This window comes from Pinus tabuliformis, chromosome 7 (genome assembly GCF_031772625.1).
Source record: "Pinus tabuliformis cultivar Carrire ecotype Pingquan chromosome 7, CPIR1, whole genome shotgun sequence".
NCBI classification, from domain to species: domain Eukaryota; kingdom Viridiplantae; phylum Streptophyta; class Pinopsida; order Pinales; family Pinaceae; genus Pinus; species Pinus tabuliformis.
In genome coordinates this window covers 152,560,952-152,633,040 of record NC_142293.1, presented here as the reverse complement: position 1 = coordinate 152,633,040, position 72,089 = coordinate 152,560,952, and positions in this window count along the sequence as shown.

The following is a 72,089-nucleotide window of genomic DNA, read 5'->3' as shown; positions in this document are numbered from 1 at the left end:
GTTGGTGCTAGGAAAACCTCATCAGATATTGTATTCAATCTTTCTCTATATTTAATAAAATCATTTATTTGACTAAAATTGTAAAGAATCTAAAATGGTAATAATAACAATTGAAAAGAAATATTGATTCACCCCCCTCTCAGTATTTCCAACAACTTCTTCCACACACCTCCCTTCTGCACAACACTACATATTAATCAATTAATTAGTGATTTTGATTTATTAATGTTTGGGGCATGAAATAGCATATATTAATATGTAAGTCTTTTTGGCATTTATTCGGTGAATCAATGCATACTTAGGACATCATAAGAGTGCTTAATAGGATTTACTTTGATAACTTGTTTTGTTACTAGATAATGTTTTACTTTCACTAGATTTGTGTTCAATATTTAGACGTTGATTTTGATGTTTCTTTTGCACCAATCCTCCTATTAATTTAAAAACTTGATCAAAATAGAATCAACGAATATTGGTATTCACGGTTCCCGAATATCAAGTGATTTCTAATGTTACATTTGTGAATTAAATACTTATTATCCAATATTAAATGAAATGTATTTTTAATGCTTGTGAGGAATAAATGTTGTTTGGGAGAGCAAGTTTGTGGAGCAAGGAATAAAAACTTTCTTCCGGAATGCTTTATACCTTCCCATATATTCTTCCTCTACACATTTCTTTCTCACACCTCCCTCTCACACAACACTACATATTAATTAAATAATTAGCAGTTTTTGGCTTAATCAAGTTTGTGGCATGAAAATTTTGGTTTACACATGTATTCGGATGTGAAATAAGATAAGGAACTTAACTGTCCCCACTACTATGTCAACGTGGGCTTATTTTATTTGATAAGTAGAATCAACAAATCTTGGTATACATGTTTCCCAAATACTAAGTGCATTTGTGGTTTTGACATTTGTAAATTAAAACTTATTATCCAATATTAATTGAAGTGTCTTTTTAATGCATATGAGGAAGAGGTGTTTTGTGGGAGAATGGGTGTGTGAATAAAGGAACATAATTTTTTTTTTTGCAATGTTCCGTATCTCCACATACATTCACCTTTCAAACACTTCTTCCACACACCTCTCTTGTGCACAATAGTACATATTAATTAATTAATTATCAGTTTTGGCCTATTAAAGTTTTGGACATGAAAAGTTTGGTTTGTGTGTATATGAGATGAGAAATAATCCTAGGGCGATTAACTGTGCCCACTACTATGTCAACATGGACACCTTTTTTTTGGTATTGGCATGCAATAGTGGTGTGGGAAAAACCATGTATGTTTCAATATTTAACTTCTTGTGTGGATTTAAATATTTATTGTATTATATTAGCTTATTTAGCTAGGAAAATACAATAGAAATGAATTTCATGTGTCAATTTGTTGAATAAATGTCAAACATACTTAATATTATCATTATCAATGTTGATTTCAATTGTATGGTAAGCTACTTCTTTGGATAAGGATATGTCGAAGAGGGTCATGTACAAGAGATTATGTATTCCCCCATTTCCACATCACCACACACATTTCGCCTTTTTACACTACTCTCACATATTTCCATTTTTCGCAACACTTATAAATGTTATTTTTCTAGCTATTTTACACGAATATTGTGATAACAGTATATGAGTAATTAGAATAGCGTAGAGAGAAGCTATTTTTTTTAAAAGGTAATGTTTTCATAGTTTCATTGGCCAGGTGTTTATCATGCACGTTTCCAGCACATATTCGATTAGTTCTTGAGGGGGCTTGTTTTGAATGGTTTTCTCCAAAGTGCTTTGCTAAGTGCTCTACTAGGTCGTTGTTTTGCTAGTTATTAGAATGAGCAGTAAGTAGTGCTCTGCTAAATGTTGTGCGCTTTGGTTGTTAGCATAAGGAATATGAAAATGAAATAGGGGATTATTCTATGATATATTTATCAGCTACATTGTGGTTTCCTTGTTTTCAATGTGAGTTCTTAAAGCATTTACACAGTATATGTAGAAGTAAGTGGGGTTGACAATATTTGTGACTTAATTTGTTATAATTAAATTCCAAATTTGATTATTAGTTATGCAAAGACCAAAAGAAAAATTGTACGTGTATAGAATGGATGGAAATCCCTTTTGAATGAATTTAAAATATGTGTTGAGTAGTGTAGGTTTATAGGGAAGATGAGTAATTGTAGCATTTACCCTATAAGAAGATTGAATCATGTACCTTTAATCAAATTAGAACAAAATAACATCGGATTTTTTCCTCTTTTTTCAAATAAAGTTTCATCATCAATTTGGATGTATTCATATGCTATTAATGTATATATTTTCTGTTATCTTATGGATTTATCGTATCTATATCATGTTGTTCATTTTTCTGATTTTTCTTTATTCCAAATTTGTTGTCTCATAGATATTGGAGTTGCATATATGATTAAACAATGAATTGATAAAGCATTAAATTATTTGGGTTTGAATACTAACTAAATAGAGAAATAATAAATAGTCACTTTGGAACAAATCTAGAATGTTCAGTTTCGAAAGAGTAGTTGTGTTGTGCTTATTGTGGAGTGACAAGTCATAGTGAATTTAGAACATATTTGAAGTGTGATTTCTAAGGCATCAATGGAGAAGTATATGTTTGCTATAGAAATGGATTACATAGATGCAATTGTATGCCAACATAATCTATTTCGTTTAAACAATTTTCATATGTAGGAGATTTCCTATTCGATGAGCGATTCTTAGATACTAAACAAACTTCTCCAGACGATAATCTTAATGTGGCTGATCAATCTTCTTTTGCGATCAATTCTACTATAGCACCTACCACTCTTTCCAATTGTCCATGCTTTCCAAATGTTATTTCTATGTTATGTATAGTCATTTTATACAAATTTTATTACATTTTAGATGCACATCAATAGAATTATGAGAAGGAACAATAGAACATTTCAAAAATTGTTTAGAGCAACCGAAAGCTAAAGCAATATTATCTTATCAACATGATTTGAACATAGATGCATTGATAGAGATTCATGGTATAAATAGCCCCAATGATTATTTGGAAAGGATGACAAAATCAACTTCATATTTTATAATTGTGGAAGATTGAGGACTATTGGGGGACATATTTTGTATACATTGGCTATTGATTGGCTAAAAATCCCGATAAGAATTTGGCCAAAGACAAAAATGAAAATATATTTTCATTTTATTCAAATTTATGCGAAGAAAATTACAACATATTGGTCCATGATGAAAATCTAATTGCTAAGCATTTTGAGCGACTTTTGTGCAAGAAAATAAGGTTAATATTAATTGATCGTGAATGTATGATGAATATAGAAAAATATGAAGAAACGGATTTGTTTTTGTATGATTAGTTTTGTTGTGCTAATAACAATTATAGATTTAAAAACATGTGATTGCTTCTTGCTTTTCATGCCGAGGTTTCCTTAGTTGTTGGTGCTTACAAACAGGTAAATTTCCTTAAGTTTAACAAGACATTCATGAGAAAAATATCTTAAAAAACTAATAGTGAACAACAAACATGTACAATGCAACAAACCATCAAAGAGACACATCAACACATTGTTTTGATGAAGGAGTTCACCCCTCCTGGGCTACATCTCTTTGGTCCAACTTCCATGGTTTGGGCGTCTATATTACCTCAATGTGGCAAACATGTTGTTTACAAAACTCTTTGGCTCCTGATACCTACACCAATGTGTTCAGAAGGTACAAATTAACCAAGAACACTTCTTTTTTATCTCAATTTGGTCGAAAATTGCTCAAGTTATGCTGCATTCAATTTTTCGTGGGAATCCCCGCTAAATATGGAGAGATATCAGTTAAGTCTGCCAAAACTGGCAGTTTCCACCAAATTTAGTGCAACCAAATCCGCTTCCAACTTAATCCGAAAGTTAAGTGTGCTTAATTAAGGATTTAAACAAAATTAGTTTGATAAAACGTGATTAACGCTAATAGCTCCCATTCGCTGGCCCTTGGTCACGCAGTTGTGGTTGCATGTGGTGGGTGCTAGCTTGCAGGGCTAGCTCCAAATACCCTGCCGTCAGACTTCATTGCAACATCAAATATAAATTCATGGCATTACATTTCAAAGGTTCTACCGGTGATCCATCGTTATGGCGTAATATTCGAGTGGGGGAGGTCACGGGTTCAAACCTGCCTTTTCACATCCCACATATGTTTTACTGAACAATTTAAACATTGCGCCATTTTAATTATTTGTCCATTGAATATGTATGTAGTTCAAAACTATATTATATAATATTTAAATTGCGCCATCGTAATGTATGCGGATTTGCATTGAATTTGATTTATACCACGTGTTGAGCTAATTTGTGGACCTAAATTAACACAATTATTTCTTATCAATCCGGGTTGTTTATGCTTTGAGGGAAGTTCACTATATGTGAAGATCAGATTTAATCAAACGTTGAAATATAATTTATTCAAAAGCTAAAAGGAATACATTCTATAACTCTAATTCAATCAACTTAAAAAGAGGAAAAACATTGAAAGGGTTCTTGACCTCAAGAAGTCCACCTTCACCTCAATTATCACTTAATGAATCAGAGATTGAAACCAAAAGCTTAAGATGGATAAATTATTAATGAAATAAGCTCTTAACTTAAGAGACACATAAGGTATTCCATCATAATTCATTCATCTCAATAACAAAATCTCAATGAAAAACTACTTGCATTCAAACAAAAGAAACTAGTTTTGATTCATCATTTTAGCAGAAGGGATGCCCAACTTGAACACCTGTTTTTCCAACTCAATAAAGTGATGAATAAGCTATTAACTAATGAAATCAATCACTATGCATAAACCATAAAGAAAACTGAAATAAAGCTTTGAAAAACTAGTGCTACAATCAACCAGATTACAAGGAAATAAAACTAGTTAACAAGGAAGTGTACTTAGCTTGGAATGGGGGCCCTCCACCCTTGCCTTGCACACTTTGAGAGATGATATCAGAAGCTTAAATTCAGTCACACATCCATAGAATTTAACAGAAAAATAATAATAACACAAGTCTTCAAATTAACTCCTCAATCCCAAGATGTCACAGCATAAAAGTATATCATAAAATCAATACATAAGCCATCAAAGTTTTGGCTTTAAATAAGAAGTCTCATGAACAAACTGATCTATATTCACTCAAACAAACCCATCTACTCTCATCCACCTATTTAAGTCGAATTCATTACTCCCATCCCAAGAAATATGACCATTCCTATGAAATCTCAAAACTGCCCTATTTCTATGGGATTCCTAAATGACTAGTCATGGTTGACTAGCACCAAATGAGCCTAATAAAGCTTGTTCTGTTCGAACTAAGCATTGCTGGCTTAGTCCTAGTTCCCAAGCTATTCATCCATGCATTCCATTCGTGCCCAAGTGTCCTGCAACCATATCAACCATATAGCTATTACGGGAATTTATGAATTTGCCAATTTTGCACTAAAAACCAATTTTTGAGAGATTGAGTTCGGATAATCCACAGTGTTCATCTTTTTTGTCGACGTTTCGAGTCTAGAGCAAGACTCATCATCAGGACTTGATATGCTGAGAAGAGAAAGGAAAGGGGTTTTGAGATAAATACGGTGAATGATGCTGGTTTGGGCTGCTGAGCCGACTGCTTGATTGATAACTGTCTAGCTGATATTTTAATATTTTATTATTTAATTATTTTGTTTTTATTTAATAATGTGAATGCTTTTAACCTAGATTAATGCTGCACCAATGTTATTATTCTTACTGCGCTCAGATATTACGTATGGCTTTAATTAACAAATTGCATTGATGATTTGAATTTAGTTTTATATTGAATCTCTATTTTAGTTATATGATTGTTAATTTGTTTTAGTTATAATTTTCTTAAATAATTTTAGTTTTATATTGCTTATTATCTTAGTGACATATTTTTCTTAGTTAACTAATTTATTTAACTAGATTTTAAGTTGTTTTATCAATTAAGTTCATATTGTATAGTTCTCATAGCTTTGGTTATAATTAGGTTTTGAATTGAATAAAGCTTCAAGGAATGTAATATTAAGATGTTATGAATAGTTTAATAACTAATTTTTATTATTGATTGAACTTGGTTTTATATTGCATAAGGTTTCAAGGAATGTAATGTTAAGATATTACGAATGGCTTTGATTAACAATTTTATTGTTGATTAGAATTTAGTTTATATTGAATCATTATTTTAGTTATATGATTGATGATTTGTTTTAGTTATAATTTTCTTAAATAATTTAGTTATATATTGTTTATTATCTTGGTAACATATTTCTCTTAATTAACCAAGTTAATTAACAAGATTTTAAGTTGTTTTATTGTAAAGTTCTCTTAGCTATGGTTTTAACTAGGTTTTATATTGTATAAAGTTTCAAGGAATGTGATATTAAGATACTATGAATAGCTTTAATTAACTAATTATTATTATTGATTGAACTGGTTTTATATTGTATAAGGTTACAAGGGATGTAATGTTGAGAAGTTATGAAAAGCTTTAATTAACTAATTTTTATATTGATTTGAACTTTGGATTTATATTGAATGGTTAATTTAGATCAATAATTAATAATTGGCTTTAGTTGTAAATTGCTTAAATGATTTAGCTTTATAATGCTTAACAACTTAGTAACATATTTCTAATTTACTAAGATGATAATCTTGGTTTCAAGCTGATTTATAAACTAAGATACCTAAAATAAACGAGAGGGGAGATAGTTAAGGCATGGAATTATGAGGGGAAGGGGAATGTTAGGTGGAAGAGGGATAACTTTTTCTAAGAAGGGAGTTCCAATTTTTGCTAATGTCCCAGCCTCCATCCCTATTAAGGTTACTAGGATGCTTAATGATTTCTATTGCTTCACGAATTTTCCGCTTGAAATGGTGCTTTTCATTAGCAATGACTTTGGTGTCTTCCAGGCATATGTGATGGTTTGTTTTTCCTACATGCTCGGCTAAAGCAGAAGAGTGAGTTCTTTCTTTACGGATATCAGCGCTGTGTTCTTTGAGCCTTATCCTCACAGACCTGCCAGTTTCCCCTATATATTGTTTACCACATGAGCAATTAATGACATAAACACCTTTTTGTTGAAGCTGATCTTGGCTGTCCTTAACAGATTTCATATTTTGTTTGATAGTAGACAAAGGTTTGAAAGAGGTTTTGATGTCTTTTTTCGTGAGAAGTCTGGCTATTTTGTCGGTGACACCTTGAATGTAGGGAAGGTAGGCATTAGAAGCTGCGGGGTTACTTGTTTTGTTATTGTTGATCCCAGATTTTGCCTTTTTAATAGCTTTGTGGATGTTTTTATTATTGTATCCTAGGTTGGTGAAAGTTCTTTTTAGGTATGTAATTTCTTCATCAGTGTGGTTATCATCTGAAATTCTACAGGCTCTGGTGAAGAGGGTTTGTAGCACCCCCATTTTTTGAGCTGGGTGGTGATGCGAGTCAACATGGAGGTAATTGTCTGTGTGAGCTTTCTTTCTGAATACTTTATGACCTATGGATCCATCTTTGTTTCTTATAAGGAGAATGTCAAGGAAAGGAATGCAGCTGTTCTCCTCTATTTCCATTGTAAACTTGATGTCTTCAGATATGCTATTGAGATGGTTCAGAAAGTTCTTGAGCTCTTCTTCTCCATGAGGCCAATTAACACATGTGTCATCAACAAATCTGGCCCAGAACTTGGGCTTTAAAGGGTATGTATCAAGAGCCTTGGTTTCAAATTTTTCCATGAAGAGATTAGCAACAATTGGAGAAAGAGGGGAACCCATGGCAACACCTGAAGTTTGCTCAAAGATTTCACCTTGGAAGGAGAAGAAGGTAGAGCGGAGACAAATTTCAGCAAGCTTTGCAGTCTGGGGGTCTGTTACATCTTTGATTACTTGAATGGCTTCATCAAGGGGAATTTTGGTGAAGAGCTGTACTACGTCAAAACTGACCATTTTGTCTTCAGGACCTAATGTTGTGTTTTTGATGAATTTGACAAATTGATTGGAATCTTTTATGTAAGAGCTGGTTTTTCCAACAAGCGGGGCTAGGATGCTGGCGACATATTTTGCTAATTCATAAGTGGGAGATCCTATGGTGTTGACTATAGGTCTTAACGGAACATCTTTTTTATGTATTTTAGGGGCTCCATAAATCCGGGGAGTGATTTCACTGTCAGGGGTAAGGCGCTTTTTAAGTTTATCGTCAAGGTTGGTTTCTTTAAATAGCCAGAATTCTCACGAAAAAAGACATCAAAACCTCTTTCAAACCTTTGTCTACTATCAAACAAAATATGAAATCTGTTAAGGACAGCCAAGATCAGCTTCAACAAAAAGGTGTTTATGTCATTAATTGCTCATGTGGTAAACAATATATAGGGGAAACTGGCAGGTCTGTGAGGATAAGGCTCAAAGAACACAGCGCTGATATCCGTAAAGAAAGAACTCACTCTTCTGCTTTAGCCGAGCATATAGGAAAAACAAACCATCACATATGCCTAGAAGACACCAAAGTCATTGCTAATGAAAAGCACCATTTCAAGCGGAAAATTCGTGAAGCAATAGAAATCATTAAGCATCCTAGTAACCTTAATAGGGATGGAGGCTGGGACATTAGCAAAAATTGGAACTCCCTTCTTAGAAAAAGTTATCCCTCTTCCACCTAACATTCCCCTTCCCCTCATAATTCCATGCCTTAACTATCTCCCCTCTCGTTTATTTTAGGTATCTTAGTTTATAAATCAGCTTGAAACCAAGATTATCATCTTAGTAAATTAGAAATATGTTACTAAGTTGTTAAGCATTATAAAGCTAAATCATTTAAGCAATTTACAACTAAAGCCAATTATTAATTATTGATCTAAATTAACCATTCAATATAAATCCAAAGTTCAAATCAATATAAAAATTAGTTAATTAAAGCTTTTCATAACTTCTCAACATTACATCCCTTGTAACCTTATACAATATAAAACCAGTTCAATCAATAATAATAATTAGTTAATTAAAGCTATTCATAGTATCTTAATATCACATTCCTTGAAACTTTATACAATATAAAACCTAGTTAAAACCATAGCTAAGAGAACTTTACAATAAAACAACTTAAAATCTTGTTAATTAACTTGGTTAATTAAGAGAAATATGTTACCAAGATAACAAACAATATATAACTAAATTATTTAAGAAAATTATAACTAAAACAAATCATCAATCATATAACTAAAATAATGATTCAATATAAACTAAATTCTAATCAACAATAAAATTGTTAATCAAAGCCATTCGTAATATCTTAACATTACATTCCTTGAAACCTTATGCAATATAAAACCAAGTTCAATCAATAATAAAAATTAGTTATTAAACTATTCATAACATCTTAATATTACATTCCTTGAAGCTTTATTCAATTCAAAACCTAATTATAACCAAAGCTATGAGAACTATACAATATGAACTTAATTGATAAAACAACTTAAAATCTAGTTAAATAAATTAGTTAACTAAGAAAAATATGTCACTAAGATAATAAGCAATATAAAACTAAAATTATTTAAGAAAATTATAACTAAAACAAATTAACAATCATATAACTAAAATAGAGATTCAATATAAAACTAAATTCAAATCATCAATGCAATTTGTTAATTAAAGCCATACGTAATATCTGAGCGCAGTAAGAATAATAACATTGGTGCAGCATTAATCTAGGTTAAAAGCATTCACATTATTAAATAAAAACAAAATAATTAAATAATAAAATATTAAAATATCAGCTAGACAGTTATCAATCAAGCAGTCGGCTCAGCAGCCCAAACCAGCATCATTCACCGTATTTATCTCAAAACCCCTTTCCTTTCTCTTCTCAGCATATCAAGTCCTGATGATGAGTCTTGCTCTAGACTCGAAACGTCGACAAAAAAGATGAACACTGTGGATTATCCGAACTCAATCTCTCAAAAACCGCTCCACAGAAACTTGCAATCCAAAAAAAAACCAATTTTTCATAAAAACTTTAGAAATTGAAAAATTAAAATTAAATACCTGAATGGATATCAAATATACATCATTTATGGGATATTTGAAGGGAAAATGGATGGAAAATAGATGGATAAGTAAGTTTCTTTGAGCAAAAATAAGACCAAAACTAAGGCCCAACATCTCTCCCTTGCTTATCATCAAGCATGTCCCCATGCTTGCTTGCTCCTCTTTGACCTCCATATCTCTGTAGTAGATGCTGTACCTGTAGATGCTTCCTATTGTGCTGCCCTAACCAAACAATCCAGACCTGTGTCATGTCTCTCCTTAAACAAAGCTGCTTTGACCTTTTGTTTTTCATACTTTTCCTACCACATGTTCTTTTCCTTTAGCCATTTAAATGCTTGCTTAGAAAGTAGATCTTTTTTCCTTTTTAGCCTCCCCAACTCTTCATTTAATTTTTCATTTTCCTTAACCAATTTAGCATTATCTTTCTTATTTGCCTTGTTTTCTTCTTTTAATTGTTTCTCCAAGATTTTGCTAATTTCCAATTGGTCATTTAAATCCCTGATTCTTCCCAAATTGATTTCTCTCTCAAAATTTTGTGTTGTTTTCATTAGTGATGCTGCTACTGCATCATCATATGAAGAATCCTTCTCAAATACCTCTTGTGCAATATCATTTTCTTCTTGTTGTCTTGGGGAATATGTTTCTATTTCCTTGTCTAAATCAATGGGACTTTTATTCCTAAATCTTCTAGGAATAGACATAACAGATGTTTCATTTTCTTGCATAGCCATGCTATTCTGTTGTTTGGCTCTTGTTCTAGGATACAAGGGTGAGTTCATCAATCCTCTGTTTTCCTGCTCTGTTTTATCCTGTACCTCATTAACCTGTTCAATGAATTGATTTTTAGACATGAATTCTCGCCACACTATGCCCTGTGATCTCACCTGATACTCAACTAGGATTTTGATTAATCCTTGGTGGTAAATCTGTCTTGCTTTAGGCCTGTGTTCATGTTTGACTGTTTCAATCATTCTCAAAAGGCTCCTATATAGGAAATAAGGCAAATTAATCCTATCCTCCCCTTTTATATGATGCAGAAGTCTGACATGATACAAGTGGGCCACACTATATCCTCTATCACAGGTCAAAAATTTTTGGATAACCAAAACCAACTCACCCCATGGTTCATTAAACTATTCCCTGGCTATCCCTTTTGTTCTATCAAATTTCCCTTTCCGGTTCTTCTCAAGAAAGAAAGTCCAAGCTTTCTCCTTGAAGTGCAGGCCTTTGTAATACTTCTCACCTATCATGGGTAGATCTAAAGCTTGGGAAAGATATTCCTGGGTTACAGGAATAATGACATCTCCCACCCGTGTCTGGTCTTGACTGAAATTGTTTATAAAATCCCTGGTTATTTGTTCAGAGTGGCCATCAAATTTTTGTAGGAAAATTATCATCCCCTCCTGGTAAAGTTTTTCTATAGTTTCCTCCCTCCAGCTCTCTATCTGAAATTTTGGCTCTACTCTGACTGACATTGCTTCTGTAAACCAATGAATGAATTCCTCTGCTGTTACTAATTTCATTTTGACAAAAAAAGATATAACTATTTGTTTGTTTTCAAAATGAAATTTTGAAAGTGAAGAAGCTTACCTTCCTCCTCTCAATCAACTTAATTCTGACCTTTGCTTGACTCTGTTCTCTATAACAGCACTGTTTTAGTTCCTTGTTCAATGCAAACATACACCTGTATACCCCTGTTAATATGCTGCTCTCTGTCTTTTTAAAAACAAAAATACATATATAAACAATATCCATATATGCTCCTGGCCTTATTTCGTTGCCAAAATTCAAACCATTGTTTTACTATGTATATTCAACTAGGAAAACTGAGTAGTGCGCATGCATATGGCTCTCGGCCTCATCAAAAAAAACATTCAAGATGCTCTCGGCCTAACCAAAAATATTTGCAAAAACGCTTTTGACTGATCACAAAATTTGGAAAATATGCCTACGGCCTCATCATAAAAACAATTACCAAAAATACGCTCGGTTGCATCAAAAATATGGGCAAGAAGGCACTCGGCCTTAGCATGGAAGATTGAGGACTATACACATACGCTCGGCCTCACAAACACGAGTGATAAAATAAGAAAACATAGCGCATTTAGCTCAGCAATCAAATCTTCTTTTGGGAAATCAAAATTTCACATGCATTATCCATTCAATCCTTAGGCATTTCAGTCCCCTGTTTTCGGTGCAAACAAAACAACAGTGCGCAGCAAGGGTTATGGACGCATGTCGTTTCATAACAGTTTGATTGTTTGTTTTAACGTTTGAAACAACGCGCAATCAAAACAATGTATGGCAATAAACAATCGCAGTGCGCAGTCTATAACATTCACATTTTAATACCCACTCACCGCCATTCAATATAACATGCCATAACAACTAAGTTTCGTGCCTCCTCTGTGTATATTTTCCATTGTTAACACGGCATACCATAAAAATTCCTTATAACAATGTCGAATCCTAAACGTGTTAACCATGCAATGCATTGTCATTTAAGGGAAGCGTGATCCACTAGCAGTGCATACCAAGATTCACGCAGCGAATCAACGGATTTGAGGCTATGGTTTCGGCTTACCTGTTATCAACGAGTGCTTTGAGGGATATCCGGCGCTCCAAATCCTTGTTTCAACTTGTGCAATTGACTGGTTGCAGGGACAGAGCAATCGTAACCATTAATTTAGATAGTTCATGAACTTAACTCACTGTATGCCGAGCTTTAAACAACTAGCGCCTTACCTGATTAAATCCCGAAAATCTGCTATCCTTGAACGTGAAACCCGGGATGATTTCCTTCTTTAAATCCGCCCCAACTCAATTCACTCTTCTTTTTACTATGCTGCGGCCTCAAACACCATTGCTCTGAGCTATTTGGCAATGAAGATTATGGTTTAAACAGCGCAAGAGCTCAGTCGGTTCATGATCGTTTCAGGGCTGTACTGTGCTTTGTGTCCATTGGTGTTTACAATGCGTGGTTTACATGGCCGTCCTGTTTGACCAGTCGCCCGACTGTGTCATGAGGATGGCCGAATCATTGTTTTCATACGCATGACCCCTGCGCAGTATACTGTCCAATGACCATGAGTTGCCATGCCACCGTGTTAAGCTCGTACCTGTGTGCTGGCCGGTAGTTGTTTTGGGGTTAACGTTTTGTTTATTGCGGTTGTTTTACCATCATGCCCACCGTCATGCGCTTGCAATGATATATAACCATTGCTTGTTTTGCAATGATTCACATGTAATGATATTTCAACCTCCCCGCCGTAATGTTTCAATGGTTGGTTTGCATGCGGCCATCCACCATATATATCATACCATATTGCATGCATTGTGTTTTGAGCCCTCACTTATCACTACCTCATATACCATATGTTGTGCACCACGTATCATATGTGCGTTGGGTGATATAAATGATTTGAGCGCATTCACACATTTTGTTTTGAACTATGGTATATGTTGTATGATATATAATGACTTTTGATTTCCATATAGCGCATGGGGTTTATTTGACCTCTATAACATAGCTTTATAATTTTAAAATGACCATTTGGGTCATATTTAAAATTATCACCATCACTAATGCTTTGAGTTGTATGTGCAGGTTGAAGGTTGTCCCAGTTTGGTCTTTCTAAGCTCTTAAAGAAAAATACTTAGGAGTAATAGGGAATATGTATGGAAATGAAAGGGAATAGGGTTATGATGTATAAGAGTATGGAAATGAAAGAGAATAGGGTTATGATGTATAAGGGTTATAGGAATATAGGATATAAATGATAATGAATATCCTCAGGTACTAATTTCAACTTAACAAAACTAAAAATTTCTAAGAAAAATTTGAATTTTTAAAGCATAAAATGACTATACATATACTCCCCTGGATGATGGCTGTACAAGTGAGATGAAATCAATTGATCAGATGTTGTAGATGGATCAAAATGTAAACTTTATTGCTGCTCCTTGTTCTTCATGTTCTGGTTCTTGAATTGTTAATCAGGTCCCTCTGTAATGATTCTTTGTTTCAGGTCCCTTTCACTGCTTACAAAATATGCACATGTTGTTTTGACATTGGCAGGTCTTTCAAGTCCATTGGCAATGATTTGTTATGTCAGGTCCCTTTGTTGACAATACAAGTTCTGTCTATACTTCAGCTTTCCAGCTAAAGAGCTGATGTTTGCAACTTCAGCTGCCCAGTTAAAGAGCGAATGCAAGTCTCCCCCTTGTTGAAGATATGATTTGTCCTCAAGTCATTTGGTGGTGGAGAATGCCCGCATTAAATGTATCTGAGAACAATAGAACAAGTATAAGGAATTCATAGAGTCCAAGTAGCCCTGGTTTTCCCCTATGAATTCGTGCTTGCAAAGTGCCAGTTGCCTGGTTTTCACTTGCAAACAATTTATTTGGTTTTTTTTTTTTATGTTTTTGTTATGTTTTTTTTTTTTTTTTTTTTTTTTTTTTTTTTTTTTATGTTTGTTTTTTTTATATATATATATATATATTTAATTTTTTCTATGTTTTTTTTATTTTTATTCAACTACTAGACTGGAAGATGGCTGATCCTGTGCCATGAGTTCCAGTTCTGTATCTTCGATCAGTTGTTTCATAAATGCTTCTTTACTGATAGGCCTATTGTAAACTTTGAGCCTATGTCCATTCACTATAAATGAGGTGGAATCTTGGTCGATTGTCTTGATCCTAACTGATCCATTGTCAAAGATTTCGTCAATTTCATATGGGCCTAGCCAGTGTGTTGTGAACTTTGATTTGAAGTCTTTGAATTTGGAGTCGAAAAGCAATGCCCAGTCTCCCTTGTGAAATGTATTTGTTTTGATATATCTGTCGTGCCACTTCATTCTTTGTTGTTGCACCAATGTAGTATGTTCCATGGCTTGTTGACAATGCTCATCTAACTGATTCAGTTCCATGATCCGCTGCTGTTGTGCTTCTGTCAAGTCGAGTCCTAGTTCAGCTGCTAGTCTGAATGTATGTATCTGAAACTCTATAGGTAGCAGGGCCTCTTTCCCATATACTAATTGGTATGGACTGAAGCCAGTTGTAGTTTTCCATGTGATCCTGTAGGCCCATAGTGCATCTTTTAATTTTTCAGACCAGTCTTTTCTGTTCATTTGTACTGTTTTTGTCATGATATTTTCTAGGACTTTATTTGTTGAATCGACCTGCCCATTTGCTTGTGGATGATATGGTGTAGATTTCCTGTGTTTGATCTTGTATTTCTCTGTTAGATCTCGTACCAGCTTTGATGTAAACTGTGTGCCTTGATCTGTTACAATTTGTCTAGGTACTCCATATCTGACAAAGATTTCTTCAAAAAGAAAGGTGACCACTGTATCTTCTGTTGCTCTGTTTACTGCTTTTGCTTCTGCCCATTTGGTTACATAGTCTGTACATACTAAGATGTACCTCTTCCCATTTGATGGTGGATTGATAGGTCCAACAAAGTCAAGTGCCCACTGCTCAAATGGTTCTATGAGAACCTGTGGCTTCAGCGGCACTTCATCCGATGTTATTGGTTGCCCTATTCTCTGGCAGCTATCACATTGCTTGACATATTTCTTAGAATCTCTGAAGATGGATGGCCAGTAATAGCCCAGTTGCAGCACCTTATATGTTGTTCGTTTATCTGCAAAATGGCCACCACATGGTTCATCGTGACATGCTCTTAGAATGTCTAATATTTCGTCTTCCCATACACATTTTCTAATTATCAAGTCTGAACCAGTATAAAATAAATCACAATTTACCCAACTATATCCAGAACTTGCTCTATCAATTTTGTATTTTTTCTTTTTAGTGAATTGAGCTGGAAACTTTCCAGAAGATAAATAGTTTGCAATGTCTGCAAACCATGGTGTTTTGACTGTGATGGCAAATAGATGTTCATCTAGAAAGTTATCTGCAACTGGATTTGGATCGTTGGGTGAGTGTATGCGGGACGGAAAGTCAGCCACTTTATTTTCTTTGCCTGGCCAATCTTGTATTGTGATATTAAATTCTTGCAATAACAGTAACCATATTGTTATTCATCCATTGGTGATGGGTTTATTCATCAAGTATTTGATTGTTGAATGATCAGTATGAATGAAAACTTGATATCCTGTTTGTTAGCCTCCTGTTGCAACAGGTTTCATATTTCATGATTGACAGTGGAAGTGCCAAAAAAGTTCATCTTTTTCAAGCTCCAACAGTTCCATTTTTGAATGATTTCTCAGTTAAGGGAAAGCCAAACAACTTAAGCTTGGTTTCCCTAGGTTTAAATCCAATGCTTTAGAATATAGAGAATGTATCTGTCCAAACAGCTTAAGCTTGGCAGAGTAGCAACTAGGTAGAGAATGAAGGAGCCCAATAGCTTAATCTAGGCCCCTAACAGAAATAAGGGTAGTTTTTAGTTAGGAAGGCAGTTTAAAAGAAAAGGCAATCAGGGTTGGCAAGTCTAAGTGCACCCTTCCTGAAGTAAAAAAAAATGCTAGGTGTATTAGGCTGGGTAGGTAGCCTGGGGTTGCAGAAAAGATCATCTTCAGTTTTGGCTTTGACAAAGAAAACTCACCTTATCAGTGGCGGAGGTAGCAAAGCAGTGTTTAATGGCAGAATTTTGGAAGCATGTCTAACTTCCCTTCATTCCCCCTAAGAACCCTCTTACTAACATTCCCCCAAAGGACCTTGGGATCTGCCCAACAAGTCCTCATTCCATTCCATTTTTGTAAAGCATCAAGTCAAAATGTTGGCTTTCTTAAATGAAAAGAAGCCACATTTCTTGTCTAAAATCATTTTTCCACATTCATTTACCCCTATATCTAAGTTTTACTATTGAAACTTAGCTTTCTGCTCTTCTTTCACATCACAATCCATATTAACTCCTAATTTTACTATGTAGTTCCCTAAATCTTACCCCCCACCCCTGGGCACTATAGCCATACGTTCTAAATCTGGGGAAATATTAAGTCCATCCGGGACTTATATTTAACCTTTCCTCATTCTTTTCCCTGGGATCAGTTAACCCCTCGTTGAACTGATAACCTTTCATTTCTACCCTCCGCAGTCATTATTTTCAAAAGTTTAATGTTTAGAAAAAGCTGTATTAAACATTAAATTAACCCCCGCTTAAGCCTAACCCTCAAACCCTCTTTATTAAAGTTATAACCCCCCGCTATATCAATAACTAAAGAAAATAGTGGGCGGGTCCCCGCCCTAACCCTTCGTTACCTTGTCTGCCCCGCCGGCCATTGGATCTGGCCCGCCCCAGATCTACGGTGGGTTGGCTTTTTCTCGCGCCAGCTGCCCAAGGCTTAGCGTCTGGGAGTTCGCTGTTTTGCCGTCGTACTCCCGCCACGCGTCAAGCTCTCGGGTGTGGCGGAGCCCCTCCCCTCAAAACCACCCAGGCGCTAAGGCGGTGTTCCTGAAACCATTTACCACCCTCGCCTGCGTGACATCAGTGCCACGTCCTCCCCTATGACGTCATCTCCTCACCGCTGCCACCGTGCCACGTTGCCACCACCTCATACTTTGCGTACCCTCGCCTTGCCACCGTGTCCTTGCCACCATACTGCCACGTCACCCGTCCGTACATGATGACGTCATCTGCCGACGTCATCCTGCCATGTCATCCTTCCGTACCCTGGGACCTGCCGATGGCGTCATGCTGACGTCATCCCGAAAAAGCACCAAAAGCGCCAAATGTCAATTTTTTTCTCAAAAGAGCATGGACGACCGTTGTAATTCATTTTTATGGGTTCATTTGAACACTCTGGTCCCCTGTTTTATTCATTTTCTCACTCCCAAAGCTTCAAGGCGACCAACTAAGCTGCTGCAGCCAGCAATTCAAGTTCGTAACCTATTTTGCATCAATTCATCAACTTTCGGCGCCGTTCAAACCAGGTATTTGCCATATTTTCCCCTTTTCGCTCATGTGCTTGCATTTTATCTGTTTCACATACTGTGAACCTGCAAAAATTCCACAATTTGTAACTTTGCTGCACCTCAAACCCCATTGAGCCTACTGGAAACCCTTTACTCCAGAAAAGTCTCAAAAACCTGATGCCCATTTACACTTTTGCGGGCAAATTCTGTTTAAAGCTCGGGCCCTAGCAAAAAATCTCGCAGCAGCTCGACATTTCCCTGTTTTTACCCTCTTCCGCTGTCCAAATCCGTTCACTGAAACTGTAAATTGCCCTCTTCTCCTCTGCGTTGTTCTTCACAGTCTCTAGCTCCAGAGAATTCACTGAAAAAAAGGGAAATTGACCTAAAACTTTACAAAATTGGTCCCTTACAGCATAAACTCTCAAGCTGTCCAGCTGCTGTTACATTTGAGTTCAGTTTACCTGCTCCTGCTGGTTATTACGAGAAAACTTTGATAGCCAGTTCTTGCATTAGTCCTCTTTTCAGCTCAAGCATTCAAAAGCTGCATAATGGCCACTCCGTCTGCTCTGAATGTTACTCCCATGAACCCACCAAGTAAAGAACTTGAGTCCATGCCCTTGGCCGATGCAGACTATCTTATTCAAGACTTTGTTGCCAAAAGAAATCATCTACACACCTACTGCCAGCTGAGAAAAAGATTCTTAAACATAACTGACAAGTATTACATATGGGAGTCCAATCTGCCCTATTATTTCCTCCCTTCTGTGAATATTTTTCCTGAGATTATTCATCTCTGTGCTGAAAACTATGAACCAAGTCAGAGAGCTATTAAGTCTTCATCTGGAAGCATACTTTTCTACACCACTCCCGACTCCATCAACCATATGTTGAAATTCAAAAAGACTGAGACACTATTTCCCTTCTCCATAAATAATTTGCTGGAAGAGGCCTCTTGGTTTCCTGGTACCAAGATTGAAATGATTGCTAAGACATTTATGAGGGCAGATTTCCAACCAAAGGAACCACCCCCATTTCCGTATGACCATTTCAATGAGGTAGGCAAGCTACTGGTAGATATGATATCCTATGTGTTAGGCTTCACAACAAGTGAGCATGTAGATGAGACAATGCTGGTCATATTGTCTTCTTTCAGCCAAGGACAGCCTCCTGCTGTCAAATATAATTATGCCAGGTTCATATCAAATAAAATCCATGACCAGCTCACTAGACTAGATAGGCAGGGAATTTTCAAATATTCCTCCTACATCTATCATGTGTTCATGTTTTATCAATCTAAAGTTTTCTAATTCCCTATCAAGAAACTGGATTCAAAAGGAGAAAGGAGGTCTGTTGTCTTTTGATCATCTGTATTTCATCAAGTCCAGCACTCTCCTTATTCATACTGTGAATTCATTGACCTGTTTGTCTATCCGGTCTCCTGCCTCCTAATGAAGGTTCCTCCTCCCAGAATAACCTATGAAATGCAAAAGACCTTACAGCTGTCTAAGAATTACAAATTAGGTGATTGGTACCTATATCAAGACCATACTGTCATCAGAGTTTATGGGTGTGAGTTGTGTCCATACAAGCTCCCGAGATATGTGCTAATGAGACTGTTTGCATTAGAATACAACAGGCAGCTTATAAATTCAGATTTGACTCACTTTCACAGCACCAAAAAGAAGGCACAACTGAAATTCAAAGATCACCTAGGCCCCTTCATCATGAATAAGAAGGATGGCTGGCAAGAGGCTGACATAATACTCAAGGATCAATTTAAATTGAAAAGGCGTTTCTGGTGGGTCACTTATGACCCACTTGGCTTCATTAATGCCAGAAGGGTCAAATATAGGTTGATACCCTATGACCACTGCAAATACCCAGACATTGAAAAATATGCTAATCAGGATGCATGGGCGCAAGGAACTTTAGTGGAAGAATTAACTCAAGAGGAAATCTTGGAACAAACTGTTAGGGATCTTGAAAAAATTCTTGACTTAGATTCTGATGACCAGGTAAATTTCAAGCTGCCTTACCAAGTTGAAGAGGGCACTTCTACAGCTGCAGCTTCACAAGCTGCCCAAGGAGATTCTACATCAGCAACAAGTACAGCCAAAGGGAAGGAACCGATGGAGACAAAGCAAACGGTCACGGAACAACCGGTCACCTCAATGGAGCAAATTCAAGGGCAAACCCCTCCTCAAAAAACAGAGGCACTACAAGTGCCACCTTTGCAAACGCCTGCCCATGAGGAAAGGGGCAGGAAGCGAGACCGAAAAGAATCCACACCTACTAGTGGGTCTGTGCAGCAGCCTGAATCAAAGAGAAAAAGGGTTGATTCTCCGGTTGAGGAGGAGGTCAGTGAAGAGATCGTGGAAAGCCCGAGAAGGGAAAAAAGCCTGCATACACCAACAAGCTCTTTTCAGCGAGAGCAAGATAAACAAAAAGGCATGGAGGTGTCTTCCTCCACTCAAAGAGGCAAAAAACCAGCCAGCACCAAGGCCAGCTTCAAAGAAATCAAAGCTCAAAATGAGCTACTAAGGGTGCAATTGTATAAGCAATTTTTAAAGGCAACACCTGCCAAAAAAGAAAGACTGATGGCAGGATTTGATATAAAGAAAGAAAAGATGATTCTGAGCCACTTCAAGCCCAAGGTTTAGCAGCCACAATCGGCCGCAGACTTTGTTAAAACGAGGTTAGAGGTCCTGTCCAAGGACATCCACCCAATGGATCAAATAGAATTACACAAGCAGACAACCGAAATGCTTTATGCTACACTTGCTGAAAAGGCCACATTGGCCCATGAGTTAGAAGAATCATTGAAGAATACCAACACTCAGCTGGATTTTGAAAGATTGTCCTCCACTGCCAAGGATAATAGAATTAAAACACTGGAGGAGATTATTGTGGACTTGGGTCATGATCCTAAGGATCCTAAGGGTGTCAGGTCCCTTATGAAAAAGAAAGACGATGATATTTCTGCACTGAAGAAAAGGTTGAGGTTGCTTCTTACTGAGCACCCTCAAACAGGAGAACTGCAGAAAGAAAAAGAAGCTGAGGATCAATTGGATTTGATGATGAAGCTAAACCAAAGAGTAATCAATTTAGAAGGGGAATTAGAGAAATCACTGCAAGGAAAACAGGGAGAGTCGACCTCCCAGCTACCCCAAACAGCTCCAACTGTTGCCACTATTCCACCTGTACAAGCAGCAGTGCCACCCCCAATTATTCCAGGAACCACTACAGCCACAGAAGCTACAACATCAACAACAGCAGCACCTGAAGCAAGCATGAGCGTAGATGATTTGACAGAAGCTGTCAATAATTTTAAACTTCAGGGAATAGAAATAAAGGAAGCCAAAGAAACGCTGGCTAAACTAGAAGAAAAATATGATAAGTCCAAAATGACGGTGGGTGAGCAATCAAGGGAAATCAAAGTCCTGAAGGACAGACTCAAAACCTTGGAGAAAGAATTATCCTTGGACAAAAATTTGGCTGAAATAAAGAAGATCCCGTGGGCCAAAATAAATCAGTCAATCACTGGCCAATGGAGGTCAATTCAGGCCATGTACGAACAGGTGGAACTGATTGGCCGTGCTATGCTTGAAAGCCAGAGAGCCAACACAGCATTAGGAAACATGCCTGAGAAGGCTAACAGAATGATCAACTTTCTGAATCATCAAACTAGGGAAGAGCTAGCAGCACTCCATATCATGAACAGAACATATGCCATATTAACAGCAAAAAGTGTGCTCACATTAAGAAGCTTGGTGCAAACCCTGGAGGTAAGATGTCGGGATATACAGAGAGATGTAGACAATTTTGACGTAAATCTTGCAACACTACAGATTAGAGGATTGCCCAGCCTGTTGACCAGTGCTGGAAAACTATTAACATGTGACCAATATGCTACCAGGCTAAATAATTTTGTCACAAATCAGCTTACCGCTGCATCAAGTTCTACAGCAAAGGCAGGGCCGCCTACAGGAAAGACACTTTACGACAAGCTGGAAAGCTTATTTTACCTGGAGCATGAGGTCAATCATCTGTTTGATATGCCACCCAGTTATTACAATTACACAGAGGCCGATGAAACACTTGTCAAGATACAAAGGCATCAGTTGCCTTCTGAGAATTGGTGGCAGGCAATGCTGGCCGTATTACCTAGGTGATTTCAGTTTTTGCCTCTTTTTGTTCATTTCAAAATCTATGTCAGATACAGGTCAGCAATAAGCACAGGATAAGGCACAGAATGCACAGGACAGAGTAATGATGGAACGCGCAGGACAGGTGGGAGCAGGTACAAAGCAATAACACTGAGATGGAAAACTCAAGAGCGTGGATTTCTAAGAACGCAGCCCTGCCGACTCAAAAGTCAACATCTACCACCAGAAGTGAACAGCTGTTGCATTTGTATTTATTTTAGCATTTACTTTTTCATCAATCACTCCTTAAGAGTTGGTAGAGAAGTTATCAGCTATTAACCTCTCATCTAGATATTTTTGTATCAAAATTTTGTATAAATACCACCCTCTGTGTTGTTAAAAGGGTTGGTCGGCTTATCTATTCCAGGAGAGACTCGCACTGCATACCTGTTATTTTCTATAATCAAAGACTACTGAAAGCTTGGAGGAATGGTTGTCTGCATCGTGTTTAATTGGTTTAAAGATGTGAATATGGAATTCTTGCACTGCTATATGAAACAATAAGTGTTCCTCATCTCTGTCATTTCCATTTCATATATGCACAAATCACAGAAAGAAAGATTGGTTTAGAAATTGCATATCTGCACTCTACGCTCAGTTTCTGTGGTTTCTTAATGTTTTCCTCTTGATTTAGGCATGAATATGAATTCCTTTATGGCTCATGTTTAACCTATTTCACATATGAATGACTGTTAACTAGGAATTCTTAATTGCTCCTAGGCTGAGCTCATTCATCTTCCCTCTGCTAACCTATTTGGGAGATTCTTTGTTGCCTCTCATTCCTTAGCATTCTTTCCATCCTTTAAGCTTGAAAAATTGTTTCATATGCAGCTATCTTGCTCCACGTTGGTCTTGTGACCAAGAAAATGCGCCAGTAGTCCTACTCTTTGACTCCACGCCCAATGGTTTGAAGCTTCCAGAACATGTCTTGCCTCTCTGCCTGAGAGTATTCTCCTTCCCACCAAAATAAAAAACAAACCCCCTGAACCCAATAGCTAGCCTAAAATCCTTTTAAACAAAGCTAAAAATCATAAAGAGAGAGCCCTCTCTGATTGCAGGTGGGCTAGAACCTGCAGTCCAAAGTTGGTTTTTGGTTACCTCGGCCGTATCCTTTCCGGAGCTTAAGGACAACCTGAGTGATAACACTGTTATATAGTGCCAGAATTTATTTACTGCATGTATAACGGCTAACATTTCTTTTTCTGTGACTGTGTAGTTCATTTCTGCAGGTGTTAGATTCTTGCTTATAAAGTATATTGCATAAGTGAACAAGTTCTGTTTCTGTCCAAGAGAGGCACCTATCGTGGTATCGGATGCATTAGTTGATATATGAAATGGTAAAGACCAGTTGGGCCCACGAAGAATGGGGGCAACTGACAATTTCTCTTTCAGAATTTGAAATGCATTTTGACAATCATTTGTCCAGTGAAATTCGATATCTTTTGCTAATAGTTTGAACAGAGGTTGGGCTATTTTACTAAAGTTTTGAATGAATTGTCTATAATAGCCTGCATAGCCTAAGAAACTTCTTACCTCTTTCTATGTTGTAGGAGGCATTAAGTTTACCAGGACTTGGATTTTTGCTGGATCCACCTTTATTCCTGAAGCATAAATATGGTGTCCCAGAACTATTCCTTCTGTCAACATCATATAGCATTTCTCATTGCTTAATGACAAATTTGTTTCAATGCATCGTTTCAAAACTTTCTCAAGTTTGTTTAAGCAATCATAGTATGTGTTTCCGTAAACTGTGAAGTCATCCATATAAACCTCTACACATTCATGAATTAGATCAGCAAATATTGCAAGTATTGCTCGTTGGAAAGTTGCAGGTGCATTGCATAGACCAAATGGCAAAACATTATATGCATATGTTCCCCATGGGCAAGTAAATGTTGTCTTGTCTTGATTTTTTGTTGCTATTCTTATCTGGTTGTATCTGTTAAACCCATCTAAGAAGGAGAAAAAATTATTCCCAGCTAATGAGTCTAACACTTGATCAATGAATGGTAGAGGAAAATGATCCTTTAGTGTAGCTTTGTTTAGTTCCCGATAGTCCACACATACCCTCCACTTTCCATTTTTCTTTGGTACAATAACCAGTGGAGAAACCCATTGACTATCTGAAATAGGATAGATGAATCCAACTTTTAACAATTTTTGCAGTTCTTCTTTCACTATTTCCTTCATCATGGGATTCATTCGTCTTTGAGGTTGTCTTACAGGTTTAAGTTGATCATCTGTATAGATGTGGTGGATACATGTGCTAGGATGGATTCCTTGCATATCAGTATAATCCCAGGCAAAAGCTTTTGAATATTTCTGTAATAATGCAATTACCTCTTGCTCTTGTGCTGATTGCAATTCGTTTCCAATGTTTAGATGTTTTCCAGGATGAACCTCAATTGTTTTTATTGTTGGCTTGGAGATTGTGTTTACAGGAAAGATGTCTATAAAAGATTTCTGCAAAGTTTGAATTGTACAAGTTTCCTGAAAGCATTGATTCAAAAGGTTACTTGCAGCTTCATATTGAACTTTTCTAAGCTGCTCTGAAATACTTGGTTCTGAAATGAAAAGATCCATTAAGTCTTCATTCTCTTCTTCTTCTCTAAAATCAAAGAATTGATTTATACTTAAAACTGATTTTGTTTGCTGTTTTTCTTGAGTTTCAAGTACTGATTCTAAAGAAGTTGATTGTGCAGGTGAATAAAGAGTTATGTGTTTCCTTTCATCTCCATGTGAAATAATCATGCTTCCAGATCTGCATCCTATGAAGGCATCAGTGGTAGCTAACCATGGTCTGCCTAATATTAGAGGATGTCCTCCCAAGTTTGTCTTTGGTTGCAAGATCAGGAAGTCAACAGGATACTCCCATGAATCCAAAGAGACTATGATATCTTCTAATATTCCTTCAGGAACAACTTTAGATCTATCTGCTAGTTCCAAGATTGTAGAAGTTGATCTAATGTTGTTTAAATGCAAAGTTTTCATTGTCTCCATTGTCACTACGTTTATAGCTGCTCCCAAGTCTATTAATGTATTTGGTACTGAGAAATTATTTATTGATATAGTAACCATAGGGATACCAGGATCAATATATTTCTCTACTATAGTTTGTGTAGACATGAGGCTTGCTAATTTACCAATGACTTGGATTGTAGTAGGATCCTTTTTCTTTTCCTCTGATTTCTGAATGCACAATTTCTTTATTGTTTTAGCATATATTGGTATTTCTTTAATTGCCTTCAACAAAGGAATTTTTACATAAGCATTTTTTAACTCATCTAAGATATCAAATTTAGGAAGGATTGTTTTGTTTTGTTGTTCCACTAACCTCTCAGGATAAGGTGGTGTTTGTGTTGTACTATTTGTTTCTTTCTGATTTTGTATCTCAGTTTGTGATGTTTCAGGTGATTCTCCTTGTTCAGTTGGTTCTTCTATGATTGGAGGAGAATCCTTTTTAAGCACTTTTCTAGACCTTAGATGGACATCATTAAGAGGAAGAATCGAATATGTAGGAAAACATGCTGCTTCCTCTATAGCGTATGCAGATTTATCCACCTTATTATTTGGATTGGCCATTGGTTGGGCTGGTAGTTGAGTTGGTCTAGGTTGATTTGTGGGTAGCTGTAACTGTCGAGGTTGGGTTAACAACGATGGTGGATTCTGCTGTGGAAATGGGATGGATTGCGGATATGCAGAATGTTGTTGTTGAAAGGGTATGGATTGTGGATATGCAAATGGTTGTTGGTATTGTTGTTGATACTGTTTGAGGTGGCTGGTTTCCATAACCATATCCTCTCCAACCTTGTACAGGTTTTTGTGAATATTGTTGTGGAGGCCAAGCTTGCCATGGCATTGGAGGGGTCCAAGGATTGTGAGGTGGATAGGGATAATTTTGTTGAGGGAATTTCTGTTGATTTTGTTGAGGCATCCTAGGTTGCCATGGTCTTCGTGGTGCTACATAATAGAAACCTTCTATCCCTGGCACTTCTTCCATTAAGTTCATTTGTAATTCTTTCAATCTTAAACAATTCTTTGTGGAATGATTTTCTGTACAAAGACCACAAACCTGAATACTATCCAAAGGACATTCTTTCAAGGGATGTTTCTTTTTACATTTAGAACAAAAGATTGCTAGAGCTTGTTCTTGTTCTTCCTTCTTCTTGTTTGCCTTTAGCACATCTACTTGTGTCCCTAATGTAATCAAGAGATTTGTTTTGAAATTTTCCAATAAGCTTCCTATTTCAGCTCTTGTTATTCCTCCTGCAGCTGACTTTGCTGCTTTTGAACTTACTTCCCTTCTTTCGGTTTTTGATCTTCCTCTAGAATATTTTTGAAATAACTAAAAAATTTCATCGAATGGGAGGTTTGAAATGTCTCCTTTACCCATCACATTCAAAATGTCAAGGTGTTCATCCCTTACACCTTTGAGAAAGATCGTGCGAACGGTTTCTTGATTTAGAGAGTGTTGTTTAGATTTCTGTAGATTATATGCAAATCTTTCCAAATATTCTTCTAAACTTTCATCTTCTTGTTGTGATGAAAACATCTTCCTTTGAATCTCTAGATCTACAATAAGCTTGATATTTCTTAAGGAAGACAGATCTCATATCATCCCAAGAAGCTATTGTTTGTTCTCCTAAACCCATAAACCATTTCAAAGCTGCTGCTTTTAATGTTGCAGGGAAAAGACGAAGTTTATGAATATCATCAGTATATCCATATGTTCTACATAGAATATCAAATTCAAACATAAATGCATCAGGATCTTCTGTGGACATTCCATAAAAGTTTGGCAATACAGAAGGTGGAATATTTTTCATTTTTACTTCTTCTCCTAATATTTCACTTGTGTCTACTATTGGAAAGCCAAAAGTAGTTTCTTGATCATTTCCATCTTCTTGTCTTTTCCGATCGTTTTCTAGCTTCCTATCATTTTCTTGTTTTGCCTCCTCTTCTCTTTTTCTTCTCCATTCTCTTTGTTGTCTTTCATATTCAGCCCTTTGTTGTTCAGGAGTGAAAATAACGGATCCATGTCCCTCTTCTGCCATTGATTGATTTGTTTCAATTTCAAGTGGAATTTCAGGTTGTTGGAAGATAGGAGGATTTATGGATGGAAAGACAGGTTGTTTTCCTTTAATAATTTCTTTTTGTTTTCTGGAAGTGGAGAATTGTTTTTGTTTTGCTTCCCAAGCTAACAAAGTTTGCCTTTCAATCAAGGTTAATCTTTGTCCAGTTCTTTGTTTTTCTGCCAATTCCTCAATTATTGGATTACCAGTAACTGGGGTGTTTGATGTTCCTATTTCTACTTGTGGGGGGTTTTTGATAAATCTACATTGAGGATCTCTATATCTAGGCATAAAGAAACATAACTAAAAAGGAATGTAACTAATGTTTTTGTTGTTTTGAAATTTATCTTTCTATTGACTATGCCGATATTTGCCTCCCCGGCAACGGCGCCAAAATGTTGAGCTAATTTGTGGACCTAAATTAACACAATTATTTCTTATCAATCCGGGTTGTTTATGCTTTGAGGCAAGTTCACTATATGTGAAGATCAGATGTAATCATACCTTGAAAGATAAGTTATTCAAAAGCTAAAAGGAATACATTCTATAACTCTAATTCAATCAGCTTAAAAAGAGGAAAAACATTGAAAGGGTTCTTGACCTCAAGAAGTCCACCTTCACCTCAATTATCACTTAATGAATCAGAGATTGAAACCAAAAGCTTAAGATGGATAAATTATTAATGAAATAAGCTCTTAACTTAAGAGACCCATAAGGTATTCCATCATAATTCATTCATCTCAATATCAAAATCTCAATGAAAAACTACTTGCATGCAAACAAAAGAAACTAGTTTTGAATCATCATTTTAGCAGAAGGGATGCCCAACTTGAACACCTGTTTTTCCAACTCAATAAAGTGATGAATAAGCTATTAACTAATGAAATCAACCACTATGCATAAACCATAAAGAAAACTGAAATAAAGATTTGAAAAACTAGTGCTATAATCAACCAGATTACAAGGAAATAAAACTAGTTAACAAGGAAGTGTACTTAGCTTGGAATGGGGGCCCTCCACCCTTGCCTTGCACACTTTGAGAGATGATATCAGAAGCTTAAATTCAGTCACGCATCCATAGCATTGAACAACAAAATAATAATAACACAACTCTTCAAATTAACTCCTCAATCCCAAGATGTCACAGCATAAAAATATATCATAAAATCAATACATAAGCCATCAAAGTTTTGGCTTTAAATAAGAAGTCTCATGAACAAACTGATCTATATTCACTCAAAAAAACCATCTACTCTCATCCACCTATTTAAGTCGAATTCATTACTCCCATCCCAAGAAAGACGACCATTCCTATGAAATCTCAAGACTGCCCTATTTCTATGGGATTCCTGAATGACTAGTCATGGTTGACTAGCACCAAATGGGCCTAATAAAGCTTGTTCTATTCGAACTAAACATTTCTTGCTTAGTCCTAGTTCCCAAGCTGTTCATCCATGCATTCCATTCGTGCCCAAGTGTCTTGCAACCATATCAACCATAGAGCTATTACGGGAATTTCTGAATCTGCCAATTTTGCACTAAAAACCAAATTTTCATAAAAACTTTAGAAATTGAAAAATTAAAATTAAATACCTGAATGGATATCAAATATACATCAAAATGGGATAAATGAAGGGAAAATGGATGGAAAATAGATGGATAAGTAAGTTTCTTTGAGCAAAAATAAAACCAAAACTAAGGCCCAACACCACGATTTAAACATTCCGCCATTTTAATTATTTGTCCATTGAATATGTATGTAGTTCAAAACTATATTATATAATATTTAAATTTCGCCATCGTAATGTATGCAGATTTGCATTGAATTTGATTTATACCATACAAATTTAAATGTGCTCTAGTTTAATATTATGTGGATTTGTTATGTTTCTTATTTAATATATATAGTTAAAAAAAACTATATAATATAAGTAATAATTATATATATAATAATATTAAAATAAAAACAAATTCAAATTCCACCTTATAGTTAATTACGCAATTTTCACCTTCTTGGCGAATCTAGAGGTGACACTTGTCACAGCCCCATTGGGTGAAAACTAAAGAAGATTCCCCTTGCTGACTGGATTGCCATGTCATCATTTTGTCCTATTTTGCAATTTTTTTCGTCGTTTAGGAAAACAAACAACATGCCTTTTCGCCTTCATCCGGACTCCATTTTCCGTGAAATGAATTACGTTGCGATCATTTTGATGAGACAAACACAATTGTACAGTTTTTGAGCCAACTTGAGAACTTTGATTTTTGAGCTAAATACTGAGCAGCTAAGCAGAAACAATACATACATGGATGCAAATAAAGGAAATCATGAGGAGATAGAGGTTTGGGAGATTGTTTGGTTCAAGAGTGTTTACGGTGAAAGATGCTTTGAAACAATTGTGAATTCACATATAATGAATATGATATGGCTTGTTTTCAATTCATAATTGCACAAACTTTTTGCAATGCAATTATGCATAATGATTTGTTTGCATTAATGTGCACAGAAAAATATATGAACGAAAATACAATCATGCAATTCCCGAGAATAGTAGATTGGAAAGGATACATTATAGAATTGGAGGTGCCATATGAAAAAGAGAAAATAGATGGTTAACTTTTTGTTTTTTATTGGACATGCTATATCTTGAATATAATTGTATATGTATGGTCTACTAATACACATATTATTGTGGGTGATTTTTTTCTCATTCAAGGAAGACATAATGGTATTGCATGTTATCCAATTTCGAACAAATATAAATCATTTTCATTTTGAACCTCTGAAAGAAATAGTACAAAAGAAAAAAAGTTTATGTGATATTGAAGCAGTTAATGAATAAAAATATATAGAAGAATCATTTAAAAAACATAATGGGGATAATGGAAATGGCTTTAAAAACATGAAAATATGTAATATTCCAAATTTTTGTGAGTGCAAAATTGCTAAGGGGTTTTGCCCAAATTTGATTAAAAAGGGGGAAATATTATTTTTATTAGAAAAGTGTAGCACAATAATATTTTATTGGAGAATGACAACAAATATTCTTTTATTAAAATGGTGGCAAAAAGCTATTAAGTGGAAAATGACCCCCGCCAATAAAATAATATTTAAAAGGAGTCTAGAAGCATGGAGATAAATTATATAAGGAGGATAGACTTATTTGTTGAGAATCTTCTCACTATTACACTTCACATTTCATCTTCTCTTGGAGTTTTTTAGCACAAGGGACAAAGAGTTGTGCAGTGCATAGAGCTGGGTAGATAGATGAATTCGCACTAATTGGGTTTTTCTGGGTTAGCTAGAATTTTCCGAATATTTTTTTGGGTTTTTTTATGTGTTTTGTGAGAGGAGTCCATGCTTAAAATTTCAAAATTTTTCAGGCAATATTCAGGATGGAAATCAACATTCCGTCATCAATGCATTTTATTAGTAAACTGAGTAATTCACACCACTTGGTGGGGTTGATATTGGCTTGGAGTAAAGCCAAACTATATCTATTTTTTTTATGGGTTTTGTGTCAGGAGCTTTGGGTTAAATTTCATAATTTTTCTGAGTCCTTTTGAGGGTAGGAACACCAATTCTTCTTTAGCAACAACAACAATGTTTTCTAGGCAGTGCGTGCTACTTGCTTGGGTCATTTCTAGCACTTGGGTCTTCACTATTTCACTTGGGTTTGGCATTGCTTGTAGAAGCAAGCATAGGTTCTATTTTTCTCACTTATATGTACCATGTTCTTCATATTTAATAAAATGTCTTATCACTTTCACCTTATTTATTTGGTGTACTAATTAGTGCTTGCGTGGAAATGTTTTACTACTTGTTGCTAGTTCATGTTTTGGTTATTAGTAATTTTCCAATTAGGGATATTACGGTGGTATCAAATCATGATCTTGGCTAAATATGGGGAATCTGACAAGAAAATGGAAGAGTTAGGCATGCATGCATAATGTTTTGTGTAGCCATAGACAAACTAATGATGTGAGAGAGAATACGAGAAATCTAGGATGGGATCCACAGGAACGATGAGATGTTGGCCTAGTTGAGGAAGATGATGGACTACTTCCATTTTAATATTTATGAGAAAGCCTCTAGAGTTGTGCATGTCATGGGGGTGAAGCCATTTACACCATGTGGGGAAAGTAAACACAATCAGGGCAACAAATCTCCTCAAAGGGAGTGAACATGACGAGATCAGTTAGATGATGGGACTAGGAGGGGATCTTACTTCAGATCATGAGGCTTAGGACACATTTACTTCAGATTGTGAGGCCTAGGACACATACATTGACAAAAATCCTAAGGAGGAGGTTGAGCATTAGGCTGAGGGCACACAAGATTGCAAGGAGGACGTACATATACCCAGTGTGATGCAAGAGCCACCCTTGTTGGAGATTCCTTTGATAGCCTCAGTTGACACATTGATGAAGATAGTTTAGCATACTCCCATAGGGACATCTGTTGATGAAATATCCACTGCTGAGGTACCCAAAGTTATGATCGAGTTTCTAGGTGCTAGGAGACACATAGGTATCCACCGTTGATTAGGTGTTGTTGTAGTGGCTATAACCACCCTCTAAAGTTTTGGCTTGCACCAATTTCGGAGCCTCCCTTGGAGAGTTTCACTTGATGACTACACACACTTGAGTTCACTCCGTGATCTTGTGTGAGTCTTTACATTCATGTTGATTTTTTATTTCACTCAAGTCTCTGCATGTTAATGTCTAAGTCATGCTTGTGACCATGTTCTGGTTATGCTCAAAGTATTTTCTTCGTATGTTTTTGTTGTGTTCACCATGAAGGCATCTATCACAATCACACACGGAGTCATATTCACTGTCGTGAAAGCGTCATCTCGATCATGAATGATCAATGACAAGTGTCGCGCTTGTCGCTTGCACCATCGGTTAGTCATGTTGAACATGTGTGTCGGACTGGTTTGGTCATTTCGTCGTCAAGTCATGTGAGTGTGTGTCTATATGATCACTTATGCAACTTTTGACTGTTCACACACCTAGTCATTTGTGTTGAAGTTCTAATGGCCAGACACCTCACTGATAGCCGAACCATCACCCTGCTTTCAACTCTATCAACAGTCAACCAGAACAACACAGAAGCACCAACTATTTCTTTCATGCTATGTTTCCCACAAGCAATTCAATCAACACTCATGTTGGCCACCCAAACAGTCGACCACTTGTTCATCTCAGAAATTGCGTAGTGCTCATGAGCGGGCCTCTCGCTACCCATCAGTCACCTCAACTCTAAAATTGCACAAAGATGATCAGTAAGTCGACCTCCCTACCTTAACGTAATTTCCTCAACCATCAACTCCCAATAGTAGACTGCTTGTTCCCTATAGGAATTGCACAGATTCTGCTACCAGTGGCTCAGCAGCAAACTAGTAGCTCCCTCTGGGAATTGTGCAAGTCTGGCTTCTAGTGACTTGAGCATCCAACTGGTAGTTCCCTCTGGGAATTGTGCAAGTCTGGCTTCAAGTGACCCGAGAATCCAACTGGAAGTTCCGTCTTGGAATTACGTAGATCTGGCTACTAGTGACCCAGTAGTAAACTGGAAGTTCCCTCTGGGAATTATGTATATCTGGCTGCCAGTGACCCAACAGCCAACTCGCAATTCCCTCTCGCAATTGCGCAGATTTGGTTGCTAGTGACACCAGTAGCTAACTGGAAGCTCCCTCTAGGAATTGCACAGATCTAGCTACCAGTCTCCTGAGCAGTTCCCTAGAAAAATTGCATAATCCATACCTACTGACCGCTCATGCAGCCCGACCCATTCCTCTAGAAAAGTGCACAAATTTGGCTGTCTAGTTCCTACTGACTGTTCATTCTAGAAAATGCACAGAGCATGCCTACCTTGCCTTCTAGCAGCCTAGGCTGTTCCCTAAAATTTGTGCATTTTTTCCTCCCAGTCGAGTTATACCTTGTAGTCATTCACTGTCGACTCAGATTGCCTGTCTCTGTCTCTCAGTGACTCTTGCACAATTTTCATCAACAATTTCCCGGAGCCATCATCCCGCATCACAGCCCTACTGCCTCTCCTAGTCACTTGCATTTGAATGATCATGTGTCATGGTAGACTAGGAGGTTTTGGATTTGATGTCGTCTCGTCATGAGTGGTTGCAGGTACTGGTACACCAAAAAACATGTCAAGGTGACGAATGGGATGAATGAAGGGAGCACATGCAGATGGACAGGTTCACCAACGGACGAACGAGCGAAGCATGCAAAGTGGACGAACATGACGAACATGCACCTTTGTGAACAAGTGAGGCTGTAAAGCCTTCCAGCATGAAATCAAGGAACAACATGTTAAAGCTTCATTAAGCGAACCAAGGATCATCAAAGACTCCAAACACTTCGCCATGCGGAGGTGAAGTTATGGTACACCATGAAGACACCCATCACTCAAAAACACTCTAGCTCGACATGCACTCTAGCAATAGCATGAATGTACCAACAATGTCATGTCAAGTCATGTCGAGTCAAGTCATGTTGCCCACATCTCTACTATGGGCTTGTTGTCAATCAATGTGATGTAATGTGGAAGTCCAAGAGACCCACTTGTTGAAAATAGAGTCATATAAGCTAGAAAGTCATGGAAGTCGAATGGTCATGAGGGTAGTCAAACAACCACAAGGGTTAGTTTCACCCCATGCTATAAATACCCCCCTCATTTGTACATGAATGGACTTTTCACCTCATCTCCTCCCACATAGCCAAGAGAGTCTGTAATATTTTCTTTGAGGAGTAAGTAGTGGCTCCAATGCCCCGCTGACGGGGTTAGTGATGTATGGTGTAATGATGTGTCTTGGAACTTTCACTTAATTCAAAAGCATGTTAATAGGCCATCACGTTTTCATACATGTATTATATTTGTTGTAAGACTGATATTTAACACTTGTAATACATGTTTCTTTAACTATGTGTTCTACATCCGAACTGATTCATTTGGTTTAGTGCATCATCTATTAATGGAAATGTGTTGTATATGTTGTTAATGTTGTCCTGTCTGTGTCGATGTCTCTGTTGGACTTCAGACAACTTTCACATGAACCTTGCTGCAACAACCATCGCACTCATCTTAGATTGATCCGTGAGTGTTGTACATGTTATCTTACCTTGTATGCTGTGATAGCTGCATCTGAGTGGATTGCTACGCCGGAGGCTGTGCATGTCCTTTTTGTGTTGTGTGTTCCTAGTCGAGTTGGGATTGATCCCTTTCAACCTGGAATTCACCTTCACTCTCTTCCCCTCACAGTGAAAGAACCATTGACACAAGTATACTTACACTCACCAGGCACACGAACCTCACTTCTCGAAGACAAAGCGAACCACTCTCCTGTGATGACAAGCTAGAGTTGAGGCAAATCCTTGAGACAATGGCAACTAGACCATCATACCGAATGGGACTCCCACACCAAACGGTGTGAGGTCTAGGTTGGACTTCATACTGGGGTGATCCCCTGAATGTTGACGAGTCTAGCACCATCAACATTTCTAGTGCTAGGTGGAGGGAAACCATTTGTACATGGATGAAATTCCCCTCACACTCACTCATCAACCACCTAGTCAAGGCAGTAACTCGCAACCCCTTTCTCACAACTCTGTAGTTGGTTACTCCTCACCTCCCAGAATTGAACACAAAATTTCATACCAACACCTTCACTCCGTCAGTCCCATCACTTGCAAGTTTGCGAAACAAGTTGGGCTGATCCTAGGCATACAGTACCTTCCACACACATCTAAGAAGCCAAAGGCGATTCCCACAGGAGTGGTTTTATCATCAGTGGAAGAAGTAGTCCTTGTCTTGAAGGGTTGGAAGAAGCTATTAAAGATGGAGAGGAACCTCCAATATTCTTTGAAGACAAACAAGTCACTCTTGTGGTCTTAGGATTGAACTCTAGTGTAGGAAGCAGAGGGGAAGGCAGCAGAGGAAGTGGAGGTGGAGATGAATTGACAGACTCAGATCTGGAACCATCAGATTTAGACAGAGAGGAAGAAGAAGAAGAGGACGAAGAAGACGAAGAGATGGCTGAACCAAATCTTGAATGGATGACTCAGGAACCATCAGCTCTCTTGGATTTTCTTTACGACATGCCAAAGTGAGCGGAGAGAATGAACATCAAGGTTAACCCTAATAGCACGGTGAAGGTAGAAGACCACTTAGACAACTTATACCTACAACTGCAAAACCTTGAGGTACGTTATGACGACTAGCATGTAGACTGTTTCCATGTACCTTAGATGGCTGGGAAGCTGCTTGGTATTACAACCTTCCACCCAACTCCATACAAAACTGGGTTTCTTTCAAATGTATGTTCCTTGAAAATGTTTGTTGATGACAAGAATCCAGCCATGCTACTTAAAGAATTGGGAAGCCTCAAGATGGAGGGAAAAGAGAAATTAAAAGATTTCGATAAGAGGTTTACGTGTATCTTGAACAAGTTTTCAGAAGACACCAAACCTCATGACTCCATCACCGTCGACTATTACACATCTACATTTCCAACCACCATTGTGGAGTTCGTCAAGCGAGTTGTGAAGCCAACACTATTAGAAAGGTGCGAAGAGGATATTGTTGTTGAGAAATATTTGTGTGCCATTGGAGTCATCAAGGATGACAAATCAACGAAATATTCCAAGGATGCAAGAAGAAAGCCCCAAGCAATGGCGAGCAAGGGCAGACAAGGAAGAAACTGATATTGAGACCCTCACTCGCCTTGTCAAGAACTTGACCACCGAAATGTTTGAACTCAAGCAACAGAATACAGACAAATTCATGAGAAGTCATCCACCTAGGCAGAGATAGGAATGCAGTTCATCAACCAACTCATCAAGCAACAGCCGGGTCAGTTCCAAATCTGCGCAGAAGCCTATGTTCCAACTCGATCAATGCGCTGATCCCGAGTACTATTCCTTCCATGAATAATTTCATCTCAAGAACTCTTGTTCAGATTGGAAGTGAGTTGTTACCTCTATTTTTACTCACACTCGATGCGGATGGCAATGTATAGGAGCAAACAAAAGACACTAATGATAATGAATAGGTTGCACCTAATGAAGCACCAATTTCTGGGCATGTGGTGAACGCATATCAATGCTCGCAAGTAGTCTCAAAGATGAACACCATGAAGCAACCCCAAAAGAAAAATGATCGATACAATATTAGGAGTAAAGGGGCTCCCCCGACACTTGAGGAGATGCAAGAGAAAGTGAGACAGATGATAAAGAAGGCTGATCCACCAGTTACCTCAAAGCAACAAACACAAAGCAAGTCCAGAAAGACAGCAACAGATAAGAACACATCCATGAGAAATAAGTTGTAGAACAGTCCGACAGATAGCATGGGCATCCATTCCACCCAGGACACCTCGGTGAGTCTACCACCTCTAGATTACAACAAAGCAGATGACATGAAGAAAACTCGAGTCAACATCAATTTTTCGAGTTATCCAAAGTCCAGAGCCAACGAGATATCCTATTGTGCGCATTGGGACAAACAGAAATAGACAACGCGACCTCTACCAGCAAGGGAGCATGCACACCTCCCGGATCACTATCCACTGTGCTCAATACACTTAAGATGGAAGAAGCAAACTCAGGTTGCACCCCATTCCCGCTTTCATTCGAAGTTTTCAACTATAATGTCCACAATTGTTTGGTTGATTTTGACATGACATCCAATGTCATGCCACTCTACATTGCTAAGAAGATCAATGCACAATGGAGAGAAACATTCGTGAGAATCATCCAACTTTATAGAACATTGGTACTAGCCCTTGGTGAACTACGAGATGTGATCATCCGACTATCCCATGATAGTCGAGTCCACCAGTGCATCAACATAATTGTTGTGGACATACCGGACCTTGTACATAGTCTGCTTGCTACTTGTTGTTTCAGTTGGTTTGTTTTGATTATTATATTTGCTTTTGCTTTGTTGTTCTTACTATTTTTGTTCACGTGGATTTTGTTTGTTTGATATATTACTAATTTTGTTTCCAGAAATAAGTGTTGCCGACTACTACGTTCTAGATTTTGAATAGAGTATGTGGTTGAAATATGAAGAGACTTCTGACACTGCAGCACTTGGCTAGTCTTGTGTCCATTTTCTATGTGCTTGGTTACAACCATCAGCCGATGAATTCTTGATAGAAAATACGAATTGTCTATAAGGGAATCTTTGGTCCAACCATGAACTTGTGTCCACATTGGGAAGCCCCATGCCAATACCCAGCTTTTTGCTCTGTGTGTTGAAGCTGATCCAACTAGTAGAAATGGATAAGGGGAAAGTTCTAGATGAGAAAACCTATGTAAGAGGTCTTACATGCTTCTTTGAAGGAGAAACCTCTTCTGCTTTCAATAAGTCAAGATCCCTCTTCTACCCCAAAAATAGATAAATGCCTATGCACAGTTTTCGTAAAAAAATATATACAAAGGTGAAATAAGAGAATGGCTTCTTGCACAAAGAGGTAAAGCATGCAACTCCACCGGGGTATTGACCAGGATCGCTCGTAGTGGAGCAATGTGTGTGTTCTTGCGTGACTCCGTCGGGGTACTTTCCATGCCTACTCGTAGCGAAGAAACACCATAGATGAAAACTTATACTCTGAAAATCTTCAACTCACAATCTAAACTACCCTTCCCAGATTCGAAACACTGAGGTCTAAGTTGAAATTTTGATTGTGTTTGACCGAGTTGGACAAGGGTGAACCATGTATGTCCATGGGGTAAGTGGGGAAACTGAAGTTACCTACACATCGATTCAATACTTCCCGAAAGACCAAGGCCATGTGCTAGCAATGAACCGAAACAAAGAAGCTGGAGTTCTACCAGTGTGTCGGCAAGTGTTGTAGCGGCTACAACCACCCTCCAAAATTTTGGCCTGCACCAATTTTGGATCCTTCCTTGGAGAGTTTCACTTTATGACTACACACACTCTGGTTCACTCTGTGAGCTCGTGTGAATATTTACATTCACCTTGCTTGTTTATTGCACTCAAGTCTCTACATGTTGATGTCTAAGTCATGCTTGCGACTGTGTTCTAGTTATTCTCAAAGTATTTTCTTTGTATGTGTTTGTTGTATTCACCATGAAGGCATCTGTCGCACTCACACACTGAGTCATATTCACTATCGCGCAAGCATCGTCTCAATCATGAATGATCAATCACGAGTCTCACGCTTGTCACTTGCACTATCAGTCAGTCTTGTTGAACATGTGTGTTTGGATGGTTTGGTCGTTTCATCATCAAGTCATGCGAGTGTGTGTCCATATGATCACCTATGCATCTTTCAACTGTTAACACACCTAGTAATTTGTGCTGAAGTTATGATGACCAAACTCTTCACTGATAGCCGGATCATCACCCCGCTTTCGACTCGATCGAATTTCAACTAGAAAAACGCAGAAGCACTAAGCTAGTTCTTTCAAGTTGTGCTGCCTGCAAGCAATTCAATCAACACTCATGCTGGCCACCCAGAAAGTCGAGCGAATGTTCATCTCAGAAATTGTGCAGTGCTCATGAGCAGGCCTCCCATTGCCCATCAGTCAGCTCAACTTTGAAATTGCGTAGATATGATCAGCAAGCCAGCCTCCGACCTTAATACAATTTTCCCAACCATCAGCTCCCAATAGTAGACTGCCTGTTCCCTCCAGGAATTTCACAGTTTCCGCTACCAGTGACTGAGCATCCAATAGGCAATTCCCTCTGGTAATTGTGCAAGTCTCGCTGCTAGTGACCCTAATAGCCAACTGGCATTTCCCTTTGGGAATTGTGTAGATCTGATTGCTAGTGACCTAGAAGCTAACTAGAAATTCCCAGAGGGAATTGTGCAGATCTATCTGCCAGTGACCCAGCATCCAACTGGTAGTTCCCTCTAGGAATTGCGTAGATTTGTCTGCTAGTGATCCTAGCAGCCAACTGGTAGTTCCCTCTTGGAATTGCACAGATCTGGCTACCATTCTCCTAGGTAGTTCCCCAGAAAAATTACACAATCCTTACCAGTTGACCCCTCATGCAGCCTGACCCGTTCCTCTGGAAAAGTGTGCAAATTTGGCTATCTAGCCCCTGTTGATTGTTTGTTCTGGAAGATGCACAGAGCATGCCTACCTTACCTTCCAGCATTCTGGACTATTCCTCACAAAATTTGCACAATTTTCCTCCCAGCCGAGCTAGACCTTGCAGTCAGTCACTGTTATGAAACCAACTCAAGAAAAGATAGAAAAGATAGATCAACGCCTTAGAATTCAGCCTCTTCGAGGGGGCAACCTCCTTTACATTACATAATGAACAATTCTTTGATGATACAAATGACAAAACCTCCTTTCTATATATAGGAGTCTAAGGAGTCACAATATAATCCAGCCGACCTAACAATAATAATATAAAGCCACAAAAATAACAATAGAGGGATTCTATGGGGCACAGAAATAACAACATGGGGGTAATAGGGGCACAACAATATAAATAAGGGGTATAACTACAATAGCAATGGGGTAATCACTAGTATTATAGGGACCCAACATGCCCCTCTTCTTCAAAAAATTGTTGTCCTCAACGCTTGAGTAGTTCTGGATACTTCTGCATAAAATTCTCATCCTCCCATGTGGAATCTTCAGCGGATAAGTTCTTCCACTTGATAAGATACTCTGAAATTGACCGATTTCGTAGCTGTTGAGTTCTTGTTTCTGTGACTGCTTCCGGTTCCAATATAATTTTTCCTTCCTCATCAAGTTCTGGCAATATTGTTTGCACTGGGAGCTTGTCGCCTATAACCTTCTTTAAACATGAAACATGGAAAACTGGGTGCAATCGACAAGCTGCGGGAAGCTCCAATTTGTATGCCATAGTACCAACCTTTCGCAACACCTTGTACGGACCATAATACTTTGGTGATAATTTATTATCCTTCTTATCTTGCTTTAGGGACATTTGATTATATGGTTTTAGCCGTAGGAATACCCAATCACCTACATCAAAACTTCTTTCACTGCGATGTTGATCTGCCTGTTGTTTCATTCTATTTTGTGCCAACACGAGGTTATCCTTTAAGAGTTGGAGGACTTGTTGTTGATGTTCGATGTGATGTTCCACTGCCTGAACCTTAGAATTTTCTCTTAAATATGATGTGATGGATGGTGGTTGATACCCATAAAGTGCCATAAATGGGGTCATTTTTGTTGCTGTATGGAAGGAAGTGTTATACCACCATTCAGCCAGAGGCAACCATTTGACCCATTGTGTCTGTTTATTAGATACAAAGAAACGAAGATATCCTTCCAAACATTTGTTTACTATCTCAGTTTGCCCATCAGATTGAGGATGATAAGATGAACTATGAGCTAACTGAGTACCAAGACAAGAAAATAATTATGTCCAAAAATTTCCAGTGAAAATGGGATCTCTGTCACTTACAATAATCTTTGGGTTTCCATGTAGCTTTTGAATTGTTTCCATAAATGCAGTAGAAACTGTACTGGCTTTAAATGGATGTGATAATGCACAAAAATGTGCATACTTGGTAAGTCTGTCAACTACCACCATGATGACACCTTTCCCTCAGACTTGGGTAAACCTGTGATAAAATCCATTGAAACCTCCTCCCAATGTTGGCTTGGAATGGATAAAGGTTGTAATAGACCCGGTGTCTTAATTGTTTCAACTTTATTTTGTTGGCAAACCAAACATTCCGCCACAAACTTTTGAATATCTGATTTAAGGCCATCCCAAAAAAATTCCTTCTTAACCCTGTGGTAAGTTTTTAAAAATCCCGAGTGCCCTCCTAAGTGAGAAGTGTGCAATTCCATAAGAATCTTTTGTTTTAGTTGGGAATTCTTACAGAGGTATAAGCGATCTTTGTACCATAATGAATCATTTTGCCAGCTAAATGTATCATACGTACTGGAATCTTGTTGTAGCTTTCGAATAAGTGCCCACACTTCATCATTCTTCCATTCCTCCCTTGCTTCGTTTATCCAATCTGGTTGGATAATAGAAATGGCGCACAACAATGCTTCCACATCCTCATCTTTTCTTGAGAGTGCATCTGCCACCACATTTTGCTTCCCTTTTTTGTAGATGATTTCAAAGTCATAACCCAACATCTTTGTGACCCACTTTTGTTGCTCTTCAGAGGATAATCTTTGTTCTAAAAAGTATTTAAGGCTATCATGATCCGTTTTTACCTTGAAGTGTCTTCCCATTAGGTAGGGTCACCATTTCTTAAGTGCATGGAGTATTGCAAACATTTCCTTCTCATAAATAGCTTTGCTTAAAAACTTTCCCTTGATTGGACGACTTTCAAAAGCAATGGGTCTTTCATCTTGCATTAGAACAGCACCAATTCCATTTCCTGAAGCATCACATTCCACAATAAAGGTTTTTGTGAAGTTCGGTGTAGCTAAGACCGGTGCTTGGCACATTGCCTCTTTAAGATGTTCAAAGGCCTTTGTTGCTTCCGGAGTCCATGAAAATGCATCTTTCTTCAATAATGTTGTTAGAGGTGCTGCTATTCTCCCATAATTCTTAACAAACTTGCGATAATACCCTGTCAACCTAAGAAATCCTCGCAGATGCTTTATGGATGTGGGGATTTTCCATTCCTTAATGGCTTTAATTTTTCTAGGGTCTACCTTAACTCCTTCATGAGATACAATATGACCCAAATATTCCACCTCCTGGACTCCAAAGAAACATTTGGATCTTTTTGCATATAATTGTTTCTCCTCCAATAGTTGTAGCACCCTATCAACATGTTCAACATGATCCTTCCAAGACTTGCTGTAGATTAGTATATCATCAAAAAATACTAACACAAATTTTCTAAGGAATGGTTTGAAAATTGAATTCATCAAACCTTGAAATGTTGAAGGTGCATTGGTAAGGCCAAAAGGCATGACCAAAAATTCATAATGACCCTCATGAGTTCTAAATTCCGTTTTCGGAATGTCTTCAATCTTCATTCTGATTTGATGATATCCCGAACGAAGATCCAACTTGGTGAAGTAAATTGATCCATGCAATTCATCCAGTAATTCATCAATGACAGGAATGGGGAACTTATCTTTAATAGTGAGCTTGTTGAGCTCCCTATAATCTGGACACATGCGCCATGATCCATCCTTCTTGTGCACCAATACTACTGGAGCAGAGAAAGAACTTTGACTTGGTTGAATTATACCACCCTCTAGCATTTCTGCAACCATACGTTCAATTTCACTTTTTTGGACATAGGGATATCTGTACGGCCTGATGTTTGGAGGAACACTTCCTGGAATCAGATGAATAGCATGATCATGATCACGCATAGGTGGGAGACCTTTGGGAGTCTCAAATACCTTGGAATGATTGTCCAGGACTTTTTGGAGATCTGGAGAAATAGATGATTCCGATGTGGAAACATCTAGCGAACATAATTGTGCAATTACACCTCTTTGCTCCTTTTTTAGAAGCTTTGTCATACCATTAGAGCTGATTATCTTTCCTGGTTTCCCTACAATACCCCTTAATTCAACTTCCTTTCCTTTTGTAGAAAATTTGATGAAAAGTTCTTGAAAATTAAAAGCTATTGTACCCAAGGATTGTAGCCATTGGACTCCTAGTACAACATCAGCACCTCCCATTGGAATGGAAAGCATTGGGCTAGTCAATACATATTCTCCCATGGATAGCTTGATATTATGGCACCTTCCAGAGCAATTTATTGTTCCTCCATTTGCAATCATCACTTGACACTCTGGTGCTGGATATAGGAAGCAATTCAATTCTTTTGCTACCGTACAATGAATAAAATTGTGGGTGCTTCCTGAATCAATCAACACTATTACCTTTTTCTTCTTGATTTGTCCTTCTATCTTGATGGTTTGAGGAGTGGTAATTCCCGCCAATGCATTACAAGATATGGTCGGATTTATTTTTTCTTCATCTAGGCTTTGTTCCTGGAGTATATCTTCTTCTTTTGACCTTTCTTGCTCCTTTTCTTCTTCCTCTTCACAATCTATGTAGAATAATTTCTTCTCAGCACACTTATGACCTTTAGTGTATTTTCTATCACAACTGTAACAAAGCCCTTTTTCTCTTTTTTCTTCCAATTGTTGTGGTGTCAACCTTATAGGTTGTGGAAGACTAGGGGCAAAAACACTTCCGTCTTTATAGTTGTGAGTGGTATGCTTCCTGGTTGCCATAATTTTGCTTTCCATTTTTCTTGCTAACCTGAATGCCTTCTCTAATGAATCAGGTTCCCAAAGGTGAACACATGTTGGATATTATCCTTTAAAGACCCTATGAACACATCAATCCTATGCTCCTCTGGAATATCTTTTACCCTTATGTTCAATTTTTGGAACTCCTCAATGTGTTCCATTATTGAACCCTTTTGTTTGAGACTTATCAATTGGCTAAAAAAAGTGTTGCTTTTTGTATCTTCATAATGTGCTATCAATTCTTCCGTAAAAATTGCCCAAGTGATAAATTTTTTACGAGATCAAAGCCATTGATACCATACAAACTGATTTGGTTCCAAATATACAGTTTCCATACGTACCTTTTGTGTGTTTTTCACATTATTGAGATCGAAGAACTGCTCCATCTGTAATATCCATGTGGCGGGATCCTTGCCATCAAACTTCCTCATATCGATTTTTGGAATATGGTGGGTCTTCGATCCAACATTAGCATCTATGGAATCATGATTAACATTACTTTTGTTCACATCATGAGTTTCCTTTACAACCTTTTCACCATTAGTAAGTATTTCTTGTAGAAAATTTGTCAAATCTGTCTTCAAATCTGCCATGTCTGTCTTCAAATCTGTCTTCAAATCATCCATCTTAGCTTCCATGCTCTTTATCTTAGATTCCACGCCATTTATCTTAGATTCCACGCCACTTATCTTAGCATCTGTTAGCTTTTGTGAGCGTGACATTTGTTGCACTTGTTCTTGTAATTTTGATATATCATGTAGCATTTCTTCCTCTTCTTCATGAGTCATGCTAGAGCTTTCAGGTTCCTTTCTAGGTGTTTGCATTTTCTTTCCTCGGGGCATCAGTTACCGATAATAATGCTTTACTATGCCCTTTGAATTCCGTTAAACCAAGCTTACACAAAAATTTAAAAAAAACTACACACTTTTTTCACTTTATAGAAGCCTGATATTGAATCTGATGTATCTATGTAATTTCGGATCATCCAGTTCTGAAATTGTGATCTGTAGTAGCCTTCTATGTCCTCTTTCCAATGCCACAAGTCTGACCCAAATTGGATTCTCCAAGGAGGAGTTATGTGAATTCTCCCACAGTGACTTGCTTTTAGACTAGTTCAATAGAGCGAACTTGTACGACGTGCCACGAGTCACTGTTTCAACCTTTGAATCTGAAACATGCATACAAGAAACTAAAGTCCGTCCTCTTTCTGTAAATTCTTACAGAATTTCAATCCGATCCCCAGAGAGAACGTTATGACGATTTTCCCTAGGTCACCTGTTTTGAATGTAATTCAGGAGTCTACAAAAAGACCAACTTCCTCAGATCATATCTCCGCAAATATCGTGCTAAAAGCTCTGAAATTCGGACCCAAGGTTTAGCGTGATTTCTTCTCAAATGGGTTTTTTTTTTGACTTCTGAAACATCACAGAAAAAAGTTATAGCGAAAATTCCATGATGACCTGTTTGGAGCAGCGAAACCCTAGAATCCGAAGATCTGATACCAAATGTTATGAAACCAGCTCAAGAAAAGATAGAAAAGATAGATCAATGCCTTAGAATTCAGCCTCTTCGAGGGGGAAACCTCCTTTACATTACATAATGAACAATTCTTTGATGATACAAATGACAAAACCTCCTTTCTATATATATGAGTCTAAGGAGTCACAATATAATCCAACCGACCTAACAATAATAATATAAAGCCAAAAAAATAACAATAGAGGGATTCTATGGGGCACAAAAATAACAACATGGGGGTAATAGGGGCACAAAAATATAAATAAGGGGTATAAATACAATAGTAATGGGGTAATCACTAGTATTATAGGGACCCAACAGTCACCATCGACTCAGATCACCTGTCTCCATCTCCTAGTGACTCTTGCACTATTTTCAGTGGCAGTTTCTCAAAGCCATCATCCCTTATCATAGCCTTGCTGCCTCTTTTGGTCACTTGCATTCGAATGATCATGTGTCATGGTACACTAGGATTTTTTGGATTTGATGTCGTCTTGTCATGAGTGATTGCAGGTGTTGAGCTATAAAAAGGGTATTTTTAACCTCTATTTACTCGACATTAATTATCAATCCAGGTACAATTTTTTATCTCAAGAGTGTACTCAGCCTAAGGCAGTCACTTGTTCAAGAGTAATGTTTGCAGTATAGTGCTTACAAAAGTAACTGAATGCTAGAAAAAAACTCTAATTGTAATGGAAAGAAACTTAAATGCTTTGTAACTAAATCATTCACTCAAGAAACCACAACAATCATCAGTCAAGGATGCAGTAATGATAACTCTTTCCCCTGTAAACTGATGTAAATGTAACCCAATTATAGACAAGACCTCCAATCTGAGAACTTAGACAGCAGTAGTCAATGTTCGTTACAATTGTAGATCTTTCTATTCACACCAAAGAAAATGCTGGAAATGACAATTCAATTTGCAGAAAAGGAACAACAATTAATCTATTGAAAAGATCGAACAACAAAGCTTAATCTACAGAACTGATTTAAGCAGCAATCTTAACCGAAAGGAATTGAACAACACTCTTCAACTAATAAAGGAATTGAACAACAATCTGAACTAATAAAGGAATTGAACAACAATCTAAGAAAGGAACATCAAACTTAACTAAGTGTAAACACACAACGACTGTAGAATTAGTAATCTTATTCTTAGCTTGCGAGACATGAAAAGAATGACAACTACAATTATAATGGAACAGTAATCAAAGAAACAACAATTGAAATTGTAAGTAAACCGTAGTTAAATGAACAAAAATGTCAATCTGTAAATGAACAACAATATCCAAATTAGATAGTGCGATATTATTTCAGAATGAACAACATAACATTTTTAGTTGCAAATAATAATCTTGCTATTTCAATTACGAATTCGATATAACAAAGCAAGTCAATGAAATGTTTAGAGACAAAATATCACTAAATAAAGTGAATTTAAAGGAATGCAAAGGAAATAAAACCACACACGACTGTAATCGGAAAATAATGATACAAGAAGCAAGTGATCCACCAGGGTTGTGCCCTTAGCCACCAGGGAAGCACTGTTGCGGTTACTCCAGAATCGGATTATAGAATAGCAACTGAGTTATATATTAATCATAAATGAAGAGTTACAGCAATCGCTCCTTAAAGAGAGTCAATGATCAAAGTTTAGATTACAATAGTAAATTCTACAAATCAACCATCATCACTTTTGGGCTACCAACACTGTCCTTTTTTATAATGGCCAGGAGGAAGTATAAAAAATGCAGATAAGTCTTGAGGCAGTGATCCCTCAAGATCAAAGAATCCTGAAGGATTCACCATATCTTTAATCTTCAACTTATCATTTTGTCCTCTTGCGCTAATACCACATTCCTTCTTCCTTTTCCTAGTCCATGCGTTCCAATCTTGATTTCCTCGTCTGGATGCGGTTTCTTGTCAAAGGGACAACAGTTGGTTTTGATTTGTATTTTACTCCGGAATAGTGATTTTCCATTTTCTCCACTTTCTGCATAGAAAAAGACAATAATTAATCATTTTTGATCAACCACAAATCTCCTTAATTCTATCATAATCTTTTAACATATTACCATCTTAGAATGTAAAGAAGTTATGATTTAAAGGAAAAGATAAAGAAATAAATGGTAAATACATACCTTTTCCAATGCTCAACACACCCCCTTGCTTCCCCTTTTTCATGCCCTCATGAAAACATTGTAATTGACATGCAAAGCAGTTAGGGAATAGGCTGGAGAAGGATTTTCATGCAGTGGTCTAAAACCATGATTTCTAGCTAAGACTTCAAAAATATGCCCTGTCTGGCCTTCAGGCAATTAATATAAGGCCCTATACCCTGGTGCAGGACACCAGATGATTGGACTTCGAAACCTATAGCCTAACCAATATGGGCCTTCTCTCAAGATGAGGTTACCATAGGTAGCCAGGCAATCAGCAACTAGCTTAAAATTTTCGTAATTGAACGGCTCTCTGTCTTGGACATTCCAATTGGAAGTCTTGTATCAAAGTTTGGCTGCTGCTATGGCAAGGTATTTGATGGCTACAAAGTATTCTACCCCTTGCCGGACAACTGCTGTGTGAATAGGTCCCAATTTCTGGATCACACCCTGCTTTCTCATTAAGGTTCTATGCTTAATCCATGGTTGCAATGGGTTTCTAGGTTCATCCCTTACCCACAGATCTAACCCTTTCTCCTATCTCTGGAAGGTATTGTTGACTTTAAGCCACTTTAACTAATTAACAGCAAAAGAGATGAATGCCTAATGCTGGATATCACCCACAAAAGGGTTAGGGTTCTCTTCCGTTTCACCATCCAACACAAGATTATGCAAATAAAACTCACATAGAAACTACTAGACTTTCACCCCATAATGTTTACAACAATTTATGAAATCATCAATAGTTTTTAACTCTATAGGCACCCCTGCCTTGACAGCTTTAATTTTTAATTGTAAGTACCTTTCCATAAAAAACAAAGCATAATTTTTGGCAGGTGCTCTACAGGCTAGAACATCAGTATATAGAGAACATAGGGTATCCATTTGACTCATAACTATGTCTAGTCTATTGGTTACCTTTTTAACTTTTTCCTCTACCCTTCGCCATCTATCGAAGGCCTCGCTCTCCGATGCATTGATGTTCTTTACCTGCTACTGTAACTTCTGATATTTCTCCTGAGGAATAGTTTCCTCTATGAGCTTTTCTATTGTTTGTTGGGCTTGTGCCAGATCTTTTTGAAGTTTCACTATCCTCGGATCATTGTCCATCATAACATTTTTGGACTGGAGATCTACCTAGATCTCCTTATTGCGACATCTGGTTCTTATAGTCTACATTTCCTTCTCATGAACTGTCTGGTCGATTGTGATGCTAGAGGGAAATGCCTCTGTCTGGATGTCCTTATTACAGACTGGTGTGCTTTCTGTTTGGGCTTCTACATTTGTAATAGCCGCATGATGTTCCTTGCGGTCCTAGATGATCATGGGTTCAGTTTGAGTTCTTTCGGTCTTTTTTTTTATGGGGTTTTGCCTGGGTGGTTTCAAGCTTTGCTCCAAGGGTTCTTTTTGAGCTTTTCCCTAGTTTTAGAACCCTTATTTGTTGTTTGAGTTGTTTAATTACATTTAGCAGTCTCTGCTATTTCTTTCACAACTTTTTGATTTCATTTGTTTTATTCGAAGGAACACTTGTTTCTTTTCTTGGGCCTGGACTTTGTTCTTTAGGGATTGTACCCTTACCTTGGCCAATTTCCATGTTTTCTACTTGGAACACTTCTTCAGTGTTCTTGTCCTGCTGATTAGATTTCTCAGGGGTGGAAACCCTGGGTTGATCTGCTATTTCCCGGGTGGCTTCTTCTTCTACCTCTTCTTCATCATGCATTTCTTTGGATGCACTCCGACTGTGAGCAGAGTGTTCCTGAGATTGTCCTTCTTCTTCCTCCTCATCACTCATCTCCCCAGATGCACTCTTACTATGAGCAGAGTGTTCCTGTGATTGTCTTTCCTCTTCTTCCTCATCGTTCATTTCTTCAGATGCACTCTTATTGTGAGCAGAGTGCTCCTGTGATGGTCCTGCCTCAATATCGGGGTTGAGTGGGCTGTGGGGCTGGATGTATTCCCCCATGTTGGCCAAAATTTGGGCCAATTCATCTTCTTGCAGAGGGTTTTGTAATGGGCTTTTGCCGGGTTGCTCTGCTTCCTCCTCTTCTTCCTCGCCGGAGTGCTCGATGTCTTCTTCCAGTTCCTCTTCTTCATTTTCTTGTAATTCTTCTTCTTCATTTTCCCCTCCTTCAAGTTGTGGAGGTTGCTTGTCCTCCGAGTCATGTATTTTTACTGGCTAGCTACTATTTTCTTGGGGATATCCCAACATTCCTCTGCTTCTCCCCAATCTGATGGATTATCTTCGTTTCTGCGGTCTAATTGATGTGCTAGCAGTGTTTTTTCATTTTGGGGCTAGCAAGGCCAATCCCCCATCTATTGAGAAAACCAATTCTTCCCAACTACTTTGATGTTGGGTGAGACTATAACTGATTATTAGCCAAAATAAACCGTGATGAATTACTACTGATTCTACATGACGAGATTTTCTTATACTTTGGGTAGCATCATGCAATAAAGATTTTAAGTATGCAGGCAAATTCACAGCACATTTTTGTTTTAATATAGCTAACAGTTTGAGATGGCATGGTCTTACCATGCCTTTTCTGCCATCACAAGTGATGTGGCTTTGCACAATTTTGGCTAATTCTGCCCATGGCTCTCTTAGGGTTGCAGGCATAACTCCATTTCCTTTGACAGTAAGGCTCTGTCCTTCATCCTGGAAGATGATTATAGCGTCTTGAAGTCTCATTTTCTTCAGGGTCCATACTGGTCTAGTAGCTGGCAGTCTCGATACTTCGGCAATTATCGCATCTGTTACTGCTATTTGCCTCCCCCTCACCATGGAATGATCTTCTTGCAAATTTTGTAGAAATTCAATAGCCACCGTCTCATTGGACTGCTATAGTCAGTTAAGGTAGACAATCCATCCTGATCTTATTAAGATTTGCGTGTGGCATCCAAGACCATTAACACCTGTGGTTCAAACAATGTAAACTTTGAAACGGGAACTGATACTGTTAGCCGTTTTGTAGAGATAGCAAAAAAATGACCCGATTTTGAAAAGGGGTGATGCATAACACACATGTTTTTTTTAGAGCATAGTTTTTGGCACTATAAACTTTTTTATGTACATTGCGTTTTAGAATGGTAGTGATTTTGATGTTGATTTAAAAAAGTGGTAATTCTACACCATGCCCTTTTTTTAAAAGGCAATTTTTTATTTTTTATTTATTTTTTTTAACTTTTAATTTTATAATGTACGAAATGTAAATAGTTATTCTGTAAATTTAATAACTTTGGAAGTGGTCTTCTTCTTCATATTTTCTTGTTTTTATTTTTATTTTTTTGTAGTGAGGTTTTTATTGTTTTGCATATTTAAAGAAGGTCAATATTTTGCATTTTTGATATTCTACATATTTATACATCGTTAATTAAATTTTCAATCCACATGAAATAATTGTCTCTAAAAAAGATATATAAAAATATACATAAAAAAGACAAAAATGAAAAATAAAAAATGTTCAAAAAAAACTATCTCATAAATCATAAAAGAATTTGAAAAAAAATAGAAAAAAACATAAAAATATTAAATTAAGTAAAAAATAGATAAATTTAAAAAAACATTAGCAAAAGCTAGGAAAAAAAAAAGTAAAAACAAGTTAGTTTAAAAAAAAATAATAATAAAAAAATAAAAATAAAAATAAAAAATTAACGAAAAAATTAAAAAACTAGTAAAATTAATATTAAAAAAACAAAAATAACTCAAATTATAAAAAAAAAACCAATTTAAAAAAAAAAACCAAAAAAATATTAAAATATAAAAAGGCCAAAAAATTTTAACATATAATTTTTATTTTATTTATTTTTAAATAAATTTTATTTATTAAAAAAAATTATTATTTTTAACTTTTTTTTTAAACAATTTTTTTTTTCTTATTTAAAAAAAAAATCATTAAACAATTTTTAAATTTTTTTTAAATGAATTAAAATTTTAATTTAAAATTTTAAAATTTTAAAAAATCATTTAAAAAAAATTAAAAATTAAATTTATTTATTTATTTTTTTTTAAACATTTTTTTTAATTTAAAATTTAAAATTATATAATAATTATTTAAAAAAGTTTTATAAGTTTAAAAATGTTTAATTCAAAAATTTAAAACGTTAGATTATTATTTACAAAAACATTATACATTAAAAAAAAAAAAAAAACGTATTAAGCTTTTTGAAATAATAATTATATAATTTTAAATTTTAAATTAAAAAAATGTTAAAAAAATAATATAATAATTACTTTTTAAATAAAAAATTTGTTTTTTAAAAAAGTCGATAAAAAATTGTAAATTTTAAATATTTTTTTTAAATGATTTTTTTAAAATTTAAATTTAAAATTAAAAATTTTAATTCGTTTAAAAAAATTTAATTTTTTTAATGATTTATTTATTTTTTAAATAGGAAAAACTTTGTTTAAAAAAAAATTAATAATGATATTTTTTTTAATAAAAAAAATTGTTTAAAAAAAAACTAAATGTTAAAACTTTTTTGGCCCTTATATATATATATATATATTTAAACAATTTTTATTTTTTAATTTGAGTCAATTTTTGTTTTTTTTTTAATATTAATTTTACTAGTTTTTTAATTTTTTTTGTTATTTTTTTTTTCAATCTCTCTCTCTCTCTCTATATATATATATAGATTCCACATTCTTTTATGGTTTATGAGATAATTTCTTTTTAACATTTTTTTTTTTTTTTTTTATATATTTCTATATATTTTTTTTAAGTAATCAACATTTTAATCTTAATTTTAGTAGTTTTAATTTTTTAATTTTATTTTTTAATTTTTTTTAAATTTAGTTTGTTTTTAATCTTTTTTCTTAAATTTTATTTATTTATTTTTATTTTTCTATTTTTACCTACTTAATTTTTAGTTTATTTTAAATGTTATTTTTTCTTTTCCATATATATATATATATTTGCCAATTTTTTTATGGTTTAGAAGATACATATTTTTATTTTTTCCCCATTTTTTTTTAAATATTTTTTTTTTACTATTTATTTGTTTATAATGTTTTTTTGTTTTTGTTTTTGTTCTTTAATTCTTATCATTATTTTTTTTTTTTTTTTTTACATTTTTATGATTGATTTTTTTTTAGTATATATTTTAATTTATGTTTTGTTATTTTTTTTAAATTTTTTTTGTTTTGTGTTTTTTCATTGTTTTAATTTTTATTTTATTTTATGTTTTCATTATTTCTTTTAAATTTTAATGTTTTTCGGGGTCATGATAAAATATTTTACGCCATTATTTCGAAATATTGAAATTTTACTTTTGAAAAAAAAAAATTGTTTTCCCAACGTTAACACTTTTCATTTTGAGGGTGTTTTTTGGACAATTTTTGCGCAAAAATTTGGTTTTCACCGCCATTTTTAAAACATGTTGAAAATTTACCCAAGAAAAAAAAGTGTTATTCCAGCATTAACATTTTTTGTTTTTAACACTGTTTTTGATGTTTTTTCGAGGTTTTTTGGCCAGAGTTCCCGTTTTGAGTTTATAGTTCCCGTTTCAAAATTTACATTGTTTTCACTATGTATTGATTTGCCTCCCATCTTTTTTCAAGCTTAGAACACTTTTAAAAAACACAGAGATGATGACGGAACAACAAGCTGTTCAAGCTTTAGCTCACTGTTAATTTTTACAGAGCAAAACACAGAAATGGCGATGGAACAGCAAGCTGTGCATATTGGGAAACACAATACTGTTAAACTTGTTATTTCTGAGTTTTGATGGCGTTATAATACCTCCAAATAAGGAGCTGACACGTATGCCAGAGTATTATGGAGATCACCCGCACCCCTCTAAAATGTGATAGGCCGTCCTCGGCTGGCAAATAAAGGAGCAGCATGCTGAACTGCAGTCGTATAGTAAAATAAAGGAACGACGTATAAATCTATGACATGTTTACAAAAAGCGGCAGATAACTGAAATCGAGGCTTATGATGGAAATCGCGAATAAATATGGAAATGCCATGAAATGATGCGAAAAATAGAGGATATGACAACTTGACGTAAGTAAAAGTTCTTATGCGGTGATTATCCACTTTAACCATTATGATTGATTTATAAATGATTTTCATGTATAAAAGGTTCAAAAGGGTTATATAACATAATCTCATTTGAAATCAATATAAAGATATAAGACGAAGGGTTTATAATGACTATTGGTGTATGAAAAATATGACTTCAATACCATCAACAGAGCTCTTTTGCCCACAGGTGTCCATAGCCTTGACAGAGTTGCTTATTTCACCCTTGGAACCATAATCCTTTGTGTATGCCTATGAAAGTGTTGTGCGATGTTAGAATGGAGGCCATTGTGCTAGCTTGGTAACCAGATGAATCACAATGCCATTCACTAGGAAGGAGTGAAAGGTGGGTAGGCCGACTCGTGATGAGACCTCCTATTCCAAGGAATTTTTATTTTTCTGATATGTCTCTTGGATCATATCCCTGGTGTGGTGGCCATAGTGGGAATGCCACTTCACTTTCTTCCTTATGATCATGGTAAGCTGGCTCTTGATGAGACCCCCTATCATTTATCTGACAAATCATGTTAGTAATCATATAGATATATATTTTTTCATTTTTTTCTTTTATTTTATATAGCACTTTCCTATTTATATACAGAGCGTGGATCAACACTCCTTCAGAGTAGGGAGGGTGGAAGAAGTCTGAACATCTCAATAGAAGAGAATATGCTCTTATTCTTATTTAATAATAATGATCAAAGAGAATTATGAAGATTTAAGAAAGAACCAACATGATAAAAATAATCAATCAAATTGGTTTTAGTCAAAATAAAGACAACAAAGTGATATAAATAGTTGTGTCCTTTCCTCTTTCTTCTTATCGGTCCAAAGCAATTTCTCTAAAGATAACGATTTTTCTTTGATTTGCTAATTTCAATATCCTCTAGTTTTTTTATTCTTTTATAAATATATAGCTGTGCCTTAAATGAACCATCATTCACAAAAATCCTCTAAATGAAGAAACACACACACACACACACAAAAAAAAAATAATGCACTCAAAAAGTTCTCTTCCTCAGATGAGATAGCTACTATTCCTTAAGAGTAACAACAAAAGAACATTTGCACGCAAAAACCAAAGTTCCTTTAAGAGGAACAATAAGAAAAAGAAAAAAAACATACTCAAAATCGCTGTTCCTTAAGAGGAACAACAGTTGTTCCTTAATCAGAACAACAAATAAAGCAAGCGTAAAATAAGATATTGCTCCTTTAGCGGAACAACCTAAGATCATCTGAAATCGAAACTGTTGCTCCTTCAGAAGGAACGACAGAAAGGAAAAAAATGAAAATGAGTGTTGTTCCTTTAAGAGGAATGACAAAACAATCTGGCGGAAGTGTCGTTCCTTCGGAAAGGAACAACAAAAAAGTGTTATTCCTTCGGAAAGGAACAACAGAAAAACGAAAGTGTTGTTCCTTCGGAAGGCACAACAAAAAACGAAAGTGTTGTTCCTTTGGAAAGGAACAACTAAAAAACGAAAGTGTTGTTCCTTAAGAATGCGGGGGTGTTGTTCCTTCGAAAAGGAACAACAAAATGCGAAAGTGTTGTTCCTTTGGAAAGAAACAACAAAAAATGAAAGTACCGTTCCTTCGGAAAGGAACAACAAAAAGGTAGAAATGTTGTTCCTTTAGAAAGGAACAACAAAATGCAAAAGTGTTGTTCCTTTGAAAAGGAACAGCAAAAAGACGGAAATGATGTTCCTTCGGAAAGGAACAACAAAATGCAAAACATGCAGAAATGCAAAAATATGTACAAAAAGTAATTTATACAAGCATAAAAGAAACATTTATGTACAAAATTTAAGAACAATGAAATTACTTAGTGAACCAGTGCCGAGGAAGAATTATTTTCCTCAACAAGAATCTGCATATCTGAATCTTCTCGGAGCTGTTGGTAAAAGGATTCCCGAGTAAGCGGTTTATGGTACAGTCACACTCGGTGGCCATTTGCTTTAAAGGTATGTCTAGATCTATCAATAGTAGTCAAAGTAATGGTGCCATTGTCATGCACTTTCTAGATTTCATATGGTCTAAGCCATCGAGTCTGAAATTTTCCTGGAAAATCCTGAAACCTGGAGTCATATAGGAGTGCCCAATATTCTTCGTAGAAGATTTTATTTTTGATTAGGGTGTCGTGCCAATTTTCTCTCTATTGTTGGATTAATGCAGTGCGTTGAAGAGCCGAGAGCCTAATTTCATCTAGTTCGTTAATTTGCTGTAATCTGTTAGTCTGTGCTTCATTCAATTCCAGACTGACCTCCTATGCTATTCTTAACATTTGTATTTCGAACTCTATTGGAAAGATGGGTTCCTTTCCAAATACTAGTTGATATGGTGAATAACCGATGGTGTTTCTCCACGTTGTTCAGTATGCCCACAAGGCTTCCGGCAATCTTGAAGCCCAATCACGTCTGTGTGATGCAATGGTTTTTGTCAATATTGCCTCTATCACTTTATTCGTGCTCTCTACTTGGCCATTTGCCTGTGGGTGATACGGAGTGGTAATTTTGTGCTGAATGTGATAATTTTTTAATGTTGTAGCGACTTTATTACCTACAAACTGTGGTCCTCCGTCCGTGATTATGTCCCTTGGGAGGTCATATCGCACAAATACTTGGAAAATGAAATGAATCACAGAGTCCTCTCTAGCTCTTGGGAGTGCCTATGCTTCAACTCATTTGGTAACATACTTTGTTGCTACTAGAATATATGTTTTTTGATTTGATGATGGGTTGATTGGACCAACAAAATCGAGCGCTCAATGCTCAAATGGTTCGATTACTAACTGTGGGTTTAAAGGCATTTCGTCAGACTGTCCAGGGCGTCCTACTCTTTGGCAACTACCACAGGCTTGCACAAAATTTTTAGCGTCTTTAAAGATTGTGGGCCAGTAATAACCTGTTTGAAAAACCTTGTGACTAGTCCTTCGATCTACGAAATGTCCGCCAAACGGTCTGTCATGACAGGCTTTCAGAATGTCAAATATTTGGTCTTCAAGGACACATCTTCTGATGTGCATATCTGCCCCTGTATGAAATAGGTAGCCCCCAATCCAAGAGAATTGGGTACTACGTTGCACAATCTGTTTTCGTTCATTGGGGGTTAGATGCTTTGGTAATTTGCTTACTACTAAATAATTTGCAACATCAGCATACCAGGGTGTCTTAACAGTAACAACAAATAAATGTTCATCTAGGAATTGATCTTTGACTACTGCTGCATCCACTAGCTTCAACATTCATGAGAGAAAGTCAGCTACAGGATTCTCTTTCTCAGGTCGATCTTTTATTGTGATGCCAAATTCTTACAATAAGATCAACCATCTTGTTGTTCTACCATTTGTAATAGGTTTATTTTCTAAATATTTTATGGCAGAGTGATATGTATATAAAACAAAAGGATATCCAATGATATAATGCCTAAATTTATTTACAGCATGTATTACAACTAAAAAATCTTTTTCAGTAATGGTATAGTTTAGCTTAGCATGAGACAAATTCTTGCTAATATAATAAATTGCATATGGTTTTTTGTCTTCTTCCTACCCAAGGACTGCTCCAATAGTTGTGTCTGAAGCATCTGATGAAATTTGAAATGGCAAGTCCCAATTTGGACCTCAGAGCACTGGGGCTGTTGACACAAGATTTTTCAAATTCTCAAAAGCACGGTTGCATTTATTTGTCCAAACAAAATCAACATTCCCTATCAGTGTGTATAGAGGTGTGACTATTTGAGAAAAATGTTCTATGAATATCCTATAATAACCAGAAAATCCAAGAAAATTGCGTACCTCTGTCTGTGTGGCAGGAATAGGTATTAACAAAATTATTTGAATTTTGGACGGATCTACTTGTATTCCAGCCGCTGAGATATAATGACCTAGGATGAGCCCTTCGATCATCATCATATAGCACTTTTCATGGCTCAAGCAGAGCCTGGTGGCAATACATCGTTTCAACACCTTTTCCAATGTGTCTAGTGCTGGGTCAAAATCATCTTCGTATGGTGTGAAATCATCCATGTATACTTCGAGCCCTTCATTTATTAAATCTGAAAAGATGCTGAGGATGACCCTCTGAAATGTGGCAGGGGCATTGCATAGGCCAAAGGGCAGGACTCTATAGGAAACTTTTCCCCAAGGATAGGTAAAAGTAGTTTTGTCCTGGTCTTTGGGGGCAATCTGAATCTGATTGTATCCACTAAAGCCATCCAAGAAAGAGAAGAATTTCTTTCCTGCTAATGTGTGTAATACCTGATCAATGAATGGAAGGGGAACGTGGTATTTCTAAGTTTCTTTATTTAATTCTCTGTAATCTACACAAATCCTCCACTTTCCATTCTTCTTTGGCACCACTACTAGTGGAGAGACCCACTTGCTATTGAAGATTGGATAAATAAAGTTTACATCCAAAAGTTTTTATAATTCAGCTTTCACAATATCTTTCATATGAGGGTTGAATCTCCATTGGGGTTAGTGAACGGGTCTAACATCTTTTTCTGTATAAATTTGGTGTGTACACAGTTGGGGATCAATTCCCTTCATGTCCAGATAGTCCCATGCAAAATCTTCCTTATATTTTCTCAGTAGTTGGACCAACTTTTCTTTTTGTTCAGGAATCAGGTTACTGTTAATGTTCAAGGTTTTACCTAGCTCAATCTCTATAGTTTTTCTATTTGAAATAGAGGTAGTGGGTATTGTTTGATCATGAGCGTCTTTGAGAGGATCTTCTTCTAGTTCATTGTCAAATACTACCTCTATCATGTGACATTGTACATGGGATCTAGATTTAGATTGGTTAATGAAGTTGTTAATAATGTCATACTCTGTTTGATATTTGAAATCGAGGGCATATTCTATGGTTAATGGGGACCTAATGTTTTATGTAAGGTATGATACAGGTTGTTTGTTAGTTTTTATTATTGTTACACTTGGTTGGGTTGGAGGGTAAAGAGCTAGATTCTTGATATTACTCCCTCTAGTTATGGTCATACTGCCTTGTCAGCAACCAATGTAAGCATTAGCAGTCGCAAGCCAAGGTCTTCCTAAAATTAACGGATGTCCATCGAGTTGGTTTTTGGGGTTGATTGTCAGAAAATCGGCAGGATATTCCCAGGAATCTACAGATACCATTACATCATGTAGTGTACCTTCTGGCCTAACTACTGATCGGTTAGCTAGTTCTAATAATGTAGAGGTTGGTTCCACTGATGTAATGCCCAGTTTTTGATGAGCGGTGGTTGTTAAAAAATTAATTGTAGCCCCTAAATCAACTAGGGCATTTGAAAAGGTTTGTCCATTGATTTTCACTATCACTATTGGATTCCTTGGGTCTTCATATTTGATAGGTGCTTCTCTTTCTGATAATAGATCAGATAGGGTGCCAACTACTTGGACTATTGGGTTATTTGTTATTCTCCTCTTTGGCTTCCATATACATATCTCTTTGATGGTTTTTGCGTATATTGGGATATCTTGGATAGCTTGGAGGAGTGGGATTTTTATACACAAATTTCTAAGTTCTCCTAGAATATCAAAGTCAGAATGTTCAATAGGGTGTGGTATGATTAATAATTCTCAGAATGGGGGAGAGGACGTGGTTGCCTGGTCATGAGTTCGTTGTCTGACCACATCCTCTTCCTGTAGTGGTTGTTCTGTGGGTAACTGATTTTCAACTTGAACATTTTTATCTCCCTTCGTTTCTATAATGTGCTTAGACCTTAATTGAAGGTCGTTGCACTCCCTTAGATCAGTTTCTAGTTCTAGTGTTTCGATTATTTGAACAGATTGAACTGGTCTGTTATTTGGGTTCGGGTTGGGTTGGGTTGGGAGTTGCGGTCTTAAGTTGGACTGGGGATTTTGTTGTAGTACATATGGCGTTGGCAATGTAGGTTGAGGGAGTGGAATGGTTCCTGCTAGATGATTCATCGGTCTTTGCCTGTTTGACTGCCAGGCTTGACTCTACGAAGTGGGAGGTGACCATTGCATTGGATATGCACTGTTTTTCCAATATGGTGGAGAGTAGGGAAAATTTGGCCAATTAGATTGGCTTGTTTGATTCGGCCATGGTGATGATGAAGGAAATGGTTGTTGTGACCAATTTGAAAAGGGAGGTTGATTTTGCCACATTGTATTAAATTACTGAGCATGATATTGTGGAGGCTGGAAAGAAGAAGATGGATTGGAGGACATACTTGGTTGTCGAGGTTGCCATTGACAGCATTGATTGAGTAGGTACACTGGTTTTGATTCTTCTTCTGCTTCTTTGTATAGTGATTTCAAACCTGGAAGTGAGGGGCAGTTATCTGTGGAGTGATCTTTTGTATAGATAGTGCAGAATTGAACTTCATCTAGTGGGAACTCTTTGTGGTTGTGTTTCTTTCTACATCTGGGGCAGAATATTACCAGATTTTGCTCTGATTTTGCTTGTTTCTGTTTTGCTTGCATAATATTGAGCTGCGCTATCAGAGACCCCAATATATCAGTTTTGAAATTCTCCAGTAAATTCCTGATTTCTACATGGGTTACTCCTCCTGCAATCTTTTTATCCCTTGTGAACCTGTCATGTTCCGCTGGTTTTAGCCTTGTGCTGCCTCGTGAACTTCTCATACATAAATCAATAATGTCAGCAAAATTTTCTTGATAAATGTCTCCTTTTCCCATAATATTTAGTGTTTCAACCCATTGTTCCTTCATTCCTTTAATTAATTTCATTTTTAATACATTATCAGGTAAGGGTAATGTTGCATAAGGAGATCTCTGAAGATTATATTGAAAACGTTCAACATATTCTTCTAGTGTCTCATTAGGTCTGGCTACCATCTGAAATATTTCATCCTTTAACTCTCTAGACCTACAATAATCCTGATATTTCTTCAGGAAAGCCTCTTTCATCTGATCCCAATTGTTTATGACACCTCCACCTAACCCCATAAACCATCGTAAGGCAGCCCCTTTTAATGTAGAGGGAAACAATTTTAGCTTTTGGGGATCGGTGGTATAGTCGTACCCCCTGCACAACACATCGAATTCAAACAAAAATGCATCTGGATCTTCCGATGTTAGGCCATGGAATGTAGGAATATGTTGAAGAGGAATGGCCTTCATAGGTGCATTAGTTGCAGTATCTACAATGGGATATTGCAGTGTGGAGGTTTGAGGTGTGTGGAGTATTGAAGAAGGTATGTTTTATTGATTATTTTGTCATCTTTTCTTTAAAGACTTATAATCCCTTTTGCATCATGAACTAGGTAATTAATAAGAACATATGGCAAAATCTATGAGAATTGTATGTAATGCAAGATAACTAATAATCTATCACCATTTTCTTATGCAGAAAAAGGGAAAAACGAAAGATTGCCATCCCAAGGAGAAAGACAGAGCAAGGATAACTGTTGTCCCTATGGCAGGAAACCATATGGAGACATGGCAATCCAAACTAAAGCATATCAGCCAAGGAAAGAAAAAGGAGATATAGAATCAGCACAAGAAAACAAAGGGATAACTGGAATTAATAGTTTGGCGAATCCCTCAGGATCAGAGGATCGCAATCTTAACTATTTTTGCATCATTGATATCTCCACCCAGCTGTTATAAAAGGGGCAACACTGCTAGTCCAGGGGACGGGTAGTTGTTACTTTTATGTAATTTCTCGTTGTATCCGAAACTTTGATCGTCGACTCTCGTTGAGAAGTGATCCATTGTAACTCTATTTTAAATGCTTTAATATAAATCTGGTTACTGTTCCATCTTTGATCCTGGAATAATTTCAAGCGGTGTGTCCTTGGAGGCTAAGGGCCTGGCCCTGGTGGAACACTTTCTCCTGTACCATTATCTTTAGTTCATGTGTGGTTTCCATTATCAGCTTTGATTGGTAATCTAGCGTGTTTTATTATTTTATCACAGCTCTGTTATATTTACAATATCATTCTCTGTAACAGGAAGGTCGTATTGTTCATTCTGACTTTATAACATATTGTTGTTCCTTTAAGTCATTAATGTAACATTACTGTTCTTTATAGAATGCTATCGCTGTTCAATTACAGAGTAACCAGGCTGTAATATTCTTAAGTTGGTATTACTGTATTCGTCTATGGTTTATACTTCATTACGATTGTTGTTCAATTGACATTGCTATTCCATTATGAATTGCGATCGTTATCCTTTATAACTGAGATCAATATTTGTGGTATCAGAGTCAGATTACTATTTTCTCTCAATATCTAGGTGTGTTGTGTGTGTTATTTATTTTGGTACTGTATATTCACAATTGGCTCTAAGCACCTTTCTATATTTCATTGCTAATTGGTTTCCGTTCCATTTATATTTTCTGTATGATTTATTCTTAGAGTAAGGATTGCACTTTGATTCCTATAGGGTACGTTTGCTGCCTTCATTTTGTTAGAGTAAGGTTTCGCTGTGTATCAAGACTAGTTGCAGTTTCATTTCCTAGTTGCTGTTTCAATTATAGTTGCTGTTCCATTTCCTGTTATTTGCATTGCCATTGCATTGAACAATCTGAAACTATAGCGAGCATTGACATTCGTTGTCTAGTTCCCAGATTGATGATATGTTCCTTGATTGTCTTCAGTTTCATCAGTTTACAGAGGGATGAGTTATTGTTACTGTACCCTTGATTGATAATTTACTTAGTCTTTTGAATGCATGATTTAGGCTTTAAAGTGCTTTGCTTTAAGTAGATTTTCTTTTAAGCATCCGTTTACTCTTGTATTTTCTTGAGCACTATACTACTAGCATTACTCTGACAAATGACCGCCTCAAACTGAGAACACTTTTTGAGATAACAAATCGTTCCTGGATTGACAAGTTAATGTGAGGTAATTAGAGGTGAAAAAGACCCTTTTTTCGGCTTGACATTTTGGTGCCATTGCCGGGGAAGAGTGTAGCCATTTGTTTCTTTTCTAGAGTAGTGTAAGAACCTATTAGGAAAGAACTGGGTTTTAAAAACGGAAGGTAAGAACCTGCGTGTGGAGTATGTAATAGCCCTGCTCCCCTGCCCGTTTTCCTGTATATTTGTTGCTGTTTTTGGTAGAACCTAGCAGTTGATTTGTGTGCATGACTAAGCAGAAAAAGCCAGAAAAGAATCCCAAACCTCTACCCAAGCTTGATAAAGCTAAGGGGCCGATGACCCTTGGCCGATCGACCTTTATAGACCAAATCCTTAAGAAAGCAGAATCTCAGCCTTCAGTAGGACCTAGAAAAGTTACTTCTAGACAACCTACTAGCTGCCTTCAGGCCACAGGATCACCATCTGTAGCCTTTGCTGAGGTGCATAGTCAAACCGAAGAGCAAGATTTTCAAGAAATTGAAAATTCTAGCCTAAAATCATTGTAGGAAGGGAAACTTAGCAATCTCTGTGAAGGAAGAGGAGAAATAAGAGAAGCTAAAGAACCAAAATCTCCTCTTAGGATAATTCAACCATTAAGTAGCCAAAATAAGGGAAGTGCTACAAAAATTTCTTATAACGAAGTTTAAGAAATTCAAGAACCTGAATCCCCCCAGACATTAGGCACTCTCATCATCCCAGATAAAGGAAGTGCTGTCAAGGCCATTCCCATTAGAGCCATTCCCCCTTGACAACCTAGGAATACCCTCCTAGATATCCCATAAGGCTTTTGGCATATATTTGACCAAATGGCCCAGCACCAACCAAACACCCAAACCTCTATACTGCAATAACCCATTGTGTATACTGCAGTTAATGTGTTAGGGTCCCACCCTAACCACCTTATTTATGTAATGGGATTGAGTCATAGTCAAGAGTCAATAAAGCCCATATTAATAATTGTAAGTGGTTAACCCGCAATTAATGACGGGACCACAGTTAGTTGCAAATGGGCCGTAGAATTAGATAGATGGTATTAATAAAACCCATGGTATTGATCCTTGGTATTGCATGTATGAGTCATATATAAAGGATAGAGACTCCCTGCGAGGAGCATCGTGTCTTATTTCTGTATCGAGCTCTGATCTATTGGAGGTTGCCCCCTCGAAGAGGCCAGTGAACATTGCTTTCTGAATAATAAAATATTTGTTGTTGTCTCTCACTATTCTATGTTCTAGGTATCTTTCTTCACATATTCTGTATTTGGGTATCTTTTGCAGGTTAAGAGCATAACAAATGGTATCAGAGCACTTTCCAGGGCCAGTGGGATCTCCATTTCTTAGCAATTTTTTTTTTTGGCTAGAGACGTGTTCCGACGTCTTTAAACCATGGGATCTGTCATTGAGCGCATAAACCTGTGGATTTGGGGAGGCATGCACGCAGGAAATAAAAGTGGTGGTCACGCTTGTTGGACTCCCTTGTAACCCCTGTGGGTAACCCTTCGAGTAGTAGCGCATTAGACAGAACCACGTACAGACTGTCTTCCAAGTACCTTAGCTCCTCTGCAACGTCGCCATAGATAAACCGTCGGCCGTCTTGCTGCTACAGTACACCGAGAACAACACTCGGAGAGATTACTCGCCCGTACGATAAGGTAGTCGGGTTGTATGGCTAAGGGTACAGTTGATCCTCCTTAGTTAGAGCCCTGAAACATTGGGGCGAGTACTACTGTCAGACCCTTATGTATATTGCGATCTGTAGCACCTGAAACTCCTCGAGACCATAGTTCCCTTTTCTATCTGGGGATCACGCATCATCTCGACCAGATCAACGCACAAAGAGGTGCAGCAGCAGCAGACATCAGTCCCACAGTTCCGAGTTAGCAGACCAGCCATTCCGATCTATTAGATCCTCAGATCCGCAGCAGCAGTCTGTTCCATCACCCAGAGCTATTTGATCTGCCATTCAGATCTCTCAAACCCACCAGATCTGAGTAGTTGTGTGGGGTTCCTATACCAGGGTATAATTTTCGCAGGACTTTTGGCAGCATTGACATTTTGAGGATTTGGCGATCTAGCCCATCAGAATCAAGACGATGAGCTGAGCATGGTGGTACCATTCAATTCTTAGTGAATTTTTTTTTATTTTTATTTTATTTTTTATTTTTTTTATGCAGTCCCAATTTTCAAGAACATCAGGTCGGTGCATCGTAGAAACTAGAGCTCAAGCTATGGCCAATGAAAGGATGGACAAACTTGAAGAATCCTTGCAATCCCTCCAAATTCAGCTTAACCGACTAAATAGCATGATCCTGAGCATAATACTGACGGGCAAGGAGGAAGCCCATGAGGAGGTGTATATTGGTAATGGACACAGTGAGGGTGAGTCTAGCCACTCTCTTCACCTCGAGGGCCCCCACCAACAATCCCGTCCGCGACCTCCCAAGTTTGATATGCATAAATTTGATGGTTCTCACCCGGCAGCATGGATAGCACAAATGGAGCAGTATTTCAATCTGAATAACATCTTAGATAATGAGACTGAGCTTATGGTGGGGAGCATGTACTTGGACAATGAAAGGTGGCAATGGTGGGAATGGCATCAACGTTGCAATGGACCTTTTAGGACTTGGAACTCCTTCAAAAAAGATCTTACAGAACGCTTTGACCAGGAATCTTCTTTTTTGGGTCGTCTTACTAAGCTCCGACAGACTGGCACAATGGATGAATATATTACAGCCTTTGAATCCTTAGCCTTCCGCACTAGGGGTCTCTGAGATGTGTTCTACACGGAATGTTTTATCAACGGTCTTAAAGAAGCCATAAAAGCCCACATCTTACTGCACCACCCTCACACATGGACGGAGGCTTGTAAGGTAGCTCGTAAAGTGGAACGTGCGTTAGCAGCCCCGTACAGTCACCCAAATTTCACCGCTAAGGGTCGCCCCCCACAGGCTCACAGCATGACTCAAACACTTAAAGTTCAAAAGGTGTCACCTGCAGAAATGGCCGAAAGAAGAAAGCAAGGATTATGTTACTACTGTGAGGAAAAATACTCCCCAGGTCATAAACGCAAGGAGCGCAATTTTTTCAAATTGATGCCATTGATTACAGCTCATCGGAGGAAGATCCACCACTGGAGGAACATGAGGTGGTAGAAGAGGACAACCAAAAGGACAATGTCCCTGACGAACTAGTTATTTCACTGCATTATTTGGCAGGGATTTCTTCACCTCAAACTCTCAAAATCAGAGGTTTTATTAAACATCGCCCAGTAATAGTCTTGATTGATAGTGGAAGTACACATAATTTCATCCATCAAAAAGTCGCGGAAGCAGTGCATTGTTTTGTACGAGCAGTTTATAACTTCCAAGTCCAAATTGCGGATGGGGGCACAATGAAATGTGAAGGCCGCTGTGAAAATGTCAAACTTCAAATGGGGGATTATCAGTTAAAGACCCACATGTTTGCCATACACATGGGAGGGTGCGACATTGTCCTCGGTGCTGAATGGCTTCACACTCTTGGGCCAATCACAATGGATTTCCAGGAGTTATATATGAGTTTTAAGCAGAACAACTCCACACATACCCTCCGTGGACTCCAGACGGGAGCTCCCTCTATCATCAGTGCGCATAGGATGGAAAAATTGCTTAAAAAGGGCCATCATGGAGTTATAGCTTAATTTAATGCCATCCAGGCAGTCGAAACCAAGTCTCTGCCGATTCATCCTGAGATGCAACAGATTTTAAATAACCATCTATTGGTCTTTGACAAGCCTCATGAGCTTCCACCCTCGAGAGGGGAACATGATCATAGCATCACCTTGGTTCCAGGGGCCCAAACCCCAAATGTGCACCCATACAGATATCCGTTCACCCAAAAGAATGAAATAGAAAAAATAATCAAGGAACTTTTGGAAGCAGGTGTCATTCGTCCCAGCATTAGTCATTATTCATCACTGGTGGTCATGGTGCTCAAGAAAGATGGGGAGTGGCGGATGTGTCCAGACTTTGGGGCCCTCAATAAGTTGACAGTCAAAGATAAATTTCCCATCCCGATGGTTGACAATTTGCTGGATGAACTCAATGGGGCTCAATTCTTCACTAAGTTGGATCTTCGCTCAGGCTACCACCAAATTCGCATGAAGGAAGTCGACATTCCAAAGACTGCTTTCAGAACTCATGAAGGCCATTATGAGTTCCTGGTCATGCCATTCGGTCTTTGTAATGGCCCCTCTACTTTTCAGAGCCTTATGAACCACCTTCTCAAACCATATCTCAGGAAATTTGTCCTTGTCTTCTTCGATGACATCCTCATCTATAGTTGCACTTGGGCCGCACACCTTCAGCATGTAGATCTACTCTTGCAACTGCTCCGAAAGCATAAATTATTTGTCAAGATGGCCAAGTGTTCGTTTGGCATGGAAGAAGTTGAGTATTTGGGCCACATTGTGGGGCATGAAGGTGTCAAGGTGGACCCCAAAAAGATCCAGGCAATGTAGGATTTGCCTCAACCTAAGACCTTGAAGAGCTTGAGAGGATTTTTGGGTCTCACAGGCTATTATCATAAATTTGTCCGAAACTATGGTCGCAACGAAGCCCCTCACTCAACTCTTGAAGAAAAATTCATTCTTCTGGAATGAGGACGCACAACAGGCATTTACAGCTCTAAAAAATGCCATGTGTTCCACTCCAGTCTTAGCATTACCTGACTTAACCAAATATTTTGTCATTGAATGTGATGCTTTGGGTACGGGTATTGGGGCGGTCTTAACGTAGGAAGGGCGACCTTTGGCCTTCACAAGCCAACAATTAAGTGGGAAGAATCTGGGCCAATCTACTTAAATGGCTCACCAAAATGCTGGGATATGATTATGAGATCATTTACAAGAAAGGGCAAGACAATAGTGTAGCAGATACATTATCTCGCCAATTTGAGGAGGAAAGTACTCTCTACTAGCAATTTCCCTCCCCATTCCAGAATGGATTGAAGAGGCTCGCAGGGAATGGTTTTCACATCCCGAGCTCTCCCAACTCATTTCTAAATTACAGGTGGATCCAAATTCCACCAAGGGCTACTCGTGGTAGGACGAGATTCTTTGCTACAAGGACAGAGTCGTAATATCACCAACATCCACCCTCAAAAGTCGCATTTTGGTAGAATTGCACTAATCCCCCATTGCAGGACATTCAGGCTATCAGAAGATGTATGCTCACACCAAAAGATCATTTTTTTGGACAGGCATGAAAAATGACATCCTTACTTTCATAGCAGAATGCGATGTCTGTCAACACCACAAAGGGGAGACCATCAACACACCAGGCACATTACAATCGTTGCCCATCCCGGAATCAATATGGACGGAGGTTTCTATGGATTTCATTACAGGTCTTCCAAAGTCAGGAAACAAGTTAGTCATCATGGTAGTTGTGGACAAACTTTAGAAGTATGCTCATTTTTGCGCCCTACCCCACCCATTTACACTGACTTTGGTCGCTCAATCTTTCATGGATTAGATCTTCAAATTTCATGGCATGCCCACTTCTATTATGTCCGATCGCAACCCGATCTTCACCAGTAATTTTTGGCAAGAACTCTTCAGGCTACAAGGCACTCAACTAAAACTCAGTACTTCCTATCATCCGCAAACGGATGGTCAAACTGAAGCAGTCAACAAATGTTTGGAAAACTACCTTAGGTGTTTCACTTCAGAAAAGAAACATCTTTGGGTACAGTGGTTACCTCTGGCTGAATGGTGGTATAACACCAACTATCATGCCACCACCAAAATGACTCCCTATGAAGCAGTATATGGTCAACTCCCTCTTTCCCCTACCTCTTATATCAAGGGGTGCTCAAAGGTACAAGTAGTGGATCAACTCCTCCAACACTGCGCAACCATGCTCACCCATCTTAGAGAGAATCTTCATCAAGCTCAAAACCGCATGAAGCAACAAGAAGACCAGCATCACTCAGAGCGCCAATTTCAAGAAGGGGCTCAGGTCTTTTTGAGGCTGCAACCATATAAGCAAACATCACTCAAAGAGAAGGGTTATTAGAAACTATCTCCAAAATTATATGGACCATATCAAGTACTTCAGCGCATTGGAGAAGTGGCTTACAAGTTGGCTTTGCCACCTACTGCAAAAATCCATCCAGTTTTCCATGTGTCATGCCTCAAGAAAGTGATTGGGAACAATTACAGAATTCAAACTAGTCTACAACAATGTAAACTTTGAAACGGGAACTGATACTGTTACTCGTTTCGTAGAGATAGCAAAAAAGTGACCTGATTTTGAAAAGGGGTGATGCAGAACGAACATGTTTTTTTTAGAGCATACTTTTTGGCACTTTAATTTTTTTATGTACATTACGTTTTAGAATGATTTTAGAATGGTAGTGATTTTCATGCTGATTTAAAAAAGCGAGTATTCTGCATCACCACCTTTTTTAAAAGACCTGTGTTTTGGCATTAAATTTTCTAATGTATAAAATGTAAATAATTATTTTGTAAATTTGATCATTTTTGAAGTGGCCGTTTTCTTCACATTTTCTTGTTTTTTATTTTAATTTTAACTTTTTTTTTAGTGAGGTTTTTATTGTTTTGCATTTTTAAATTAGGAGGTCGATATTTAGAATTTTCGATATTCTACATATTTATACATCCTTAATTAATTTTTGAATCCACATGAAATAATTGTTTCTAGAAAACAATATTTTTTAATAATGGACATAAAAATAACTATTTTTAACATAAATATAACTAAAAAATTACATGTTTTGATAATTTTTTGCTAGAATTGACATGTCAAAATCACAATTTTTATACGATAATTTTAACCAAAAACAATTAAATAATAGCTTTTTTTATGAATTTCATGTCAAAAAAATAATAATAATCACTTTTTTTTTCAAAAAATAATGATTAACTTAAAAATCAATGCGAAAATCACATATTACAAATATTGAACATATAACAACCCTAATTGAGTGTTTATTATTCTCATAAAATGTCAAAGTCAAAACATTGCAAAGCTTGATTTACAAGCATAACTTAAATTTAATCAACGATGCCACGTAATCCAAACTCTTCGTCCTCTAGAGTTTCATCATTGTCTTCTTCCACAATATTTTCTGTCTCCTTTTGCTCACTTTCCTCTTCTAATGGGTCTTTGATGTTTGCGAATCTCCCAATGTATATCTTTCCAAACATTCCATGTAATGGTGGTTGGGGTTCCTTTGCCTTTTTTGCCACACGTGATTCACTAAAGTCCCCTTTATTCAACCCAATTTCTTGCATTGCATCTGGAAGAAATTGAAGAACATTAATTCTTTGCTGAATGAAATTGCACTGTACTGGATCCTTTTCAATTGCAATGCGATTTCTTCCTTGTTGAAGGCAACATGCTAGCGTTGTACCTAATTATCAAGCACAAAAGAAATAATGAACTAAATTAGTACAATGACATATTAATTAAAAAATAACATATCGAAATTCAATTCCATATAATAAAACTTACCTGAGCCAGAAAATAAATCCAGAACCCAATCTCTTTCATCTGACAAATGTCTATAAGATAGTTAATCAATAATTGTGGTTTTTGATAAATGTTAACTATCTCTCCTTTTGCTTTTGATTCCAGGAATCAACCAGCCACCAGCCGGGCGGGCGGATGGTGGCTGGGTGATTCCCACCAGCCGAGCGGGCGGCTGGTGGCTAGTTCATTCCCAGAATCACCCAGCCACCAGCAGGGCGGGCGGCTAGTGGGTGGGTGATTCTGGGAATCAACCAGCCACCAGCCGGCCACTAGTTGATTCCGGGAATCAACCAGCCACCAGCTAGCCGGGAATCAACCACCCACCAGCCGCCCGCCCGGCTGGTGGCTGGGTGATTCCAGGAATCAACCAACCACCAGTCGGGCGGCCAGCTGATGGTTGGTTGATTCCCGGAATCAACTAGCCACTAGCCAGGTGATTCCGGGAATCAACCAGCCACCAGCCGGGTGGCCAGCTGGTGGTTGGTTGATTCCCGGAATCAACTAGCCACCAGCCGCCTGGCTGGTGGCTGGGTAATTCCGGGAATCAACAAGCCACCAGCCCGACGACCGGCTAGTGGCTGGTTGATTCCGGAAATCAACCAGCGACCAGCCACCCGCCCGGGTTGTAGCTGGGTGATTCCTGGAATCAACAAGCCATCAGCCGGGCGGCCAGCTGGTGGCTGGTTTATCCGGGAATCAACCAGCCACCACCACCAGCTGGCCACTCAACTGCTGGCTGGTTGAATCCTGGAATCAACCAGCCACCAGCCGGTCGCCCGGCTGGTGGCTGGGTGATTCCAAGAATCAACTAGCCACCAGTCGGCCGCACCAGCCACCACCCGCTCGCCAGGCTGGTGGCTGGGTGATTCCGGGAATGAACCAGCCACCAGTCGGCCGCCAACCAGCCACCAACCGGGCGGCCGGCTAGTGGCTGGTTGATTCCCGGAATCACCCAGCCACCAGCCTAGCGGGCGGGTGGTGGCTGGTGCGGCCGGCTGGTGGCTAGTTGATTCTTGGAATCACCCAGCCACCAGTCGGGCGACCGGCTGGTGGCTGGTTGATTCCGGGATTTAACTAGCCACCAGCCGGTCGCACCAGCCACCACCGGCCCACCAGGCTGGTGGCTGGGTGATTCCAGGAATCAACCAACGACCAGCGGGGCGGCCGGCTAGTGGCTGGTTGATTCCCGGAATCACCCAGCCACCAGCCTGGCGGGCGGGTGGTGGCTGGTGCGGCCGGCTGGTTGCTAGTTGAATCTTGGAATCATCCAGCCACCAGCCTGTCGCCCGACTGGTGGCTGGTTGATTCCCGGAATTACTCAGCCACCAGCCTGGCGGGCGGGTGGTGGCTGGTGCGGCCGGTTGGTGGCTAGTTGATTCCCGGAATCAACCAGCCGGTCGCCCGGCTGGTGGCTGGGTGATTCCAAGAATCAACTAGCCACCAGCCGGCTGCACCAGCCACCACCCGCCCGCCAGGCTGGTGGCTGGGTGATTCCGTGAATCAACTAGCCACCAGTCAGGCGGCCGACTGGTGGCTGGGTGATTCCGGGAATCAACCAGCGACCAGTTGGGCGACTAGCTAGTGGCTGCAGCCCAACTGGTGGCTGGTTCTTTCCCGGAATCAACCAGCCACCAGGTGGCCGTCCCGCTGGTGGCTGGTTCTTTCCCGGAATCAACCAGCCACTAGGTGGCTGTCCCGCTGGTGGCTGGGTGATTCCAGGAATCACCCAGCCACAACCGGGCAGGGGAATCATCCAGCCACCAATCAGGCGGCTGGTTGATTCCAGGGAATCAACCAGCCACCAGCTGGCTGCCCGGCTGGCGCCCGCCCAGCCGGTGGCTGGTTGATTCCGGGAATCACCCAGCCACCAGTCGGGCGGGCGGCTGGTGGCTGGTTGATTCCCGGAGTCAACCAGCCACCACCTGGGCGATCAGCTAGTGGCCGATTGATTCCTGGAATTAACCAGCAAACAACCACCCACCCAGCTGGTGGCTCCGCTCGACTGATGGCTAGTTCATTTCTGGAATCAACCAGCCACCAACCGGGTGGCCAGCTGGTGGCTGGTTGATTCCCGGAATCAACCAACCACCAACCGGTCGCCCGGTTGGTGGCTGGATGATTCCGGGAAGCAACCAGCCACCAGTTGGCCACACGGATAGCGGTAGGTTGATTTTGGGAATCAACTAACCACCAGCTGGGCGGAGCCACCAACCAAGCGGGCGGCTAGTGGCTGGTTGATTATGGGAATCAACCAGATTCCCAGAATCAACCAGGGGATTGGTGGCTCGTTGATTCCGGGAATCAACTAGCCACCAGCGGGCAATGATTCCAGGAATCAACCAGCCACCAGCCGGACGGGCAGCTGGTGGCTAGTTGATTCCCGGAATCACCCAGCCACCAGCCAGGCGGGCGACTAGTGGCTGGTTGCTTCTCAGAATCAGCCAGAAGCAACCAGCCACCAACCAGGAGGCCAGCTGGTGGCTGGTTGATTCCCGGAATCAACCAGCCACCAGCCACCAGCCGCCCACCCGGTTGGTGGCT